The following is a 72089-nucleotide window of genomic DNA, read 5'->3' on the forward strand; positions in this document are numbered from 1 at the left end:
TTCAAAAGGATATAAATTGTCCAATCGTCCATGTATACCTTCAAAAATCGGTGAGTGTAATCTCTGAAAGCAACGATAACAATCCGGGAGAAATTAGCAGGCACATTCTTTAGGCCAAATGGCATGACGTGGTATGCATACGAGCCCCATTCTATGGTGAACGTTGTTTTCTTCTTGTCCTCCTCTGTTATTTAACCTAATGGTACCCTGAGAACCCATCTTTGAAGGAGTATGCTTCATTCCCCACAACGTTATCCAAAACCTCATCACTGAAAGGCATGGGGAATGGGTCATGTACATAGGTGTTGTTGAGGCTGCGGTAGCCTACACAGACCCTTATTTCCATGGCATCCTTTTTGTTTTGGATCACTATTGGGCTGACCCATTCTGCTTCGTCTACCAGAAAGATACCCTTATCTCCATGGCATCCTTTTTGTTCTCGATCACTATTGGGATGACCCATTTTGCTTCGTCTACCGAAAAGATGAGTCCTGCTTCCAACATCTTATCTATCTCCTTCTTGACCTTTTCTTTTACTCTTGGATTCAGCGTATATGATCTGTGCTTCACAGGCTTGGTGTCAGGCTTTAGCACAATTTTCATTTCTCCGATGTCTCCTTTGATTCCTTTTAATTCAGCGACTAAAGTTGGGAATAAGTCCTCATACTCCCGCAATAGATAAAAAAATTCCTTAGTCGTGTGCTCGTCCCAGTAGTCCCTGATTGATGCCATCTTAGGTTTGTCCTTCGTGCCAATGTTGTGCTTCCGCAATTTTACTATGAGCAAGTGAGGGGAATCTATTGCCGGTTCTTCTCAAATATCCCTTTCTCCTTCAGTCTCCTAAAATGCCAGGTGCCCAAAATCCCTATAGATCGTCCTCCTCTAGATCTGCGCTCACCTTCCCGCAAGCCATGGACTCTGGGTACCCTGACTCGTAAAAGTATTGCATGGATTTTTCGTCAATGCATCCTTCCCACAACTGTCCTGATGTGAAGATGATTCTTTTAATGGAATACAGAGCCTCGGTTAGCCGTCTGTCACTATCTTTCAAAGAGAAACTGCTACCGAATTGTTTATCCAGTGCATCCCAGTCCCATGTTTGTCCTCAAATTTCTTCCTGTATGTACCACGCCTGAAGAAATGTACCCAAGGTGTGTATGAACATGTGAACCCATAGTTCCTTCGGGATCTGTTCCCTGTTCCATCTGTCTGTGCAACTCTCCAGGTGTTGTTGGGGATCATAGTTCCCCCTGTATTATACAATCTCTCGCAGTTGGTCCCCTTCTGGCTTGAACCTTTCGCTCATGGCCCACTTGATCTTATGACAGTCACGAAGGGTTTTGTGGTGTGCTCCCCACCAGTGTGTTGGGATTGCTTGCATTGCAATGTCTAGCAATGGTACCTTGTGGCTTTCCCTTATGGTTTTATCAAACTTATTTAGAAATGCGTCTACCAAATCTATGCCATGGAAAGTGGGATAATCACTTACCTCCGTTCCAATCCAGTTGATGCGGCATATCGTAGCGTAGCGTCTCGTGTCAACTTCATATGCTCCTTGCTGCCAAGCATCCCATGCAGCCTCAAAGCCAACCTCTGAGCTTTGTATACTCTTCTAACTGACTGATCCCTCCACCGTAGGATTGATGAAATCCTCCCTCCTTCCTGTTGTTAATCGGTAGTGTTGGTCCAGCGTTCCGTGAATCTTGACCCCTGGTATGGATCCAGTGGCTATATCACCTGTATCCCCTCCACCTCAAAGATCATCAACTCCTTCTTGAGATCGATGACAACATAATTCTCATAAGCCCAGTCAATGCCTTGCAGTGTTGGGTAAGGATCTTTGTCACCCATATATCTATCACCTCAAAATCTGCGTGTCTTCACTCTCGCTACATCTACTTCCACATCTTCCAGCCTTCCGATGGGAAAAATGCAGTACTGGTTATCCATCCATAGTTAGATTGGTGGATACTTCAACTGTGGTTTCCCCAATGCCTCCCATGTTTTCCTGGACAGAATGTTAACGTCTGAACCCAGGTCTAACATTGTATCTTTGATCTGGAATCTTGCAACTTGTGTGTCAATTCTAAATTCCCTGCTTGTTCTCTTCTTATTTCTTTGAACCCTTCTCGTGTGCTTCTCCGACAGATTCGCCGAGATTCTTTCTTCCCTAGTTTCTCCTTCTAGCAGAACTACTTTCAGACTCTTGCACAACTCCCCTAACATCTGATCATTGTCGACAATATGCAAGAATAGTCTGAACCATTCCTCAATCGGGTGGGAAACAATGGGTTTTGCCAAATCTGGCAATTTGTCCTTCTAGGATTCCGCCAAGTTTTCAAACAACTTTGATGCCTCCTTATAGTATTGCTTCTGCTATCCATGGTCGTATGATCGCTTTGGGGAAGCTACCCGAACAATCAGGGGGTTGGTCTGGCGCACCCTGGTTAGCCCTCGTCTTCTTTCCTCCCCTGGTGACTATGTTTATGTTGGACAGTGGAATTATTTCAGTAGCCATCGGTTTTGCATTGATCAAGTTAATCCTCCATTGCCTGGTTTGCTCTTCCCATCTCGTAATCAACTCGGACAATCCTCTCTTGCATGTGCATTAACCCGACATTGAGAGCACCAAGGTCTTCTTGGAAGAGGACAATCCCTGGGGACGTGTCCTTCTTGATTGCAGTTGTAACATCGCACAGGTCCCCTGCCCCCTGTTCTTCCTCCTCTCATTCCTCCTCCTCCTCATTGAAATCCTCCTACCATGGATATGAAGGCCCGACCCACACACTAGAGATTCCTTCTATCACTTTCTCTCTCTTCCTAGATTTTAAATCATTATTTTAAATTTAAAATAGGCGTGTTGGAATATTGTTAAACATTAAATAATTTTCCATATCCACACCATGCGAGGAAGCAACATGTACCCTCTTTTAGATCATCATTTGCAAGCACAACAATTGGACATTCATCCTTTTTGTCTCATAATATCTAGATTCTCCTACACATTCTTCTTATAATTCCTCAAATATTCATTTGATTGTAATGTATGGCTAATGCACGTATGTGAAATACCTATGATCAATCATAATCATTAGCCACCTATTGGAAACTCGCTATTAGAAACTAAATATTCTAATATTTCATTTTATTAGAGGAAAGTTTTATTAGAAACTAAATATTTCATTTTATGAGAGGAAAGTTTTCTTAGTGTGTTTGAGTTTTAACATTGTCAAAAGGTCAGAGGGTTAGAGTGTTTAGATCTTAATTTTTCTCTAAACATTTCCAAGAATAAGGAATGAATTTCTATTTTAATTATAAATTAAGCATAAAAAATATAATACTTTTCATTCTAATTATAAACTAAGCTTGTTTATTACCATAAATATTACAAAAAATAACTATTATTAAACCAAGACTATTAATTAATGGAAGAATACAAAAACACATACCATTATTGAATACCCAAACCAAAAAAACTTAAAATAAAAAACTAAAACGGTCCTTTTGACCTAAATTAGGTTTTACTTTGTCTTATTATCTTAATAAAATTAGAAAGAAATGTAAATGTGCTTATTTATGTGTTTTTTTAAGAAAATATACATTCTTTTTTTAATAGAATCATACATATTTTTTGTAAAGCATTATTATCATTTCTATAATAAAACTTTTATATATGATTTTTATTAATATTTTTTAATTTATTTAAATACAATAAACTTATATAGCAATTTCTATAACGGAATGTGATTATAGAAAAGGTAATTCGTTACTTTTATTTCCTTACAAAAAGGCTTTTCGTCACCAAATGATAAGGAGAAAGATTTTTTATTAATTGGATGGACTTTCGTTTACTCAGAGGCAAGGAGAAATCTTTATGATTAATTTTATAGACCTTTATTTATTTATTTTAGGTTGCGTTAGATTTTTTATTAATGGGATGGACATTTTACTTTGGTTTATTGAGAGGCCAGGAGAAAGATTTATGATTAATTTTATGGACCTTTTTATTTATTTTAGGGTGTGTTAGATTTTTTTTCAATTTATTTTGTCGTACATTGAAGTAATATTTACTTTAACGTTTTAAGTATTGATTTTTATGGAGTGCGGATTTTATGGAGTGCAAATGCCGTATTCCTTACCCTGTTTTACGGTAAAAGTAAAACATCATCGTTCAATTTATTCAAACTTCAAATAGAAGAAACTTCAAATAGAAGAAATGTGATATTCTTTTCTTACTTCTGTGAAAAGGTCAAACTCCAAATTTTGGCCTTAATTTATGTAAGTGCGGTCTTCTTTTCGGAAAATTAACCGACCGGAACATCTTGAAAAGATTCTTGCCATTCTTAATTTGAGTCTCTTCACTCAATGCAGCAGCAGCTATATAGCTACTGCATTACCAAGCTCCATTTTCTCATCAGAAACCATTCTTTCTGTCACGCAAGAGATGCAGATTACCATAATGCTTCTCCTCGCCACCCTTTCTTTCATTCTCTTTCTCAATCCTCCTTTTGTCTTTTCCACACCCATCGCCCATTTCCCTCACCATCCTCCTCGTCTCACCAATGCTTCCGACCAACACGCTCTGCTTGCATTCAAGTCTGCAATCACATATGATCCCTCCCACTCCTTAGCCACGTCTTGGATGCCAAATGTCTCATTCTGCCAGTGGACGGGCATCATATGCAGCAGGCGCAGGCAGAGAGTCGTTTCCCTCAATGTTTCGCACATGGGATTAGAAGGTACAATCTCTCCCCTTCTCGCCAATCTCTCATTTCTTACAGTACTCAGCCTTCGCAATAACAGTTTCCACGGTCAAATTCCCTATCAATTGGGAACCCTCTCTCGCTTAAAGATGCTTCGCCTGTCTAAGAATCAACTCCAGGGTTCCATTCCGCCCACTCTGGGTAGCTGCCGCAGTTTACGGAACTTGACTCTCTCCTATAACAATCTGACAGGAAACATTCCCCCACAACTCTGTCTTCTCCCCAACCTAAGAACCATGTACTTGGGTGATAACAATTTGATGGGAACAATCCCGGACTGCTTGGGAAACATATCCTCTTTGCAGTACTTAGAATTGGCGGAGAACAACCTTCACGGCAGTGTTCCTTCCGAATTGGGTATGCTCATCGTTCTTGATCTCGGTGAGAACTATCTCACGGGACGCATTCCGTCTTCGTTGTCCAACTGCACCAATCTTGAAAAATTGGATATATGTTTTAACCAATTAGTTGGCCACATTCCGTCGGAGTTGTGTACCAAGAAGACCACCCAGTTAATGGAACTCATTCTGGAAGATAATCAGCTAAGTGGCAGCGTTCCTTCATCCCTCTTCAATTGTACCAAGTTACAATTGATTGCCTTAGCAGGGAACCAGCTCAGCGGAATAGTGCCTATGGAGTTGGGTAAATTGACACATCTCCGGTGGCTTTACTTGAACGACAATTACCTTATTAGCGGCAACACCACGAGATGCCCGATTCTAACAGCTCTTAGTAACTGTTCCGATCTACAAGTAGTAGACTTATCTGATAATAACTTCACTGGGCAATTGCCGTTTTCTATAGGCCACCTCTCTACAAAACTCTACTACTTAGACTTGGGTATCAACGAATTAGCTGGAGAAATACCTCCTGCAATTGGAAATTTAAGTAGCTTAACATTCCTTAGTTTAAAAGGTAATTCTTTTACAGGGTCAATCCCTTCTTCAGTTAGTATGCTTCAGAAGTTGGAGAGGTTATATATGGATTCCAATAATTTACAAGGAAACATTCCAATGGAAATTGGGCAGCTAAAGAGGTTAGGTCTCTTATATCTTTTTGGAAATAATTTGTCTGGGAAAATCCCTGATTCTATGGCCAACCTCCAACAACTAAGATATTTATATCTTAACCATAACCAGTTATCAGGAAACATACCTGCAAGTTTAGGGAAATGTGTGAACTTACTACTGCTAGATCTATCATACAACAAGCTTAGTGGTCACATACCTGAAGAGCTTGCAGGCCTTGCAAATTTAGCCTTCTATTTCAACTTGTCAAACAATCTATTAAGTGGCCATGTACCTTTAGAACTAGGAAAGTTTGATAAGCTTCAAGCCATAGATATTTCGGCAAATCAAATAACTGGCTATATTCCAAGTATTGTCGGAAGCTGCAAAGAAGTAGCATATCTGAATCTTTCTTACAATGCACTTGAAGGTCCAATTCCAGTGTCAATCAGTGAACTTCTAAGTCTTGAAGACCTAGATCTCTCCTCCAACAATTTGTCAGGTGGAATACCTATATCACTAGCAAATCTCACAATGCTCCATCACTTGAATTTTTCTTTTAACAAGTTGTCAGGGGAAGTCCCTAAAGAAGGAGTTTTCAAAAAGATTGGCACCACAACATTTATGGGAAATCTTGGTCTATGTGGACCTTGGGTAAATCTACCACCGTGCTATGCTCATAAACATAAAAGTGTTTTGAATCTCAAAAGAGTTATCATACCGGTTGTTGTTGTAGCAATTGTTGTATTGTGTTTGTTTCTTGCAATCTTGTGGAGAAAGAATTGTAGGAGAAATATTCAGAGAGACACTGGTCCATCATTAAATGTGGGGCATCAAAGAATCTCCTATGCAGAGCTCGCCATTGCAACAAATGAATTTAGTGATGCAAACTTGTTAGGAATTGGTAGTTTTGGAAAAGTGTATAAAGGCATTTTGAATGACGGCACAATGGTTGCTGTCAAGCTTCTCAATCTACAAAATGAAGGGGCTCAAAAGAGTTTTGATAGAGAATGCAAAGTTTTGGGTAGAGTTAGACACCGGAATCTGATTTGGGTCATAACTTGCTATTCAGATCTCCAAATCAAAGCTTCGATATTTCCATTTATGCCAAAAGGAAGCCTAGAAAAGTGGTTATATCCCGATGATGGAGAACAAAGTTGTTTGAATTTGATTCAAAGGTTGAATATAGCAATAGATATTGCCCAAGGCATGACATATCTCCATCATCATTGCTTTGTGCAAGTGATTCATTGTGATTTGAAACCCAACAATGTGTTGTTGGGTGAAGATATGACTGCATATTTAATAGACTTTGGCATTGCTACTATATGTTTTGCAAATAATGAAGATGGAGCTCTCACTTCCACAAATGCAATCAAAGGATCTACCGGGTACATTCCTCCAGGTATTATTTAAATTATATCCCATATGAAGCAATCTTATGATTTTCTTATGTTTACTTAACATTTTCAATTAAATTAAAAAACTTAAGATGGGGATCTATGAATGCAGAATATGGAATGGGAGGACAAGTTACAACCAAAGGCGATGTTTATAGCTATGGAATAGTGCTATTGGAAATGCTCACTAGAAAGAAGCCCACCCATGACATGTTTGTAGAAGGAATGACATTGCACAAATGGGTGGGTAGTAGTTTTCCAAACCAAGTACAAGAAGTGGTGGACATGGGTCTATTAACGAGGACTAGTAGATGCATTGAAGAAGATAAAGATCTCAATTGTCTCAATGCACTGATAAATGTGGGTTTGCTTTGCACAAATGAATCTCCTCAAGGACGACCTACAATGATGGGCATTCTAGGCACATTGCAAAACATCAAAGACACTTTTTTGAGCACTACTTCCATTCCCAAATTCCAGCCAAATCTAACACATTTGTTGGGTAGTACAAGTGCTACTATCAACAACATTTGTGAAGGTCAAAGTTCTTCTACATCTTAGTCTATTGTAACAAAGTGGTGGTTATATGCTTCTTTGTACATAAATCTTTGTTGTTGATTGCATATAAATGTTTTATAATTGATTGCATGTAAATGTGAACAATAGAGTTATATCTACACATGAGTGGTTTTTTGGAGATGCGTTTATGATTATAATTTATTATTCTATCTTTAAAAAACAATTATATTCAATATCCTTTACATCTATATGAATGTGTGACACTCTTCTGGTATTAAATACAAGAAGAATTTTGTATTTGTTATGTTTCTTAGTTTTTATATCACTCTTTATGAGTAAGGGTAAAAAAGTCTATCTTTCACTTTTAAAACTTGTCATAACCAACATAAAAAATGATACTACGATTTAATTTAAAGGAACAAGAAAAGTTAATTAACACACATCTTTGACAATTCAGACTACCTTTAACATTAAGTAATCATAGTTCACAAATTCTATCTTGCCCCATCTTGAGAACTTTATTGTCATAACAGCTACCAGGAAAACATATAGCTTTTCTCATTTCTTTGAAGAAGTTACGATTTTGTATCTAAAAGCATGGTGTAGAAGTCAGGATTCTGTAGCTAAATGTTGCGATGATGTTTACAATAACAAGAGTTTTGAGTTTTTCAGAGGAGCATCTTTGTGACTAACAGGCAGCTATATCTACAATTCTCCCAACTTTAAATGCACTGTCCGCTTCCATTGCGAGATTCTTTTAAATGCAATTTCCAACCTTCACTTGGCCTTCAAAATCTCCAAGGTGGATAGCGGCAAAGAGGTCCATTTCTCTCTGCGCATCTCTACTCACAACTTATTTTGTTTTTCTTGAAACAGATTCTAATTTTGAGTTAGTTCCTTTGGACAGTAAAGCAATTTGAGACGACTTGTTACAGAAAGCAAATTTTACATCAAATGTGATCTCAAATTCTCTGATTTTTGAAGATCTCAAATGTGATTCTCAAATTCTCTGATTTTCGAAGATCTCAGATGTGATTTTATATCAAATGTGATCTCAAAAATTCTCTGAGTTGTCAAGATTTTTGACATCGATTATCTCACTAGAACTTGCTGAAAGGATTATTTTAATTGAAGCAATAGACATAACATATTTGTGATTTCTTCATTATAAACAATCTGGATTATTTTAATTGAAGCAATAGTCTTTTGCATGTACAAATGAGGGGTATATTTAGCCAAGGGTGAACTTGACCCTTGTGACTCTTCAAATTTCCTCATGAATGTTTGACTTACATGACTCTTCAACTGACATGAATCTTCAACTTTGTATGTGGGTCTCTTGGACTTCCATGCTACATTACATTGATAACAACAATATGGCCCACAATAGTGATGTGGTTGAGACAACTCATGACATGACTCAACATGACAATACTGGTATGTTCATGTTGATGGTGGTGTCCATGTCGAGTTGCAGTGCTGTTGAATGATGAGTGTGCTCTTAGTGTATCATAGCTTCACCTCTGCATGAAAAGGTGTGTGAATCCTTCAATGGTCTTGGAGTTCGCTTGATGTTGCATGTGCATGTATCCCCTTCGCTGGTACTTGGCATGCTTCATGTGTTCATCCATTCGTGAACAAGTCTCCTAGCATGCGCTCCTTGTTCATCCCATTCATCGTCGTGCCATGTCTCATCCATGTACCTGTATCTGCAATCACTCATGACGAGATGACATCAAATCCAGAAATCCCCTAGTCTACCATGATGCATCATCTTTCGCTTTCGGGTGGAGGTGACTAGGAGAGAGGACAAGGCTTTTGAAACTGCGAAGAGCATATATCATGCCGGGATGTGAGGCTTCGGGACACTGTTGGAAAAACTGTGTAGAGGTCACTAAGAGGTTGGGTTGAGCAGTCTGGGAAAGGAGTGACACCTGCGGAATCTAGCTCAGCTGGGAGGCAAAACTGCGCAATTTTTTCGAGGAAGGCAGTGCGAGCAGCAGGAGGCACTTGCAGTCAAAACTACGCAGCTTTTTAGAGGAGGCTAGGAGCAGGATGCGGGAAGCTTGCTGGACAAAACTATGTAGATCTAGGAGGCAGTCATGCAGGACATGTCTGCATAGTTTCCGGGCTGAGCGGGGTGTCGGGAAACTAGTGGACAGTCCAAGAAAACTACACAATTTTCAGGAGGAGTGGCAGGCCGACCGACAGGGGGACTCCTGGACAAAACTGCATAATTTCCAGAGACAGTGCAGTGATAGGCAGTAGGTGCCTATCCCTCTTTTCTGTGCAATTTCTTCAGTTAGTGCAGGCGGGCAGGATGATAACTTCTGCACAATTTTTGGGAGGAGTGAAGCCCGGGGTCACTTCCAAGTCAAATTCTCTGGTTGACCAACAAGAGGCTTGATGGATAGGCTTGCAGGAAGCGCAAATTGAGATAGCTTCTTGGGCAACTTCTGCATTTTTCTGGGTGATAGTCAGCCATGTTGATTCCAGGATTGCGTAGTGCAGACTGCTTGGGAGGCAGCCTCAAGCTCTGCGCAATTCTAGGCAACAACGCTTGGTCACTGAGGGTTGAGACTACACAATGCAGCTTAGTGAAGGTCTGGCTAATGGAGGGTGGTCCGATCGATAGATCTTCGGAAGAATGGTTAAGTGTGTGAGTGATTGAACTCATGTATACATGACCTTGCGAACACACACTCAACATGACTAAAGGACAAGACACCTCAAACAAACTAGACAACATGCTCAGTGTGACTGACTAACGGGTGCGAACGATAAGTGAGACACTTGAGATAGATCGTTGAATGATCGTGATGACACTTGCATGCAATTACATACACCTTCTTGTGTGAGCGCGACAAATGCTTACATAGTGAACACAACTTGTACACACGAAGACAGACCTTGAACATAGCCAGAACAAGACTGCAAGCATGACATTGCAACCAACATGCTAAAATATGACCGGTGAACAGTCAAGAAAAGAGGGTTTAAAGACTCTACATGAGCTCATGGGATGAGACCAAGTGTTTGCAATCATCAAGGAAAAACCAAGGAAGGCTCTGAAATTGGATGTAGGCCAAAATTTTGGAGGGTGTTGCAGCCGCTACAACACTTAGCGACACACTGGTTGAATACCTTCTCTGTTTCGGTCCATTGACAACACAGAGCCTTGGTCTATCAGGGAGTATTGAATCGTTGTGTGGGTTAATTCGATTTCCCCACTTACCCCATGGACAAACATGGTTCACCTTTTTCCAACTCAGTCGAACACACAACAAGTTTAAGCCTGATCATAGTGTTTCGAGACTTCATTAGCCAAAGGTTATAACCAAGCATAGAGAAGACATACACAAGGTTGAACAAGTGCTGCAATGTCACAAGACTCTTTGGATATTAGCCACATAATCATTCAAAAGCCAGAACTCAATAGAGGTAGCACTTATTGAAAAAACAAAAAATAGCATGATATTAAGCAAACAAAACAAAGCAAAGAAAAAATAGCAACGCAAAGCGAAAAGACAACAAGCAGTAAACAGACTATGTACATGGTGCACGACGCGAACCTGACTTACTAAAAGTAGTGCTTTAAATCTTGGTCATTGACAGGAAGGTTTTCAATCCTCTCGTCAAGTGATTGCAGATGGTACGTGTGTGGGCCAATATTTTCCTAGACAATGTATGGACCAATCCATAGGGATTAGAACTTTGTATGTTTTCCTTTGTCTTCATGGGGCTTATCCCATTTCAAGGTTAAGTCACCTACATCGAAGTTAGTATTCCATGTGGACTTCTTGTCGAACCATCTCTTGATACAGTTTTGGTGGAGTGTGAATTTTTCTTTTGCTTTCACCCTTTCTTCCTGCAACTTGTGAAGTTTATCCATCCTACGCTGAACTAGCAGACAAGGCTTGCCTTGGGATTCTTGGGACAATTGGAGCACAGGCAAGTAGATGTTTGGCAAAATGATGGATTCTTTCCCATAAACCAAGAAGCATGGTGAAGTTCTCAGAGAGGGTTTAGGTGTTACACGGTCAGCCCATAAAGCATTCATCAAAGAAAAGTGCCAGTTACGCTACTCAGAGTAAATGGTCTTCTTGATAATGCAGATAAGGTTTTTATTTGTAGATTCAGCGAGACCATTTCCCTGTGTGTAGTAGTTAGCTGAGTGTTTAAGAAAGATACCATATTGCAATGAAAAATCATAAAGCTTTAAAGACAAAAGGTAAGTTTCATTTTCAAAAACAAGTGATACCTGAACGCCAAATCGTGAGATGATGTTTTGTTGGAGGAAGCTGATGACTTCCTGGTCATTCACTTTCTTAAGCAGAACTACTTATGTCCACAACGTGAAATAATATGTAGCTGTCAGGATGTAGTGGTGTTATTTCGACGAATATGGGAATATTTCCCCAATGATGTCCAGGCCCCACTGTTGAAATGGTTCAGTCAATGCAACAAGGTGCAGCGGGTCTACTGACCTTCGTGTTCTGTTGGCGCATCACTGACAGACCAGGCACTTGTAGGCATAGGCATGTGCATCCTTGAATAATGTGGTCCAGTATAAACCTGCTCGTATGACTTTGTGCGCAATGGTATTTCCCGCAAAGTGGCCCCTAACTCGTCTACCATGCAAATAATGCAAGACCTTCTCTGAATCATGTCCCTCCATCGCTGTGCTTTCTATACAACACTTCGTGCACCAACTGATAAGGTAAATCTTTGAGGCGAAATGCCCTCTTTTGTCTCATGGAGAAATGAGAGGGCATGGTGCCATGCTCAAGGTACTGGCACACATCTTCATACCAAGAGTTTCCGTATGAAGTGGGTGGTGCTTGCTCTACATCGTACATCTCGATTTCTTGCTCCCAACCAGTGAGCTCTTCCTCTTCCTACTTTGCATGGATTACTTTGGCTGCAAGTCCATGACCCTTTACAATGTCAATTGGCTTGATGTCAAGATCATACTCTTGCAATCTTGTTATCCAGTTTGCACGTCCTTCACCTAGCTCTTGATTTACAAGAAGAGATCAGACTGTTGGGTGTGGCACAAAGACTATGCAATGGTTCTTCAACAAGTAGGGTCTGAAGTGTTTCACCACCTTGTATATTGCATATTATTGTTTTTTGATAGAGGGGTAGTTGAGTTCGGGTCCCTACATGCTTGCACTCATGAAGGAGATGGGACATTTTTCATTCAGGTCATCCTTCTAAGTGAGTATTGCAACAAGTGAATTGTCGGAGGCAAAGGTGTATGTCAAGAAATCCTTATTAAAGTCTGGGTTGTAAAGTGAAGGCACATCTGCTATAACCTGCTTGATACAAGTGAATGTATTCTTTTCCTTGTTACCCCAACTGTAGATTGCATCCTTCTTGATCATGTCTTGCATAGGTTTCACTATCTGTGCATAATTTGAGATGAACATCCGGAGGAAGTTTATCTTTCCCAAGAAGGACTGCATGACTTTCTTATTAGCTGGGTGAGGAATCTGTGTGATCATCCAAACTCGATCTAGATCAACCTTGATCCCACTTCTGGCAATGATGTGCCCAAGGAGGTTCCCCTCAGACACTGCAAATACGCTTTTCTTGGGATTCAAACATATCCCGTATTTTCGGCATCGCTCGAATATCTTCTTTAGATGGTGTATGTGGTCTGACCATTTTCTGGAAAAGACAATCACGTCATCAAGGTACATCACTATGCTCTATCTGATAAGTCCACAAAAAGTGATGTCCATGGTGCGCTGAAAAGTTGCACCTGTGTTCATAAGCCCAAATGGCATTCTCCTATAGGAGAACATACAACACTTGGTATGGAAGGTATTTTTTAGTCTATCAGGTTCTACTACTAGAACCTAGTTTTATCCCGAAAAACCATCGAGCAAGGAAACCATTTCTGCTCCAGATATTGTCTGTAAAATATGTTTCATCGACGACATGGGATAGTTGTCTTTGTCCGAGGCACGATTCAAGTTTCGAAAATCAACACATAAGCGGATATCCCCTGACTTCTTATGTACAGGAACTAACTTAGAAACCCATGTAGAATGACGAACTCTGTAAATGATCCCTGCATCCAACAACTTAGTCAGTTCTTTCTGTATGAGGGGTTGAAGTGACGGATGTACTTTTCTCAGCTTTTGCTGAAATGGTTTGACCCCTTCTTTGATCAAAATCACATGTTGGATTATTCGTGTGTCATATGTTTTTAGATCATCATATGTCCACGCAAACACATATTGTTACTGTTTGAACAAGTGGACAAATGCTTGCTGCTCCTGCGGTGTGCAACACATACTGAGATTGGCAAACTTCAGATCTTGTTCCGTTCCCAAGTTGATATGTTCATGCGTCATGGTGGAACTATGGGTTTTTCTGTTCCTTGGCCCTTGAAAGTAGTTTTGCAATTAATAGAACATTTTGAGAGATACCACACCCTTGGGTATGAGGTTGCATTTCTTGTCATTAGCTATGGCTTGCAGAGACTAATTGTGCTTATCTTTGTCAATCGTTGCTTCCTTGAAGACATCAGCATTGGCCATGAAGTGTAGTATTTGTTGATCATCGTAAAATACACATAGATTAGTTATGTTATCACGGATAGAACAACAGTAAACCTATCCCTAAGCGGTGTCATCCTAGCAGTTGCGTTAGCTAAGACATCGACAATTGCATTACACATTCTTGGCACAACAATGATATTGAAAGCTTGGAAGTTAGAGATCAGTTGCCATACCTCTTGTTGATAAATTTTGAGATGAGGTGAAAAATAATGTATGCTGTTACATACCTACCGTACCATGATTTCTAAATCACCTATCACTTTGAGTGTAGCAACATTGAGGCTAATGACTTTGTGCAAGCCCAATATGAGTGCTTCATATTCAGTAGTTTTGTTCATGCACTCGAATTCCAAGTGGCTTGAGATCAAGTGTTTCCTGTGCTTTGGGTCTATCAAGACACACTCGGCTCTAGAGCCATCATGTGTCTTTGATCCATCAAAATACATGGTCCACAATTTGTCTGTACATGGACTGCTCGATGCACCAGTACTGCTACTGCTAATGCTACTAGTGTTACAATGTACTATACATGTTTCATTCCCATCAGTTGGGCAAGGAAGGAGGCCCAACTGTGTGTATAGTGGGGTTGGAGCTAGTTGTGTGAGATAACACCCCAATTGTGTTTCCAAGAGGCAGTTTCTGAACATGAGCTACGCGAAAGACAACGATTCATTCTCACCATTGATGGGAGTGACATTATGTTTCATGTATCTCTCGGATAACACCTGGATCTGATTGCTTTTTCCCTGGTACGGAAGCCATAAGTGTGAGTAGTATGTGGCAAAGTATCCATTCAACTTGCTGGACCAGTATCTGCTAAGCAATAAGCCATATATTTCTGATATGTCCACAATGACAATGTTGATGCATTGGTGAACTCGGCCATCATGAGATAATCGGATGATCACATCATGAAGTTCACCAATGGCTAGCACGCATGTTCAATCTAGTTGGATGATCTGTGCAGATGTCTTGCTCCATTGCGAATTGATTCGCTTGGAAATGGAGAGTGGCATGACATTAGCTGATGCACCAGAGTCAACCAAACAGATTCAAATGAGAGAAAGAATGGAGGGCAAACCGAGTTTTCTTATTCCATCCAGAGTGTGTTGAGCACAGTTGTGAGTGAACCAGGAGATGTGCTTTCTCCCTTGCTAGTAGAGGCTATGTTGTTTGCTGATGTTTTCCCCAATGCGTGCAGCAGAATATATCACTGATCCTTGAGCTTAGCTAACTCGAACAAAGATATTTTTGCACAAGTTTTCTCCATATCTTCCACTATATTGTAGTCAAGAGTGGGTAAACTCACCAAGGTGTCCAGGGTTAGACTTGTGTTTGTACTGTCTAGCGGAGTGTTCTGAAGTTTACTGCTCATGGATGTACTCTTGTTTGTAGCTATCTTCCCGGGCTTGCTTTTTGCTTTCTACTTTGGGATGGTTGGTGGATCAACCTTCCTCAACAGTTCAAGCTTTTCTTGCATCTGCCCAATAGTAGGGGGATCCCCTTGACTTCTGAGATTGTATCGACCATATAGTTTGGAGGTTGCTTCTCAGTGTTCGTTTTTTGTGTTGCATGCGAGCATTGATACATGTTGATCACCTGTCCAGTACTTGGTGCCTCATCATATGCAACATCTTCTTCATCATCTTCGTCTTCCAGTTGACACTACACATTGTTTACCATATTTCTCAAACTGTTGCACACCGAGTCCGCAACTCGTTTCCATTCCAGGCAAGTTCCTTCCAGGTGGCAGTCCTCATGGAATGAGAAAAACTTGGAGTTCACGCACATTTCCATCTGGAACATTGAGCTGGAGCTCTGCGCGGTTTTGGATGGGAAGCTGTTGCTGCCTGATGACATGCTTCTCTTCTGTTGTCTGGGAGGCTAGCTGCTAGAAGATGTCTCGATCGTTCGTTGCTTTAGCTCAGATACCTTTGTTGTCAAGTTCTTGACAAGACGAGTAAGGGTTTAAATGTCACTTTCTTCCTTGTCTTTCCCCTTACTCATAGCAGCTTGGGGCTTCCTTCTTGCATATTTGGAGTCTTTTGCTAGTTTGTCATCCTTGATGACTCCAATCACATGTAAGTCCTTTTCCACAACAATCACCTCTTCCCAATTTTCAAGTAACGTTGGCTTTGCAGCCCGCTTAACGAACTGCGCAATACTGGTTCGCAGCGGAGACGTGTAATAGTTGATAGTGATGGATTCATGATGTTTTTTTGTCTCAAAATGAGTAAAAACCTCTAATTGAAGTCTTTCACTTTCTCTTTTGACTCCATCTTGAGACTACTCAACTCTTTGAGCAACATGGCAGGGGTCTTGTCATCAATAAATTTTTCCAAAAACATCCTTTTGAACATACCCCAGTTTTGGATGGAGTTGACAGGAAGGTTGTGATACCAAACCGCTGCTCAGCCATCCATGGTACACAGAAATAATCTGCATGCAACGTCGTCGTACCATACCTCAAGTGTATGCAGTTGTAGGTAGAAGTTGTCTAAGTGGTCTTCTACCTTCACGGTTCTGTCAGGGTCATACTTTGTCAACATCCTCTCTGAACGATTTGGCATCCTATACAAAGCACCCGAGAGAGCCAATGGTCCCTGAGTAATCCATTCCAGGTTTTGGTTAGCCATGTCTTCTTCTTCTTCATCTTTCTCCTCTTCTTCAAAATCTGATGGTTCCACCTCTGTGTCTGTTGGTTCGTCTTTGCCTCCACTTCCTCCGCTGCCTTCCCCTTTGTCTCCTATACCTGAGCCTAAGCCCAAGATCACGAGAGTGTCCTGTTCTCCCTATCAGAAGACTGGAGGTTCCTCTACATTCTCAACCACTTATGCCATACCTTCGAGAGTGGCAAGAACTACTTCTTCCACTGATGAGACAACAAATCCTCTGGGAGTGGTATTTGGCTTCTTTGATGCATATGGAAGATCTTATAATCTTGAGATCAGTCTAACTGCTTTGGAAAACTGACGGGGGATGGGACGAATAGAGCATAGGTGCTGAAACGAAATTTTGTGTTCACGTCTAGGAGGTGAGGAGTAAAAAGCTTCAGATTTTCTCGTAGGTGAGAGGGAGTGTGAGTTAATGGGTTGACCAAATGATTGATGAGTGGGGGTGAGAGGAAATTCAGCCATAAACAACTAGCAGCCCTCCTTCTAGCACCAAATATGTTGACAGTGCTGGACCCACCAACATTCAGGGGATCCCGGTATGAAGTCTCAAATAGACCTCACACTGTTTCGTGTAGGAGTCCCATCCGGTATGATGACCCGATTTCCATTATCTTAAAGATATGCCTTAGGTCTTGCTTATCGGCACATGAGAGTGGTATACTTAGTCTTCAAACAATGAGGTTTGTGTGTTTGGTGAGTGCTTAGTGTAACTTGTGTCTAATTTCTTTCACTGCATAGGGAGAGGGTGAGAGTGAGTCTCAAGTTGAAAGGGAATAGTCCCAACTTATTTAGAGACGCACAACACATCACGACATGTGCAGCTTCCGGCAGAGTAGTCCACATGAATGCGACAGTCACAAACACAAAGTGAAGAGATAGCACGTACAACACCCAGCGGAATAGTCCACACGAGTGCGACGATCGTTATAACAAGTTTACAAGAATGAATCTGTCGAGTGTCCGATGGAGTAGTCCAATCGGGCAAGACAATGTTAACAACTAATACAACGCATTTCCAATAGAATACGCACTAAAACAACTGAAATAGTTCAACTATATTAGTACAGGTTAAAGAAACATGCATTACAAGCACCCAAATAATAGTCTTATAAACGAATACAATACATGTGTGAAAACGTGCTGGCCTGTTAACAGGCTTCTGAATTAAGCGAAAGTTCCAAGACACATCCATACACCATACATCACCAACCCCGATAGTAGGGCTTTAGAGCCACTGCTCACTCCTCAAAGAAAAGACTACAGACTCTCAAGGCTATGTGGGAGGAGCCAAGGTGAAAAAGTCTTTTGCATGTACAAATGAGGGGTATATATAGCCAAGGGTGAACTTGACCCTTGTGACTCTTTGACTTCCCTCATGACTGTTTGACTTACATGACTCTTCAACTGATGTGACTCTTCAACTTCGTATGTAGGTCTCTTGGACTTCCACGTTACATTACATTGATTACAACAGTATGTCCCATAGTAGTGATGTGGCCGAGACGACTCATGACATGAATCGACATGATAGTGCTGGTATGTTCATGTTGAGGGTGGTGTCCATGTCGAGCTGCAGTGTTGCTGAATGATGAGTGTGCTCTTGGTGTATCATAGCTTCACCTCTGCATGAAAAGGTGTGTAGAGTCTTCGATGGTCTTGGAATTCGCTTGATGTTGCATGTGCATGTATCCCCTTCGCTGGTACTTGGCATGCTTCATGTGTTGATCCGTTCGCAAACAAGTCTCCTAGCATGCGCGCCTTGTTCATCTCGTTAGTCATCGCGCCATGTCTCATCCGTGTACCTGTATCTGCAATCACTCATGATGAGATGACATCAAATCCAGAAATCCCCTAGTCTACCATGATGCATCATCTTTCACTTTCGAGTGGAGGTGACTGGGAGAGAGGACAAGTCTTCTAAAACTGCGCATAACATATTTTAGGCCAGGATGCGAGGCTCCAAGCATTATCGGGAAAAACTGTGCAGAGGTCACTGAGAGGCTAGGTTGAGAAGTCTAAGAAAGCAACGACATCTGCAGGATTTGGCTCAACTGGGAGGAAGAACTCTGCAATTTTTTCTGGGAAGGCAGTGCTGGAAGCAGGAGGCACTGGTAGTGAAAACTGCGTAGATTTTTAGAGGAGGCCAGGAGTGGGATGCGTGAGCTTGCTGGCCAAAACTACACAGATTTGGGAGGTAGTCATGCAGGACATGTCTGTGCAATTTCTAGGCTGAGCGGGGTGTCAGGAAGCTGGTGGACAGTCCAAGAAAAATATGCAATTTTCAAGAGGAGTGGCAGGGCGGCTAGCAGGGGGATTTCTTGACAAAACTGCGCCATTTCTAGAGCTAGTTCAGTGACTGGAAACAGGTGCCTGTCCCTCTTTTCTGTGCTATTTCTTCAGTCAATGCAGGTAGGTAGGTTGACAAATTTTGTGCAATTTTTGGGAGGAGTGAAGCTCAGGGTCACTGCCCAGTCAAATTCTCTGGTTGACTAGTGGGAGGCTTAATGGATAGGCTCACAGGAAGGGCATATTGAGATAGTTTCTTGGGAAAATTTTGTGTTGTTTTGGGTGACAGTAAGCCAGGTTGATTCATGATTACACAATGTAGACTGCCTGGGAGGCAACCTCAAGCTCTGTGCATTTTTGGGCAACAACGCTTAGTCACTGAGGGTTGAGACTGCGCAGCACAACTTAGTGGAGGTCCGACTGATGGAGGGTGCTCTGGTCGATAGATCTTCAGCAAAATGGTTAAGTGTGTGAGTGAGTGAACTCGTGTATACTTGACCTTGCGAACACACACTCAACATGACTCGACAATAAGACACCTCAAACCAACTAGACAACATGCTCAGTGTGACTAACTAATGGGTGTGAGTGACAAGTGTGACACTTGAGATAGATCGTTAAACGACTGTGATGACACTTGCGTGACATTTCATACAAATTCATGTGTGAGTGTGACAGATGCTTAGATAGTGAACACAACTTGTACACATGAAGACAAACCTTGAAAATAGCCAGAATAACACTGCAAGCATGACATTGCAACCAACATGCTAAAAGAAGACCAGTGAACGGTCAAGCAAAGAGGGTGTAAAGACTCGACATGAGCTCATGGGATGAGCCGGAGTGTTTGAAATAATCAAGGAAAAACGAAGGAAGGCTCCAAAATTGGATGCAGGCCAAAAGTTTGGAGGGTGTTGTAGCCACTACAACAAGTCATAATGCTATTTTTTGCAAAAACAATTAGTGTCATATAATCTGTCAATTTTCCATATATATATATATATATATATATATATATATATATATATATATATATATATATACACATTTTAGACAAGTTATGCTAAACGAACACACATACATCTTAAGATATATGTGCGTGTGTGTGTTAAAAATTACACATTTTAGACTAAGTTATGCTACACAAACATATGCACACCTTTTAAGATGTGCAAGCATGATCTATGCGGAGAGAACTAAGTTTTTCATATTAATTTTTTTCTTTTTATGAAAAATTATATTTTTTATTACTTTTCCAAGTTGGCGAAGTAATACTTTAATCACATTTTGCAAACATATGATTGCTTAAGATTTTAATCTATTGTTTAAATAAATTAAAAAACCAAGAATACCCTTTTGAAGATGATTCCTAAATGAAGGTAGTGATATTTTTTGAAAAAAAAAATTGTTGTCTATAATTTATGTTATAAATTTTTATTCATCCTTTGTTGAAACTATCCAACAAATTGTTAGAAATTGTAGCAAGAAAGGATCAACTTGACTTTAGCCTTAGTCAAATTAAGTAAATCGAATTTCCACATCAGCACGACAACTTGGAGGAATAATAATGTCTTTTGGATTAATCGCATCATGAGGATTTGGTCGACGTTTCGAACCAACTAATGTGGTTCATCCTCATGACACAGGTGAAAAAATCAGTCGATCTTAAGGAATAAATAATAAGGATGCATCCGAGTCTAGAAATAGTCTTTAAGAGTTAGTCGTTATTGAATTAGTTTTAAAATTAATAAAAAAATATTTAGTTATAAATTAGTAATTTTTTATATTATTTATTATATATAAAATAAATAATTAAAAAAAATAACCATGAGCTTTTAGAGTAATAAAACAAAAGTATGTAATAAAAATGTATGAGAAAAATAGAATTTAGAATAATATCCTGACAAATAACATCCTCCTCTCAAGGATGAATGATGCTTCCCTTTCTCACCAAGTTTTCCGTAAAAAAAATCACACGGAACAATATCTTCATGCTCATTCTCATCATTTTCCTGCACAAAAAATTGGAGTTCTTAGCACTCTTGCAACCCAGGCTTTGAGAATTTCGGATGAGAACCACTTGGAGCAAGAGAAGTCTCATCTTCTTGAGGTATTTGAGAATAATGGGTATAGCAGAACTCAAGGCCTTAAGGCCTTTCAAAGAGCCCACAAAGAGTCTAGAGTTAAGACTGCCTTGATGGATCCCACCTCTAGTGTTCATCTTCCATTTATCCAAGGGACCACAGACAGGATTGCCCATATCCTTAAAAAGAATAAAGTTTCAACTTCATTCAAACCTCTCAATACCATTGGAAATTGTCTGATATTTGTTAAGGACCTTGTAGACCCCAGAGACATGAAAGGGGTTTACTTGATCCCTTGTTCATGTGGGGTTTCCTACATTGGGGAAACTGGTTGCTCCATTAACTAGAGAATCCGAGAGCATGCGTCATGCATTAGGCACAAACATTCCCACTCATCAGCTCTAGCTGAACATGCGGAGAAATATAAGCACCATATCCGATTCGAAGATTCCAAAGTCATTGCTAGGACTTCCACCATAGGAAGCTTAGAGATGCAATTGAGATTCAGAAGCATGCAATCAATCTCAACGGGGATGATGGTTGGAAATTAAGTAAGAGCTGGATTCCAGCCCTATCTTCTTAATTCCAACCCCCTGTTTCTTCCATTTTTTTCATTAATTAATTAATTTAGTAAGTTATTCACCAATGGCTTTTTTCCGAATTAATATAAATATAGGACCTCTAATTTTAAATTATTTGAATTCCTTACATCTGATTTATATCCATCCTTATTTAAGTTTATAATTTTCTAATATATTTTAATTAATTTTATTTGTCAGCATATTATTCTAAATTCTATTTTTCTCATACATTTTTATTACATACTTTTGTTTTATTACTTTAAAAACTCAAGATTATTTATTTTAATTATTTATTTTATATATACTAAATAATATAAAAAAATTACTAATTTATAACTAAATATTTTTTAAATATTTTTATAACTAATTTTATAACGACTATTTCCCGACCCTAATGCATCCTTGCTATTTATTCCTTAAGATCGACTGGTTTTTTTCACCTGTGTCCTGAGGATGAACCACATTAGTTGGTTCAAAACGTCGGCCAAATCCTAATGATGTGATTAATCCAAAAGACATTATTATTCAAACATATGGATCACAAAAGTATAAGATCTAACTCGGAGGAAGTTAACTAGTGTGACATGGATCTTGTCACTCAGTTAGCTCAGTAAATTTGAGTTAGAGGGCTTCGAGTTCAATTATGCATGTGTGATTGCAAAATTTTAGTAATCCATTTCAGTTATTGCCAGTTGTATATAGTTAACTAACCTATAGCTATTGATAGAGTTAGTTGAAGGTCAGTTGTGCAGTGAGACAACAGTCTAACTCAGAGATCTATCAGTTAACTGATCAATCAACCCAAAATATCTCATTCATGCATGGGATTCAAATTCCTCAATTGGAGTGGAGGAATTAAGGCTAATGTAAAATTATTTGTATACTAGTGGAGTGTACAAAATTTTGCAGGCAAGCAGTTGATCAATATTTTGGAATTGCGCAAGGAAATAGGGATTTCCCTATTGTTGAGGAGCTAAATTTTCCTTAGGATTTGCACAAGGAAATAGGAGGCTTGGTGGGAAAGTAATTGGCTAAGTGTTGGCCAGAGTTTTTCATTGAGCATAGAGAACAATTATTCTTTTGTACATTGAACTTAGAGCTGGAGCTAGCAGTTGTAATAGTTTCTCTATTCAATTGATTAATGCAAAAAGGCTTGAGGGGTTTCTTCTAGTTGGGTTCCCCTACAAATCACTGTGTATTTATGATTTTTCTTATTACATGTCTATGCATGTTGTTCTAAATTGTGATTGTCATTCTGCAGATCAGTAGAGTAGAATTGTGTCTCTTTTTTTTTTCAGTGTGAAATCTTGAGAAGTTGCAATTTCTATCAAATTTCTACAAAAATTTCAAGCATTATGTTTAAAAAAAATTACATGAAAAATACCATATGAATTTGAAAGTGTCAAACTCATATGCTATTGGATAGAGGATTATTTCACGAATCAAACATGATCAACTCTGCCACTTAAGGAAAAATTCTGCCCTAAGTCTGCTAGGCTACAAAATGTTGTTGCAAAGAGATCTATAGAAGTGGAGCTAAAATTCTATTTTTTTAGGCTCTTAGAAGCTTGATCGAGTGTTTAAAATTTTCGATCAAGTGTTTAAGGTAAAAGATCAAATAGCTCGATCGGGGGTTTAAGAAACCCTCGATCAAGCCCTTAACGTGGCTAAGAAATGGTTTTATTGAGCTTTAAAGCTGGATCAATCCCATAGCTCGATCGTGTTTTAAGGCTCGATTGAGCCACCCTTTTTACTTTCATTCCCAAGATGTATTTGCAAGGAATTGCAAAAAAATGGCTCCATTGAGCCCCTATCCTTGGGTTACATAGGATCTTGATCGAGAATTTGTTTTAATGCTCGATTGAGAAATCTTTAAGCCCTCAAATAGCTCGTTCAAGAGCTTAGATATTATTCGACCGAGCACTTAAAAAGGCTTGATCGAGTTGTTTTTTTTACCCATAAGGTGCACTCGCTTGCAGCAAAAGTGTAGCCCAAATCCATGCATATACCCTTAAATTAATTAATAACTTGAAAATCCACATGAAAGTGATCGAGAGCATCATCGAAATGATAAGGCAAGATTGCATATAGGTCAAAAAAGAGAAGACACGTGTTTGAAGAGAATAATTTTGTGTGAAGGCTTACATTACCCTGCATCTCTGCACAAACCAATGTGTGGAGGTTTCGACCGAGCGCTTAAAAAGGTTTGATCGAGTTGTTTTTTTTACCCACAAGGCGCACTCGCTTGCAGCAAAAGTGTAGCCCAAATCCATGCATATACCCTTAAATTAATTAATAACTTGAAAATCCACATGAAAGTGATCGAGAGCATCATCAAAATGATAAGGCAAGATTGCATATAGGTCAACAAAGCGAAGACACGTGTTTGAAGAGAATAATTTTGTGTGAAGGCTTACATTACCCTACATCTCTGCACAAACCAATGTGTGGAGGTTTCCGTTTTGTGGAGGTGCATGAAACTTCAATTAACATACAAATAAAACATTAAACCACAATTTATTTATTTAATAATGGTTTGAAGAAAAAGTGGAAAAAGTGTTGTTATCGGCCATTAGGGGAATTTTGAGGTCTAAAATGAGCCTCCTAAGAAAAATGTACAATCAAAATAAACTTTATAAGAACCAATAGGATTAAAGATGATGATGTCAACCATGGGGGATGATTCACCATTTTTTGAGCAAAAAAGTAAAAAGATTAAAAATAATAAAATAATAAAACTACTTTTTCAACTCGTATTTTAAACTTATCTCCCTAAGGTTTTACTCAAATTTTGAGCAGGAGTACTCATTGGATTTAAAATTTAATTCCTCATCCAAGTAGTACCCATGTTGGATACTTTCGATGGACCCTTCTACATGAAAAATGAGAAATACATGAAAAAACGTGATTGCAATCACGTTTTTCATGTATTTCTCATTTTTCATGTAGCAGGTCCATCGAAAGTATGCAGCATGGGTACTCCTTGGATGAGGAATCAAATTCTTCATCCAACGAGTGTTTCCTCTCGAAATTTGAGTAAACCCATAGGGAGATAAGTTGAAAAAATAGTTTTTCATTTTTTCTCTCTAAAATTTGATGATGTAATCTAATCTTATTTTATTATTTCCACTAATATTTTATAATTTACGTAGGAGGCCCATTTTAGACCTCCAAAATCCCCTAATGACTAATGCCAAAAGCAGAAGCAATATTCTTCATTCATTACAAAAATAACCTCTTAAATATGAATACACCCATTCTACATGCTTGTGCAGAAAGCTCCGCACATCCGTGGTTGCCAGTTTGATATCCAGTTACAAGCTTTGCACAGGTGTAATAAAATAGTTGTACATAAGTCCCCTTCTTTCCTTTCTTTCCCCCTGCCTTTCACCAAACACAATGATTGGAATTTGTTACTATTTCTATTTGATTACCATTTGTCTATAGTGGGATATATTTTTCTAAGTCTGAGCTTTGAGATACATGAGATGTTTTTATGCCTCCTGAATCTTTTTCCATTGGTAAATTCCACTTTCTATTTTTATGGTAATATGATATATGTTGATTCAGTAGCATTCTGGGTAACATCCACTGATCTAGACCTATCACCTTCACCACCATTTAACTAACTTCCATGTTGAGACTATGCTTCAAAATTTGGATGAGTTTCCTTGAGGTCTTCTTTTTCATCTTCTAAATTGTTAGGGAATTTCCATCCCCTTTGCTTAAGAGATTACCTCTTTTTATTTTTTGGTGCATTTATTTCTTGTGTAAAAGAATTATGCAAATGTCCTATCTAGAAACATGTTTGGCATATGAAAGTTGTGTTCTCATAGCCTAACACCCATGTCCACTGAAAGTTTTCATGTTTTATAAGAAGATGACGAGGAATACCTTTGCTAAGGTCGATCTCTACACATATCCTAGAATACATTTTCTAAGGTGTTGGTCATAGAGCTCAGACCTTGCATTACACACCTAGTTCCCTAAGGTGATGGTTAGAAAGTAAGCCTAATGGTACCTAGAGAGGCTGAAAGCTTTAGTCCATCGTAGTCCCACCTAGATATATTTCTCTAGTCAGGAATCTAGTTTGTGGTACCGTAAGTGCCTAAACTATTGATGGTTCATGCGTTTTGAGATATTCCATGTACTTGTATATGTATGTATAAATAGCTCCCTATTTAAGAGGGAGTGTTGAAGAATGTAACTAGGTTCATTCTTCATAAATTGTATTTGAGCCATAATGAAATATATTTATAAAAAAAAATAAAAATAATTTATTATTATTATGATTTCTTAAAGCAAGGGTTTCATGCTTGGGTCATCTTGTTTTAAGTCAAAGTCCCCATTGAGGACTTATAGGATTTATACTAAGTCATTAGAGTCACTGTCCATTTAAAGAGACCCTTCTTGGGATTTTGAATCATGTAAAAATATTTATTGTGTCAAATAAGGTATTTGTCACCTCCACACCAAGTCAGCCTCAAGGAGATCAAGTCGGCCTCAAACAGGATAATTCGACCTCACCGGAAGCATATGTATTGGAGCAGTTCAATTTGTTCGGAGGACACTCACACTCATAAGTTCGATATCTAAAAGGAAGAGCAGAAAAAGTGTGAAGTTGCAGAAGGAGGAAAGTCGTTGGAAGAAGGAAGATCAAAGTTTCAAGGTTTGTCTCTCTCTCACTCATGTGGATTTATTGGGTTATTTGCTGGAAGGAAAAAGTTTCTGCTGGGTCAAAGTTTTTGCTGGGCTAGCTGTTGGGTCAAATATTTTGTTGGGCTAATCGTTGGGTTGAAGATTTTGTTGGGCTACTACTGGGTCGAAGTTCTGCTAGATCAAAGTTTGGTTGTTGCTGCAAGTTGTTTCTACTAGGTTGAAGTTTGTGTCTAGGTCAAGAGTCTTCGATTATCGTGTGAAACTATTAAATAAGAGTTGTTGAATGGGTTTTCCCCTAGAAAGTGTTTTTCCCTAGTTGTCGCCCTACATGTAGTGTCTTTGATCTCTATTCTATTGTTTTCATAATTTCTTGATGAACTAAGATAAAAGAAGAACACAAGAAAGTTGATAAGAACATAAGAATATCACACGTAATTATCAACATAAAGAAAATATTTCTAATTTTTTTATTTTCTAATGCCATTAACGGCTAGATCATTACATCATTACATCATGACATGCTCTTCATCACAATAAAGAACATTAATCGCTATTGGATCATGTTACATAATAAAATTTAGAGAGAGAGATCATAAAGAGCAAGGAAGTCTTCAAGAAACAAAACATTTCGTCATAGACTCCCAATATTCTTCTTTTTTCTGCCATCTCCCCTTCGGGTTTTATAGCTTTTCTTCTTGTGATCTCGCTCGCTTATTTGTTCCTGATCACCTTTGATTCCCTCAAACTCTAGTGTGTCCATCCTTCTTTGGCAGCCTCTAAAAATCCGATCATAGTTTCCTTTTCATTTCTCTTGTGATCTTATCCTTCTTTGGAGGCCTCTTCATATTTCATCGTAAATACCTTTTCATTTATCTTGTGTGCCTCTTTCCCATGATTCTCGGCATTTGGTTGTTTCAACCATTCATTTTCCTTTTTCCAGTGATCTCTTGCACAACCATTTTCCGATCAAAACCTACTCAAAGTTTTCCAAAATTGGAGCACCCAATAAGATCACTATAAGGTATAAATAAGGACAATTTTTATCAAGAAGAGAATAATTTCAATCAACTAATGTAGCTAAATGATCATGATAATGATGAAGGTTAATTTAAGGTACTACTTAGGAAGTATAGTGACATTAGTTTAAGTAGTGATACACCTATGAGTTCCTTTATACTAGGAATGAAGAAGATAAAACATAAATTTGAGATATTTCTCAAAGAGAAATGTCTATTAAAGATATAGACTAGTGATTGGTGAATGTCATAGTATTTTAAAATGACAAGATAGGGGGTTATGAAAAATTGTAATTGGTTAGGGATGACAAGTGATAAAATGGGAAAATGTTCGAAGAAGATAAAACATAAATTTGAGATATTTCTCAAAGAGAAATGTCTATTAAAGATATAGACTAGTGATTGGTGAATGTCATAGTATTTTAAAATGACAAGATAGGGGGTTATGAAAACTTGTAATTGGTTAGGGATGACAAGTGATAAAATGGGAAAATGTTCAAAGGTTTAAATGGTTAAAGATAACAATTGAAGCATAAGAATGAATGTTGAAAGAAATTTTATAACAAGGAAAATTTTAAGGAAATTTTTCGTAATGTTTAGAAACCTTGGCGAATCTTACTAGTCCCTAACATGCAAAGTTTCTAATGATTTCGTATCATTCTCTATAAAAATTTAGTGACTTTTAAGGTAAAATAATTGTATATTATAAAATGGGGGCAAATAAATTTTAGAGAAAATGGAAATTTGACGAATCATTTTTTTTGAAAAATCATGGAAAATTAGCCCACCTATGAATATTAGCCCTTAAAATTTTCCATGTTTTATAAGGAGACCTTGAGAAGGATCATGAATTTTTAATTTTGATATTGATTATTTAAGGAATGATTGTAATACCAATAACATCTTAATGATGAATTCACTAAATTTCCTTGGGGAGGGAAGAAAACATGACTAGATATTCAGGTTGAAGATGATGAGACTCACTTGAAATTTAACGATGTACTTAAATGACTTGACCTATTGTTAAATTGTCAACTTTCTACTTGAAGGAACAAGAAAAGACTATTGAAAAATACATTATAAGCTTGATGAAAACATGAAACTAATAGTATTAATAGATAACCTAGATCCTAGAGGGATGTTGAATAAGTGTATTTCATCATTAGTATTCATTTTTTATATAAGAAAATGAGATTGATTTTCCTGATGAATCATGATAAGAATGCTATAGCATATCATTGATCTCTATTTGATAAGTATGATTCTCATAATTATGATGATATGATATGAGGATATATTGACATGTGCTTCCAGTTATTATGATGGTATTTCAAGATGTGAAGTGTGTGGTTAAAGAATTCATATATTATGACATGCATGAGCATGAAGTTTTTACTATTCAGAATGTTTTGATAACAATGATTTTATATTTTTGTCATGGCATACAAGAGTTGGCATGTGAATTATTTTATTATGATGTTATAATGAATGCATTGGCTACATGTTGAGATGTGGTGATTCACACGAATTCCACAAACGAACCGAGAGGGAAGATTTATTTGATGATCTTGTGGGAGCCCATACCTATGAATGTGAATTATGATGTTATAATGAATGCATTGGCTACATGTTGAGATGTGGTGATTCACACGAATTCCACAAACGAACCGAGAGGGAAGATTTATTTGATGATCTTGTGGGAGCCCATACCTATGAGGGAGAATGTGTAAACCATATGGGTTGGGGAAAAACTAAATCAACACAACATATGCCAATTTGTTTTCTTGTATAACTCTTGATGTATAGCTCTTGAGGAGCTATGGGACCATCTTGAGGAGGCCGAGTGCCCAAAATTGGATTGGGATGCCAAAGTACATAAGTGGTGTAAGGACTTCGATTCTTGAGGCTATGTACCTTAGTTGGTTCTGGAGGGAGTTGGGCCAACGTTGTGATATGTCGAGCATCATTCAGTACTAGACCGAATGCCTGCCTTGGGGCAAATGAGGTCTAAGCCCCTATGTGAGTCTTGGTGCCATGATATAAACTAAAGAGGTTGTATTCCTAATTCCGAAAGTTGGGAAAGAGACTTTAGATTCCTCTGGTTTTCCCCATGTTGTAATGTAACTTTCGATTCTTGTTGGTATACTAGTTCATCAGAGGGTGTTAGGCAAACATGGGGTAATAAATAAATCAAATAATAAATGAATATATTAACTTTGGGATGAATTTTCTTAAAGAGGGGTAGTATGTAATGCCCTGTATTAATAATATCCATAATAATAATAATAATAATAATAATAATAATAATAATAATAATAAATGAAATACAAATAATACATAAATAAATAAAATAACAAATAACTAAGAAAAGATAATAATAGACTAAGATTTTGAATATATATAAAGAAATAAAAGTCGCCATGATGACACATCTATATTGTGCACATTCGGATATTTTTTCAATCCCCTTACCATATTGAGGAGGACTATTAGATGCATTGAAGAAGATAAGGATCTCAATTGTCTCAGTTCACTGATAAATGTGGGCTTGCTTTGCACAAATGAATCTCCTGAAGGACGACCTACTATGCTGGGCATTCTAAGCACATTGCAAAACATTAGAGACACTTTATTGGGCTTTACTTCCATCCCCAAATTCCAATCAAATCTAACACATTTGTTGGGTAGTACAAGTACTACTATCAACAACATTTGTGAAGGCCAAAGTTCTTCCACATCTTAGTCCATTCTAGCAAAGTGGTAGTTATGTAACTAAACTATGAAGTAACTTGAGTCTTATTTCCATAAATATTTGTTATTAATTCTATGCAAATGTGAACAATAGAATTAGGTTCACTATGAATGGTGTTTTAAAAATGTCTTTATGATTATAAAATTTCTTATCCTATCTTTAAAAAAAAATTATATTCAATATCTTTTACATCTATACTCTTCTGGTATTAAATACATAAGGAATTTTGTGTTTCTTTCAAATGATTAAAATATAGAAATATATTTTAGTTCTAGAAATTATTGAAGAAAATATCACAATGAATATAATTCTAATAGATGAATATAACTACTGTTTTTATGATTTATGATTTGGGTATGAAACTAGAATTGTTATGATTTATGATTATCATAGAGACATCCATACCCTATTGAAGAGGTTGTGTATCTTGCAGCATACACTAGTAATAGAGTAAAAGGTTGGGTGTTATTATCCTACTATGAAACATGTGATAAGCCCATGTGATAAGCCCTTTCCCCGAAAGGTGTGGAGTTATGCAGCAACAAACAAGCCTTTACATATTAAACATTCCTCCTTTTTCCAACAATCTATTTTGATCCCAGAGATACCCTAATTCAGGACCACGTTAGTTTTGTTAGTCCTAAATTATCAAAGCCATGATCGATTCTTGAAAATTATCATTGATAATGGATGTTATGGATGTTAGAGTAGTGGTAGTTCTATTTTTATAAAGTTTTGTAGATTCATGTTGCGTGGGTTTTCTTCAAAGAAAGCAATGTTTTGTAGATCTTATGTGAATTTCATGTTGCGTGGGTTTTCTTCAAAGAAACCAAGCACTCCCTAGTATGGTGGCAGCTATTCCATTTGGACATTTGGACATTTTGCATAAAGAACGTTTCAGTGAAGCAAAGGTTGTGGAGGATCATAAAGGGCAAGGAGGTGTGGTCCTACTAACATTGCTTTTGGTATCTTTGAAGAATGTGATGGCGATGCACACTATAACTTCAACTCTACTCTACTGTAAATCATCATATTATTCCTATATGAATCATAATATAGTATCCATTTAAGACCTCAAATAAATCGAGTGTCCTATAGGCAAATTGTGTTAAGAGATGTTTTCGCATTCCCACTATATTTAAGTTAAGTTATTTTTTTTAATCTCGTTGACCAACATTGTGGTCCATTATTGGACTTTGACCAACATTGTGGTCCTTTATTGGACTTTTGCACGTTAACAAAATTATCTTATTTTATCTACTTCTGCAAACAATTGTAGGCTTTGATTATTTGATCTACTTCTGCAAACAATTGTAGGCTTTGATTATTTTATCTACTTCTGCAAACAATTGTAAACAATTGTAGGCTTTGAAACATATTGATAATGAGACTTGTTGATTATATAACCCACATGGAAGACTTTGCAACCAACTTCTTGTTGTTGATACTGTCGAACTGAAGGAATTGGGCGCTCTGACAGCAGACTTGATAAAGTGATTGGTTGATTGAGGTGTTTGAACCATCAAAGAAGACTTGCACGGTTTCTTCAATTGATAATGAGACTTGTTGATTATATAACCCACATGGAAGACTTTGCAACGAACTTCTTGTTGTTGATACTGTCGAACTGAAGGAATTGGGCGCTCTGACAGCAGACTTGATAAAGTGATTGGTTGATTGAGGTGTTTGAACCATCAAAGAAGACTTGCACGGTTTCACTTGAAGATCTTGGTGCTATGCTCCTTCAAAAAGAGCAACGCATTTATAAATTCAAAAAAAACAAGAAGGAAATTTGAACAATGTAATTTAAAAGGAGGAAATTCATAGTCGAGAGAATCTTGAAGGAAGAAAGTCTTTTGTTGCTACTATAACAAGGAGGGACATTTTGTTTGAACACAAGTGCAAACAAAATAGGACTAGCATTCGCACCAGATGTTGCAAAGGAAACGCCGTAAGGCATAAATTGAAGAACGCAAATACAACAAAAAAAATACTTTCATAAAGAATAAAAATACTTATAATGAATTTATTATTAGATATTCCTATATATTGCACTATATATTAGCCCCACTAATTGTTTCCCTTTCTTAATGTAACCTTTCACCACTATGGTCACTATAATATCAAATACAATATGTGTCTTAACCAAAAACCATTATGAAAGTCAAAATACTTATATGTCCCATATCCCATATAAACCATAATATACTTTGATCACTCTTGGAGAATTGCAAACCCTTCCAAAATGCAACTTCTAACCACTATTACCATTAAGAAAAAATGGCATTTATTACCTTATAATCCTTAAGGGAATAACTCTATTATTAAGTAAACCATAGTGCAATATGATTTTTAACACAATGAATTCTAAAAATTATGACCCCTAGTACACTCTCATCATAAACACATTGTAACTCCTAAAATGTTACAAGACATAAACTTTAATACCTAACACGTTAACTATAACATTAAAACTATAACCTCTATGTACTTAAATTGTCTTAACATAGTGAAGGTAAAGAAGAATCAAGTGTGGCTCTTCAAATTCAATCCCACGAGAAGCAGATATAAAAAATGTTGACTATTATGTAGATGATATTTTCACTATTGACATTGACCCCAAAACCATTTTATGGGAGAAACCTATGGTAATGATGTTGATGGGTACTCATTATTCTCCCATTAAATGGTATAATGGTGGCCTACATTTTGTAAATAATTTAAGGTCTTAATGTTTGTAAACTAATTCTAAACTAATTCTCTTTAATGATAACAACCTCCATAATGTAATTAAGGTAAAATAATCAATTATTTACCAGAGCATTACATGTAAATCTTACTGCATTCATCATTTAAACATATTTAACCCAAAAACTTGATTAAATAAAATATTTTTTGAAAAAGAACGTGTCAACATATCACAAAAATGTACTCAGGTACCCCATCTGCAAAAAGCCATTCACTCTTTCATGAAAGTTTAAAATGTAAAATGTTTAATAGTCGCACCATATTGAGCTAAATTTCGCAATCATATAAAAACTATAAAAACGATGTAGCGTAAAAATAATCAGAAAGAAATCATTTTTTCTCAATAGGTGATTTTCCAAAGATGGGTGTCAGATAAAAAGCAGCAGCTGCTCCTAAAAACCCTAAGCTGTTCTTTACCAAAGGCTCCCAATCCGAAGTTCTCCGCACAATTGGAAGTATCCCAAACAAAGGAAATAACAATAGCCACAGAGGAGAAAGAAGAAGAATCCACTGCCATGAACCCTCCACTCTGCCCTGAGGGCTAAGCCGAGCAGCAAACCCAAACACACAACCCCTAGCAATGGATGTCGCAAGAGTTAAAAAGTACAGGACATTTGTCAAACTATGCACGTTATTGCATCCCTCTTCCCTAACAATGCATTGCTTGATGGCATCAATTGTATTCAAAAGGGCTGCCTGATAGCCCTCTTCCGATACAAAAAACTGATTCCCATACTTGGCCTGCAGCTCACCGAAGGATTGACGAGGAAGCCTGGAATCCACTGTTAATCCTGTGCCAAAATTCAAGATGTTTGGGAAGAGATGTCCTCTACTATAATCACAGTCTTGTCATCAGGGTGCCATAGGTCCCTGAAGGATTTATCTGAAGGAGATGGGGATGGCCCAGACCTTGTAAGGATTCTTGTTTTCCACTCTGACTCGTCTTCCAAAGCTTGCAACTCTTGTGAAATCTTCACTGCTTGGGCTGGAGATAAGACCCTGGCTATGTCAATAACATTGGTGAAGTTGTTGGGTAGCTGAAGGTCTGGGACTTTTATTGCTTCTGGCTCTTTTGAGGCCATGTTGGATTGAAATTCTGAGTTCAGGATTTGGGTAATTGCTAAAGATGGTGTCAACTGCACTTGCTGAATCAGAAAGGTGAACAAGGGCATGGATGCCATTGACAAAGTTTGCTTACCCACATCCTTGAAAATGTTGTTTTTGTGCTGTGCATATATCAACTGAGAAATACCCAGGTTTTTGAAGGTGATCTGAAAGGGGTTGAAGTTGTGGGTTATTGAATCGGGTGTACATTGACTGACAGAGTATGAATGTTTTATGCGATTGAAGGTGGGCTTGTAATTGAAAATGGAGAGGAAAGAGAATGACTTAAAAGAGATAACGTAGCAGGAACTGAGTGGCATTTTAACTGGGGGTGGAGAAAGACTCGGAATGCTCTTGATGGTTGCTTGTTGAGGCTTGAGCTTGAGTTTCCATGAGATACTAGAGATGGGTCTAATCTGAGCCACCTGATTCCACCTGTAAGGCCAGGCACACACCAGAATGAACCAATAGAGTTTTGTAAGATTACTCAAAGATGGACGAATACTTCCTGATAAATCATTTGAATTCATGTCCATACCAAAATTAACAAGGATTCAAAGTGTTATGTTCATTGAAAATAATCTATGACATCCAACTGAATATTTGATAAACAGGAATATTTTTGTTGGAATTTTACAGAGTGCGATGGTGTTTGAATTTTAATAGAAAAGAGAATTTTTATACACGTTGTTACCCAGGATCAAAACAATTGACATTCTGAAGGGAAAACTATTTTCTTAATGTGATTAGGCTGATAATCAAAATTAAATTCTTCATCTTTTGTTGGGAGAGACACTTTGTAAATAATGTACCAATTCTCTTTAATGTTAACCACCTCCATAGTGTGATTAAGGTAAAATAATCAATTATTTACGAGAGTATTAAATTTCTAAACTAATTCTCTTTAATGATAACCACCTCCATAATGTAATTAAGGTAAAAATAACTTATCAACATAATTATTTTAAGAGAAAAATCAACCTAACACATACAAGTCATCATATAAATTCAGAGGGAGGATTCTAAATACATTACTTACCAAATGTATAAAACTAATCAATTTGTGTCAGCTTAAAGTCATTTTTTTGTAGTCCCCACTCAGCTCCTATGTTGCTATGTACCACAAGAACTCTAAACAATCGATATAGACACAAATTCTAGGCTAGTTTCTTTACCACCAATGAAGCAATCCTTTTTCCAGTGTTCAATATTTCGTTCATGCACCTTTTTAAAAGCAAGATCGTATTCAATTGACAATAATAGAGCACAATATTCAACACACACAGAAAACAAACAATACACAAATTCATTCATTCATTTATTAAAGACAAAACGCCAGAAAAAATGATGGAATGCTACAAAAGTAACACAAAGATAATTCATTCAACTGAAAACTAAGACTTGGTACAAAGGTCAAACTGTTTTACAACAGTTCTTTAATTTTCTACAATACTGGTTTCAATTGAAAACCGAGACTTGGAACAAAGATTCAAACTGTTATTCAACAGTTCTTTATTTTTTTACAGGACTAGTTTCAATTGAAAACTAAGACTTGGAACAAAGAATCAAACTGTTTTACAATAGTTCTTTATTTTTCTACAGAACTGGCTTCAATGTATGGAGCAAAGTAAAAAAGGAAGAAAATGAAGTAACAGTTTTCGAAAGAGGAAAAATTAGAATGTGACAGGATGTTGAAATCCAAATGTAAAATAACAAGCGTCTTATTTGATATCTATAAGCTTATTCATCCCAGGGGAAGCTCTCAGAGATGGATTTTGACCTCATGAACTTCTTGGTCCATATGAAATTCACATGGCAAGTAAAACCACATGAGCTATCCTAAAAATTTCAAACCGTTTATATATAACGCATAGGAAATATAATTCATGTCTAGCAGGACTCTTTTACAATGCTCAGCCCTGTGTCAGAAACTTAAATTTAATCAGACTATCATCCATTCTCACTATTGCATGTCACTTGTATCTGAAAGGCTATCTGTTGTTTTAAATGTGGTACAAATTATATTACAGTTCACAAGCTGCCTGCCACATGGTCCTGGCCCTATATATATATATATATATATAGATATAACAGTTCACAAGCTACCTGCCACATGGTCCTGGCCTCATATATCTATATATATATATATATATATATATATATATATATATATATTTTTTTTTTTTTTTTTTTTTTTTTTTCCCCTGGGAAAAAGTCGTAATTTCTATTAAAAGTAAGAAATTACATTTTGCATATGCCGAAGCATTCAAGTAGAGGCAGCTGTGCCTATCGAGTTCAGTCTATAGACTGTGTAAGCAAAAAATTAAACATCAGTCTCCACGCAGGGAGCTGTCAAAAGTTGTTACTATAAGTATAACAAAAATATGTATCAGTTGCTCTTTGCAAGAGCCATATAGTGTCTATAAATATTTACAGCAAATGAAAACAAAATATATAACTGTAATGGGCCTTAACGCCCATTATCCATCTGGTCGTCAAAGGGTCTATGGTAATACTGATAGAATGACCCTTCGTTCTCCTCCTGTATCAGCCAATTTTCTCCTTGCCTGTGCGCAGCCGCTTTGGAGAGTTGATCAGCATCAGTGTTTTGTTCCCTGTAGATATGATGACAAGCAAATGAGTCAAAAGAAGTTATCAGCCTCTTTGCCTCATCAAGTATGTGCCTTAAAGTAAATGCATGACAATGTGATGCACCCGACAGCCAATTGCATACAATTTTGGAATCACCAAATAATTGAAGGTGTCTACAGCTTTTAAGTATGGCAAAATGTATGAGGTGCTTGGCAGTGCAAAGTTCAGCAAAGTTATTAGTTCCTCTACCAAGGTTGATTTGTAATTTGAATCTGTGTGAGTCATTGAGGTGAAGTGTAGCTCCTCCCCCACACCCCACCTCCTGAGCTGAACCATCAAAGAACCCCCAAGGTTTAGTTTTGTCAATGTCCAGCTGTCTAATGATGCGGGTTGGACCAGGGTGTTCTTCGTCCGGAATCAAGTTGTAATCTGCAATAGTGTGAAGTAGGATAGACGGCCAGTGGGGGTCCTTTAGATTGAATATGGCCTGGTTGCGAGCAATCCAAATTGCCCAGCAAGCAAGAGGTGGTATGTTAAGAGCTTTCCCCGAATGTTCTGTATTCCAGTTCTCCCATGCTTCCAATATACTATGTCCATGCCAATGTTTTAGTTGAGGGAAATGAGAAGTGAGGCCATTCCAGAATTGAGTAGTGACACTGCAGGTCAGAAATAAATGTAATGTGCTTTCTTCGTCCTGATGACAGAGATGGCATCGGAAAGGCCCATGGAAGGAGCGCTTCATTAGATTAGTGCCTGTAGGTACTTTGTCGAAAATGATGTTCCACATTAGCAGTCTAGTACGTGGGGCAGACTTGAGTTTCCATAGAGTCCTCCATGTGGGTTGGATGACGGGTGGCTTGTGGGTCTCCATGAGCTTTAAGTAGCCAAGCTTCGGGGTGTAATTCCCATGTTTTGAAGAAGCCCATATGATTTCATCAGGACCATCAGTAAGTCTGATATGTGCTTGGGAGAGTGCTTCCGTATATTCAGCCCATTCATCATGCCATTGGTCCGGAATATCTAGTGCTTGTGCATTGGTCCAAGCTTGATGAAGAAATGTTGAGTTGGCCTGATCCCCAATGTGCATAATGTGAGTGATACCCCTGTCTTTAAGGTGTTGGATGATACCTTCTGAGAGTCTGTGAGTGTTGCCGCATCCAACCCAAGGATCCAGGCCTATACGGACAGCATTGCCAGCCTTGATGCGCCAAGTAAGGCTTTCTCGGAGTAATGGAAGGGTGCCCATGACCGCTCTCCAGATGGAGGATATGTTGTGATTAGCTCTCTGTTCTCTGCATAACCAGTCCATTACATTCATAGGCCAGATGTATTTTGCGCATGCTACCTTGGTCCAGAGACTTTCTGTGGTGAGTAATTGCCAACCAAGTTTGGCAGCCAAGGCTCTAGAGAAGAGGTCGAGTCTCTTGATACCCCATCCCCCCCAGCGTTTGGGTTTCGCAATAGTATCCCATTTCACCCAAGCGAAGATTCTGCCTGGTTGGTGACCCTTCCAAAGAAACCTGCTACAAATATGCTGTATTCTGTTGAGAATGCCCTTAGGTATCCAGGTGAGAGCCATCCAGTAAACTGGAGTGGCCTCGATCACTGCCTTAATGAGTATAAGTCTGCCTGCTCGGGTAAGGTAACGGTGATACCAAACTTGTAATCTCTTCTCCATCTTTGCAATCAGCCACAGCCAATCAGCGATCCTGTATCCAATAGGCTTCAATCGGAAACCAAGATATTTAATACCATCAGCCAGAGTCAGATTGCTGTAAGGAAAACGCTGATTAGCATATGCAATTTCATTGACAGAGCATCCAAATGTGGTAATGGTGGATTTCTGTACATTGATCATCATTCCAGTAGCATGCTGAAAGAGATGAAATGAATTATGGAGGATGGTGGAGTCTCTGACACTGCCATTAAGAAAGATGAGGATGTCGTCAACAAATAGAAGGTGAGTGAGGATAAGATGATCAGTGATCTTGATACCAGATAGCTGGTGTCTATTACATATATATATATATATATATATATATATATATATATATATATATATATATATATATATATATATATATATATATATATATATTATATATATATATATATATATATATATATATATTAATGCTAATGGTGGCTATTTGGTCAACTCATCCCAACTTCCTTTATCTTAAAACATAAGGTGTACTGTAACAGAGCTTCCAGGAGATTAGGAACGGGCCTAAACGGTGATTGAAGTGCAAAAGCACCCTATTTTAACTTCAGAGTCCATCTGCTCCTGCCTAGTCAAATTCCTGCGAAAGCACCTTATTTTAACTTCAGAGTCCATCTGCTCCTGCCCACGCAAATTCCTGCAACTGGCTCTTAGGATTACCAAAGCACCGTTCCTCCTCTCTTCCAAGGTCACAATTTTCCACTCTGACTTGTCTTCCAAAGCCTGCAACTCTTGTGAAATCTTCACTGCTTGGGCTAGAGATAAGACCCTGGCTATGTCAATAACATTGGTGAAGTTGTTGGGTAGCTGAAGGTCTGGGACTTTTATTGCTTTTGGCTCTTTTGAGGCCATGTTGGATTGAAAGTCTGAATTCAGGATTTGGGTAATTGCTAAAGATGGTGTCAATTGCACTTGCTGAATCAGAAAGGTGAACAAGAGCATGGATGCCATTGACAGAGTTTGCTTACCCACATCCTTGAGAATGTTGTTTTTGTGCTGTGCATATATCAACTGAGAAATACCCAGGTTTTTGAAGGTGATCTGAAAGGGGTTGAAGTTGTGGATTATTGAATCGGGTGTACATTGACTAACATAATATGAGTGTTTTATGCGATTGAATGTGGGCTTGTAATTGAAAATGGAGAGGAAAGAGAATGACTTAAAAGAGATAACACAGTAGGAATCAAGTGGCATTTCAATTTGGGGTGGAGAAAGATTCAGAATGCTCTTGATAGTTGCTTGCTGAGGCTTGAGCTTGAGTTGCCATGAGATACTAGAGATGGGTCTAATCACGAAAGACCGAATGCACCAAAAATCTGAGCCACCTGATTCCACCTGTAAGGCCAGGCACACACCAGAATGAGGACACGTAGACTAAGAAACTATGACACTCGGTCGTAGCAGGCACCAAGATATGCATAACATTGCTAATTAAATGTACGAGGGAAAGCATTAGCGTTGTAGCAACCATCAATGGTGCCTTGAAATACCCACTGATAAACCAAGTGAACTGGTTGAGGTCATAGAGCCACAACCAGTCGAGGCTTACACCATGGCTACAGGTAGCATAAATGAAAAAAAGTAAATAGGGGAGTTATTTTTCTGAGACAAGGGTTAATAATCCATACCTATAGATACATAGCACACTTGAAGAGAAGTTGCTCTTGGTTCTGTTGGTATAGTTTGGTGAATTCCATTCCACTGTGGATACCCTAAACAGCCAGAGAAAAATAGTTTGCATGAGAACCAAACGCGTTCCTTTGAGGAACACAAAACGACAATAACAAGGAATTGAGGGAAAAACGATAAATGCAGACCTGAGAGTTTTCACCATGATGGTAATGGAATCCATTGTTCTCTTGTCCCACAAATACTTGAACCAACTCGACGATACCAGCACACATCCTCTGGCACATCCAAACCCATGAAAATTAGACGAGACGGTAATGCCCACACCATGGGAATGTAAAATGAAGTAGTAAACACAAGAATGACATACCTATAAGCTATAGGGGAAGGCCTCATTGCCATACATTCAGAAAATTCATGAGTCTGGAGTAACCACATCCTGAAATAAAAAACAATATAATGCCTGCAATAAAAGGTTTATTTTACACAAATCAAAACGAAATTTATTCTCTGATGAATGTAACTAAAAGCAGAATAACAAAATAACAGGGCTGCTGAGCACAAAGAATGTCAGACTTGGGAACTTTACAACTAATTACAATCACTACAGAGCATGGTGGATATGTGAAGGAGACCCATTAATTGATGTAGTCCTGCATGATCACTCTCAGTGTTATATCTCCATTTCCTTTGATGCAAACCGTGGATTAATAGTCCCATATAAGAGAGATAGGTTTAGATATGCCACAGGGAGATATGCCAAAGGGACAACCCTTAACATAAGGCTATACTGAAAAAAATTATAAGAAACCATTGTAACCCTCCTAATGATACTAATAAACATGAGTTGCATTTGAGCCCTAAACTTCTGCAAAATAAAAAATTCCCAGACTTTTATATTAGAGTTAAATCATTTTTTCTCAATAGGTGATTTTCCAAAGATGGGTGTCAGATAAAAAGAAGCAGCTGCTCCTAAAAACCCTAAGTTGTTCTTTACCAAAGGCTCCCAATCAGAAGTTCTCTGCACAATTAGAAGTATCCCAAACGAAGGAAATAACAATAGCCACAGGGGAGAAAGAAGAAAAACCCACTACCATGAACCCTCCACTCTGCCCTGAGGGCTAAGCTGGGCAGCAAACCCAAACACACAACCCCTAGCAATGGATGTCGCAAGAGTTAAAAAGTACAGGACATCTGTCAAACCAGGCACGTTATTGCATCCCTCTTCCCTAACAATGCACTGCTTGATGGCATCAATTGTATTCAAAAGGGCTGCCTGATAGCCCTCTTCCGATACAAAAAACTGATTCCCATACCTGGCCTGCAGCTCACCAAAGGATTGACGAGGAAGCCTGGAACCCACTGTTAATCCTGTGCCGAAATTCAAGATGTTTGGGGAAGAGATGTCCTCTACTATAATCACAGTCCTGTCATCAGGGTGCCATAGGTCCCTGAAGGATTTATCTGAAGGAGATGGGGATGGCCTAGACCTTGTAAGGATTCTCGTTTTCCACTCTGACTCGTCTTCCAAAGCCTGCAACTCTTGTGAAATCTTCACTGCTTGGGCTGGAGATAAGACCCTGGCTATGTCAATAACATTGGTGAAGTTGTTGGGTAGCTGAAGGTCTGGGATTTTTATTGCTTCTGGCTCTTTTGAGGCCATGTTGGATTGAAAGTCTGAGTTTAGGATTTGGGTAATTGCTAAAGATGGTGTCAACTGCACTTGCTGAATAAGAAAGGTGAACAAGAGCATGGATGCCATTGACAGAGTTTGCTTACCCACATCCTTGAGAAAGTTGTTTTTGTGTTGTGCATATATCAACTGAGAAATACCCAGGTTTTTGAAGGTGATCTGAAAGGGGTTGAAGTTGTGGGTTATTGAATCGGGTGTACATTGACTGATAGAGTATGAGTGTTTTATGCGATTGAAGGTGGGCCTGTAATTGAAAATGGAGAGGAAAGAGAATGACTTAAAGGAGATAACGCAACAGGAACTAAGTGGCATTTTAACTGGGGGTGGAGAAAGACTCGGAATGCTCTTGATGGTTGCTTGCTGAGGCTTGAGCTTGAGTTGCCATGAGATACTGGAGATGGGTCTGATCACAAAAGACCGAATGCACCAAAAATCTGAGCCACCTGATTCCACCTGTAAGGCCAGGCACACAGTAGAATGAACTAGTAGAGTTTTGTAAGATTACTCAAAGATGGACAAATACTTCCTCATAAATCATTTGAATTCATGTCCATACCAAAATCAACAAGGATTCAAAGTTTTATGTTCATTGAAAATAATCTATGACATCCAACTGAATATTTGATAAACAGGAATATTTTTGGTGGAATTTTACAGAGTGCGATGGTGTTTGAATTTTAATAGAAAAGAGAATTTTTATACACGCTATTACCCAGGATCAAAACAATTGACATTCTGAAGGGAAAACTATTTTCTTAATGTGATTAGGCTGATAATCAAAATTAAATTCTTCATCTTTTGTTGGGAGAGACACTTTGTAAATAATGTACCAATTCTCTTTAATGTTAACCACCTCCATAGTGTGATTAAGGTAAAATAATCAATTATTTACCAAAGTATTAAATTTCTAAACTAATTCTCTTTAATGATAACCACCTCCATAATGTAATTAAGGTAAAAATAACTTATCAACATAATTATTTTAAGATAAAAATCAACCTAACACATACAAGTCATCATATAAATTCAGAGGGAGGATTCTGAATACATTACTTACCAAACATATAAAACTAATCAATTTGTGTCAGCTTAAAGTCATTTTTCTGTAAAGTCATTTTTCTGTAAAGTCATTTTTCTTGGTCCATATGAAATTCACATGGCTATCCTAAAAATTTCAAACCGTTTATATATAACGCATAGGAAATATAATTCATGTCTAGCAGGACTCTTTTGCAATGCTCAGCCCTGTGTCAGAAACTTAAATTTAATCAGACTATCATCCATTCTCACTATTGCATGTCACTTGTATCTGAAAGGCTATCTGTTGTATTAAAAGTGGTACAAATTATATTACAGTTCACAAGCTGCCTGCCACATGGTCCTGGCCCTATATATATATATATATAACAGTTCACAAGCTACCTGCCACATGGTCCTGGCCCCATATATATATATATATATATCTATATATATATATATATATATATATATATATATATATATTATATATATATATATATATATATATATATATATAGATATATAGATATATAGATATATATATATATATATATTAATGCTGATGGTGGGTATTTGGTCAACTCATCCCAACTTCCCTTATCTTAAAACATAAGGTGTACTGTAACAGAGCTTCCAGGTGATTAGGAACAGGCCTAAACGGTGATTGAAGTGCAAAAGCACCCTATTTTAACTTCAGAGTCCATCTGCTCCTGCCCACGCAAATTCCTGCAACTGGCTCTTAGGATTACCAAAGCACCGTTCCTCCTCTCTTCCAAGGTCACAATTTTCCACTCTGACTTGTCTTCCAAAGCCTGCAACTCTTGTGAAATCTTCACTGCTTGGGCTAGAGATAAGACCCTGGCTATGTCAATAACATTGGTGAAGTTGTTGGGTAGCTGAAGGTCTGGGACTTTTATTGCTTTTGGCTCTTTTGAGGCCATGTTGGATTGAAAGTCTGAATTCAGGATTTGGGTAATTGCTAAAGATGGTGTCAACTGCACTTGCTGAATCAGAAAGGTGAACAAGAGCATGGATGCCATTGACAGAGTTTGCTTACCCACATCCTTGAGAATGTTGTTTTTGTGCTGTGCATATATCAACTGAGAAATACCCAGGTTTTTGAAGGTGATCTGAAAGGGGTTGAAGTTGTGGATTATTGAATCAGGTGTACATTGACTAACATAATATGAGTGTTTTATGCGATTGAAGGTGGGCTTGTAATTGAAAATGGAGAGGAAAGAGAATGACCTAAAAGAGATAACACGGTAGGAATCGAGTGGCATTTCAATTTGGGGTGGAGAAAGACTCAGAATGCTCTTGATGGTTGCTTGTTGAGGCTTGAGCTTGAGTTTCCATGAGATACTGGAGATGGGTCTAATCACGAAAGACCGAATGCACCAAAAATCTGAGCCACCTGATTCCACCTGTAAGGCCAGGCACACACCAGAATGAGGACACGTAGACTAAGAAACTATGACACTCGGTTGTAGCAGGCACCAAGATATGCATAACATTGCTAATTAAATGTACGAGGGAAAGCATTAGCGTTGTAGCAACCATCAATGGTGCCCTGTAATACCCACTGATAAACCAAGAGAATTGGTTGAGGTCATAGAGCCACAACCAGTCGAGGCTTACACCATGGCTACAGGTAGCATAAATGAAAAAAAGTAAATAGGGGAGTTATTTTTCTGAGACAAGGGTTAATAATCCATACCTATAGATACATAGCACACCTGAAGAGAAGTTGCTCTTGGTTCTGTTGGTATAGTTTGGTGAATTCCATTCCACTGTGGATACCCTAAACAGCCAGAGAAAAATAGTTTGCATGAGAACCAAACGCGTTCCTTTGAGGAACACAAAAGGACAATAACAAGGAATTGAGGGAAAAACGATAAATACAGACCTGAGAGTTTTCACCACGATGGTAATGGAATCCATTGTTCTCTTGTCCCACGAATACTTGAACCAGCTCGACGATACCAGCACACATCCTCTGGCACATCCAAACCCTTGAAAATTAGACGAGACGGTAATGCCCACACCATGGGAATGTAAAATGAAGTAGTAAACACAAGAATGACATACCTATAAGCTATAGGGGAAGGCCTCATTGCCATACATTCAGAAAATTCATGAGTCTGGAGTAACCACATCCTGAAATAAAAAACAATATAATGCCTGCAATAAAAGGTTTATTTTACACAAATCAAAACGAAATTTATTCTCTGATGAATGTAACTAAAAGCAGAATAACAAAATAACAGGGCTGCTGAGCACAAAGAATGTCAGACTTGGGAACTTTACAGCTAATTACAATCACTACAGAGCATGGTGGATATGTGAAGGAGGCTGCTGAGCACAAAGAATGTCAGACTTGGGAACTTTACAGCTAATTACAATCACTACAGAGCATGGTGGATATGTGAAGGAGACCCATTAATTGATGTAGTCCTGCATGATCACTCTCAGTGTTATATCTCCATTTCCTTCGATGCAAACCGTGGATTAATAGTCCCATATAAGAGAGATAGGTTTAGATATGCCACAGGGAGATATGCCAAAGGGACAACCCTTAACATAAGGCTATACTGAAAAAAATTATAAGCAACCATTGTAACCCTCCTAATGATACTAATAAACATGAGTTGCATTTGAGCCCTAAACTTCTGCAAAATAAAAAATTCCCAGACTTTTATATTAGAGTTAAATCATTTTTTCTCAATAGGTGATTTTCCAAAGATGGGTGTCAGATAAAAAGAAGCAGCTGCTCCTAAAAACCCTAAGTTGTTCTTTACCAAAGGCTCCCAATCCGAAGTTCTCTGCACAATTGGAAGTATCCCAAACGAAGGAAATAACAATAGCCACAGGGGAGAAAGAAGAAAAACCCACTGCCATGAACCCTCCACTCTGCCCTGAGGGCTAAGCTGGGCAGCAAACCCAAACACACAACCCCTAGCAATGGATGTCGCAAGAGTTAAAAAGTACAGGACATCTGTCAAACCAGGCACGTTATTGCATCCCTCTTCCCTAACAATGCACTGCTTGATGGCATCAATTGTATTCAAAAGGGCTGCCTGATAGCCCTCTTCCGATACAAAAAACTGATTCCCATACCTGGCCTGCAGCTCACCGAAGGATTGACGAGGAAGCCTGGAACCCACTGTTAATCCTGTGCCGAAATTCAATATGTTTGGGGAAGAGATGTCCTCTACTATAATCACAGTCCTGTCATCAGGGTGCCATAGGTCCCTGAAGGATTTATCTGAAGGAGATGGGGATGGCCTAGACCTTGTAAGGATTCTCGTTTTCCACTCTGACTCGTCTTCCAAAGCCTGCAACTCTTGTGAAATCTTCAAGGGCTGGAGATAAGACCCTGGCTATGTCAAGACCCTGGCTATGTCAATAACATTGGTGAAGTTGTTGGGTAGCTGAAGGTCTGGGATTTTTATTGCTTATGGCTCTTTTGAGGCCATGTTGGATTGAAAGTCTGAGTTTAGGATTTGGGTAATTGCTAAAGATGGTGTCAACTGCACTTGCTGAATAAGAAAGGTGAACAAGAGCATGGATTCCATTGATAGAGTTTGCTTACCCACATCCTTGAGAAAGTTGTTTTTGTGCTGTGCATATATCAACTGAGAAATACCCAGGTTTTTGAAGGTGATCTGAAAGGGGTTGAAGTTGTGGGTTATTGAATCGGGTGTACATTGACTGATAGAGTATGAGTGTTTTATGCGATTGAAGGTGGGCCTGTAATTGAAAATGGAGAGGAAAGAGAATGACTTAAAAGAGATAACGCAACAGGAACTAAGTGGCATTTTAACTGGGGGTGGAGAAAGACTCGGAATGCTCTTGATGGTTGCTTGCTGAGGCTTGAGCTTGAGTTGCCATGAGATACTGGAGATGGGTCTGATCGCAAAAGACCGAATACACCAAAAATCTGAGCCACCTGATTCCACCTGTAAGGCCAGGCACACAGTAGAATGAACTAGTAGAGTTTTGTAAGATTACTCAAAGATGGACAAATACTTCCTCATAAATCATTTGAATTCATGTCCATACCAAAATCAACAAGGATTCAAAGTTTTATGTTCATTGAAAATAATCTATGACATCCAACTGAATATTTGATAAAAGGAATATTTTTGGTGGAATTTTAGAGAGTGCGATGGTGTTTGAATTTTAATAGAAAAGAGAATTTTTATACACGCTATTACCCAGGATCAAAACAATTGACATTCTAAGGAAAACTATTTTCTTAATGTGATTAGGCTGATAATCAAAATTAAATTCTTCATCTTTTGTTGGGAGAGACACTTTGTAAATAATGTACCAATTCTCTTTAATGTTAACCACCTCCATAGTGTGATTAAGGTAAAATAATCAATTATTTACCAAAGTATTAAATTTCTAAACTAATTCTCTTTAATGATAACCACCTCCATAATGTAATTAAGGTAAAAATAACTTATCAACATAATTATTTTAAGATAAAAATCAACCTAACACATACAAGTCATCATATAAATTCAGAGGGAGGATTCTGAATACATTACTTACCAAACGTATAAAACTAATCAATTTGTGTCAGCTTAAAGTCATTTTTCTGTAGCCTCCGCTCATCTCCTATGCTGCTATGTACCACAAGAACTCTAAACAATCGATATAGACACAAATTCCAGGCCAGTTTCTTTATCATCAATGAAGCAATCCTTTTTCCAATGTTCAATATTTCGTTCATGCGCCTTTTTAAAAGCAAGATCATATTCAATTAACAAATAACAGAGCACAATACTCAACACACACAGAAAACAAACAATACACAAATTCATTCATTCATTTATTAAAGACAAAACGCCAGAAAAAGTAACGCAAAGACAATTCATTTAACTGAAAACTAAGACTTGGTACAAAGGTCAAACTGTTTTACAACAGTTCTTTAATTTTCAAAAAGAGCAGCGCATTTATAAATTCAAAAAAAACAAGAACAATGTAATTTAAAAGGAGGAAATTCATAGTCGAGAGAATCTTGAAGGAAGAAAGTCTTTTGTTGCTACTATAACAAAGAGGGACATTTTGTTTGACCTGTCGCAAGGAGTGTCTTAACAGCACACCCATTCACCGTCAATCCAAAACCCCGTGGGCGTCAATATTGTATTTTTGACTTAAAAGGATATAACCATTATATCTTATTAGATATTCTCCACTTAAAATATACGAATTGATGCAGGAGCATCCAGCTAGGGCACCATGACCGGGTGTTGGTCTCCTCCAAGGTGGAAGGTTTTAACAATGATTGGTTTCTTTATGTTTAAAAAGTCAAAGTAGAAGGTAGGAATTTGTTTTTTTTTTAATTTCAGTTTCAATTAGGGTCACTGTCTTGTCTGTCTTTAATAAACAATAGTTATATAACTGTTTCTTTCATTTAGGGAAAATGACAAACATGTCAAGTATGAAATCTTGTAATACAAGTAGAACCGAATGCATAAGCAGTTGCATAACTAATAGATTAGAAACTGAAAGTAACTACACACAGTTTAGGCAACTGTGAACAAAAAGTATAAAGGTAAGATTGTAAATCATTTAAAAGGTTCAACATACAAGCATTAGTAATAAAAAGAGAGCAGACAATTTTTATTCATTCGAATCCATCTGTAGCATCCATCTTAATATTTATTTATTGTTTCCTAATCATTGAACAACCAGAATAGCCATATGGTGCATGCAAACTTTCTCTTTTATTTTCTTTTCTAAAGGAACAAAACTCAAACAACAAGGACTGTAAGCGAATTTCCAGAATGAGGGTTGGTAACCCATTAAGAGAGACCACGACTGAAACAGACAAGAACAATTGCAAGCAGTTCGAGCGAAATGAGCATATGCACACAGTCATAAAAGACAGAGAATACTTTTTCATTTTCAAATCCATCCATCTGAACAAACACTGGTATGTCTATCTATGTTTTCTAGTCGTTGAAGTAACTACGAGTAACAACCATAGTGTAGGCATAGTTCTATCGTTTTCCTCTTTAAAATAATTAAAAGTAGTCAAGGAAACTGCACAAGAACTCCCGGCACAAAAGCTGGTCATTAATGGACAAAAACCATAATCAAGATAACCAGGCACAGTTCGAGGGAGTACAAACCAGAACGAGAGAAATAACAGTCGAGCAACCACATTTAGAACAGAGGTAACTCAAAGAAAATGAATTCTCTGTAATTTCTTTCCATTATAAAATGAAATGCCTGTATATACATAACAGTGTCCTAATATAACCCTATAAGTAGTCACAAAGCCTAACGACCAACAAACCCTAGACAAGGGTTTTGGGATGGCTTCCATTGTATATAAATTTACAGATACCAAGTACCGAAACACAAGAGAGACTACATCGAATCGACCCAGGACACTTGATTACAATAGAGGGACATCAACGAACAAGTATTGAGGAAACCGGACCATCAGAACCTACATGCCCTAATTTTAAAAATGAAATTGATGAGGGAGACAGAGCCTACCAAGTAAAAGCCAAGGTGACTATGCTAGGCACGCCCATTAGCAAACCCACAACCTGCAAGAGAACCAGGACAAGATTGTGAGCATAGTTGTCGACCATGAAAGGAGAAAGTAGCGAATAAGTGCAGATGCAGAGAGAGATTCTTTCCTTTACCTGGAGGGTTCGCAGTGTAGACAGAGTGTAGGCCATTAAGCCACAAAACTCGGATACTGACTGAGACAAAGGAGCGAGTTTAGTTAGAGATAGAACAATAAAGGGAACATAGTAAATCATGGATGGATGAAGTTACCTGAAGTGAAGTCGAAAACGGAAGAGTGCCACCGCTTGCAACTTGAATGCATGCACAATACCACTGAGTTTAACCAAGAAAAACGACCTCTGGACAAACCATAACCGTGGAGTAAAGATAAGTCAAGCAGCTACACGAGAAATATAAACATATAGTCATACAGACAAACAGAATTACCGTCCTGTGCACAAGGAGCCGAGACCACAAGTCAACCAGGTAAATGTAGGTGCCTTACTCTCAGGCAGAGTAGCCCCTGACCGACACGCACATAATTGCAACATAGCATCATACAAAGGCAGCATAATAATTACTAGAGCAAACCCTTGGCACTAAGGAAACGAAGAGCAGAAATGACCGAGCAATAGTAGGGGGAAGGGTTTTGGCAAGGATCGAGGAGCGGGAAACGCAAACCAAGGCACCAGTACAGAAATAATAAATACAGTCATAATTGCCACCTTACCAAAGTCCAGAAACATCCGAAGTTAAACCACAAACCATAGCTGCTTAACCCACAAATTAATCATTGTTTAATCATTTAATCAGTGATTAACATAATACTGTGTTAATTAAAATCTTTGTTGTGCGGAACCGTGCGGAGTTTTGGGCTGTTCCCATCATAGTGGTATCAGAGTAGGATTTGGAATTGGCTGGAGAAATGGAGGTAGGAAGGCGAGGTCGTGGAAGAGGTGTTCAAAGGATAGTAGAGGAAGGACTGAGAGAGGAGATCAGGATTCTTACTGCCCGTTTGGTGGCAGTTGAAGTAGGGAGAAGAAGGGATCCAGAGGTAGGTGATGATAGCGAAGAAGAAGCTGTAGCGACAACAGATGGATCGGATGAAGAAGGACTAGAAATGAGGCTGTTGAGGTCAGTCTTATTAGCAAGCAGCAAACCCAAACCATAACTCCCAAATTATGATGGCAGCTTGTCCACAGAGGTTCTGTTGGACTGGATCAGTGAGCTGGATAAGTATTTCGAGTGTGAAGAGGTCAGTGAAGACTGTAGAGTCAAGTTCGCTGTGACAAAGTTGAAGGGACACGTAGCCCTGTGGTGGGATAGTGTCCAAACAGAGAGAAGGAGGTTGAAAAAGTTTCCGATCAAGAAATGGTCCAGGATGGTGGCCAAGTTGAAAGGTAGATTTCTGCCTAAGGATTACTAGATTGCACTACACAGGCAAGTGCAGAATTTGAAACAGAAAGGGATGACAGTAAGGGAGTACATTGAAGAGTTTTATTGGGTGAACTTAAGGGCTGGTTATACAGAGGACACCCCGGAGAAAACAACCAGGTATGTAAATGGTTTAAGGTTAGAAATCTTAGATGAAAGTAGTATTCTTTCTCCGAAAAACATTGAAGAAGCATATCAGAGTGCTATGAAAGCAGAAGAGAAAATTGCCAGAAAACAAAATGCCAGGAGAGGACGGGGAACCGGCAGAGGAAGAGGACAGTCTTATCGCAAAGGGCGAACTACTAGCAGTAATGAAGAAGGCAGCAGTTCTAAAGCTTCCAGAACAGCAAAAAAAGGTGACAGCACAAGAGGTGGTAGGCCATATCAGCGAGGCAGGGAAATGGCCGAGGTAGAGGAGCTGGTTATCAATGTTACAGGTGTCACAAGTGGGGACACAGATCGTTTGAATGCCCTGAGGCAGAACAAGCTGGACAGAGGGGTGTGTATGTCGCACAACCAGAAGAAGCAGAGGCACCTCCCCAAGAAGCAGAAAATGCGCCAGAAATAGGGGAAGCCCTAGTTTTGAACAAGGTGTTGCTGAAACCAGCCAAAGAAACAGCTGAAAAAACTCAGCGGAAAGCTTTTTTTGGGACGATTTGTAAGTCACACGGTAAGTGATGTAAGTTGATTATCGACAGTGGAATTACAGATAATTTGGTGGCCACAGAGATGGTGGAAAAGTTGGGGTTGAAGCGGTTGAAACACCCCACTCCTTACAAAGTTTCATGGTTGCAAAAAGGCCATCAGTTGCTGGTAGATGAGCAATGCGAAGTGGAGTTTCATATCGGCAGATATAAGGATAAGGTCATTTGTGACATAATGCCGATGGATGTATGTCACATACTGCTAGGCAGGCCATGGCAGTATGACAGGAAGGTGGTACATGACGGGAAGACAAACTATTATAAGTTTGTCAAAGATGGGATCAAGCATATGCTTGTGCCCATCAAAGATGAAGAGACAGTGGGGACAAGTGAGACAAGAGCATTGGTAATGAGTGGAAAATAGTTTGTGAAACAAGTTGAGGACAACGAGGTGAGCTATGCTGTTGTAAGAAGAGCAAAGACAGTACTGCTACACACAGAGGTGTCAGATTTTCCCACAGAAATTCAACAGATGTTGCAGGAGTTTACCGATATAGTGGTGGATGACTTGTCAGATACATTGCCCCCCAAAAGAAGCATAAGTCATCATATTGACTTCATACCCAGAGCAAGTTTGCCAAATAAGGCAGCATATCAGATGAGCCCCAAAGACAATGAGGAGATTAGAAAGCAGGTGCAGGAACTGCTAGACAAAGGGTTGATAAGGGAGAGTTTGAGCCCTTGTGTAGTTCCAACGGTTCTCGCTCCCAAGAAAGGAGGAGAATGGTAGATGTGCACAGACTCGAGGGCCATCAACAAGATCACCATCCGGTATAGATTTCCACTGCCACGGATGGACGACATGATGGATTGCCTAAGTGGGGCAGTATATTTTTCTAAGATTGATTTAAAAAGTGGGTATCATCATATTTGAATTCGAGAGGGGGATGAGTGGAAGACGTCCTTCAAGACTAACGAGGGACTGTATAAGTGGCTGGTCATGCCATTCGGACTGAGCAATGCACCTAGTACCTTTATGTGGTTAATGAATGAAATGTTGAAAGAATACATCGGGAAGTTTGTGATAGTGTACATGGACGACATATTAATTTTCAGCAAGATAAGGGAGGAACACTTTTGACATGTTCGAAAAGTGCTAGAAAAATTGCAGCAGAATAAGCTGCTGATAAATTTGAAAGTGTACTTTTTTGCAAAAAGAGTTGATTTATTTGGGCTTCGTAATAGTAGAAAACGAGCTAAAGATGGATCCGGAGAAGATTGCAGCGATAGTCAATTGGCCATCCCCAAAAAGCTTATTTGAGGTACGTAGTTTTCATGGGCTGGCGAGTTTTTACCGGAAATTTATAAGAAACTTTAGTGAAATCTGCGCACCTATGTTGGACACTATCAAAAAGGCTAGTCAACCTTTTTGATGGACTGATGCAGCAGAAAGGAGTTTTTAGCTACTAAAGAAGAAGATCATAGAGAGACTGATCCTGAGATTGCCAGATTTTAAAAAGATTTTTCAGGTTCGCTGTGATGCAAGCGGTACGGCTATTGGAGCTGTACTTAGCCAGGAGGATAAACCTGTTGCATTTTCCAGCGAGAAGTTGAATGAAAGCAGGCAGAAATATTCATCCTACGATAAGGAATTCTATGCTGTCGTCCAAGCACTGAAGCATTGGAGACACTATTTGCTGGGGAATGAATTTGTTTTGTTCTCGGATAATTCTGCACTGTAGTATGTGATGCAACAGCACAAGCTGAATCACAAACATGCCAAGTGAGTGGAATATTTGCAGAGTTTCACCTTTGTGTTGAAACACATCAGCGGTCAGGCCAAGAAAGGTGGCAGATGCATTGAGTAGGAGGGCCTTACTCTTGCAGGAGAGTACTGTACAAGTGTTGGGTTTTGAGCACTTGAAAGATTTATATCAGGCTGACACAGATTTTAAGGAGGCTTACGAAGCGTGCTAGAATCCTTTGGTGAGAGACAATAGTCCATGGTTGGACTATAACTTGCAGGAGAAACTGCTATTTAGAGGAGGACAACTACGCATTCCTGACTGCTCGATGAGAGAGAATATTATTCGGGAGAAGCACAGTGGAGGTCTAGCCGGACATTTCGGCATAGACAAGACACTAGAGTAGCTCAGCCATTTTTACTTTTGGCCAAAAATGCGAAAGGATGTACAACGATTTGTGACTAGATGTAAAGTGTGCCAGTTAGCAAAAGGTCACAGTCAAAACACAGGACTTTATACACCATTGCCTATTCCAAGTAGACCGTGGGACTTAGTCAGCTTGGACTTCGTCTTGGGTCTACCAAGGACACAATGGGGTTATGACTCGGTGATGGTAGTAGTGGACTGGTTTTCGAAGATGGCACATTTCATCCCTTGCAGAAAAACCAGCGATGCCACTCACACGGCCCACTTGTTCTTTACAGAGATTGTTAGGCTACATGGTTTGCCTAAATCTATTCTTTCTGACAGGGATGTGAAGTTCACAGGTCACTTTTGGCGCACCCTGTGGAAGAAGATGGACATGCAGTTGAGTTACAGTTATGCTTATTACCCGCAGACCAACGGACAAATAGAGGTGGTAAACAGAAGTCTGGGGAACCTGCTACGAAGCTTGATTGGTGAGAATTCGCGAATGTGGGATCAAGTACTTGCCCAGGCAGAGTTCGCTTATAATGACTTTCCCAATCACAGCACAGGTTGCAGTCCTTTTCAGATCTTGTATGGCATGCATCCTCATGGAGTGCATGAGTTTTGAGATCTAGGACAACAAGAAAGGCGAAATGCAGATGGGGAAGATTTTGCTAACGCAATGAAAGATTTGCATGAGAAGGTGAAAATTAAATTGCAGGACAGCAGCCAAAAATATAAACAACAAGCAGATTTGAAACGAAGGGAAGTGCAGTTTAATGTGGGAGATGAAGTCCTCGTGCATTTGCACAAGGAATGCTTCCCTAGAGGTGTGTACAACAAGCTGAAGTACAAGAAGATAGGTCCCTACAAAGTTCTCCAGAAATTTTCAGTGAATGCCTATGAGATACAACTGCCACCAGGGATAGGCATTTCGCCCATCTTCAATGTAGCAAACCTGTTTCCCTACACTGCTGACCCAGAAGAAGAAGACAGAACCACATGGCCTACATGGGACACCCAAGATGGAAGTGAAACTTGGATGAGACAAATGCCTTACATTCAACCTCCCGAGATCGAGAGAATCCTCAACACTCAGGTGGCCAAACGAACTCGGCCGAAGGAGTATCTATAATATTTGGTCAAGTGGAAGAACCATCCTATTGAGGACAATTCATGGCTTGATGCCAGGCAAATAGAGCAGGCAGGTTCTTCAGTCGAGAAGCTCATGGACCGGAGTCATGATTTCTTTTTACCCCGGGAGCCTGATGCAGGAGCATCCAGCTAGGGCACCATGACCGGGTGTTGGTCTCCGCCAAGGTGGAAGGTTTTAACAATGATTGGTTTCTTTATGTTTAAAAAGTCAAAGTAGAAGGTAGGAATTTGTTTTTTAAATTTCAGTTTCAGTTAGGGTCACTGTCTTGTCTGTCTTTAATAAACAATAGTTATATAACTGTTTCTTTCATTTAGGGAAAACGAAAAACATATCAAGTATGAAATCTTGTAATACAAGTAGAACCAAGTGCATAAGCAGTTTCATAACTAATAGAATAGAAACTGAAAGTAACTACACATAGTTTAGGCAACTGTGAACAAAAAGTATAAAGGTAAGATTGTAAATCATTCAAAAGGTTCAGCATACAAGCATCAATAATAAAAAGAGAGCAGACAATTTTTATTCATTCGAATCCATCTGTAGCAGCCATCTTAATATTTCTTTATTGTTTCCTAATCATTGAACAACCAGAATAGCCATATGGTGCATGCAAACTTTCTCTTTTATTTTCTTTTCTAAAGGAACAGAACTCAAACAACAAGGACTGTATGCGAATTTCCAGAACGAGGGTTGGTAACCCATTAAGAGAGACCACGACCAAAACAGACAAGAACAATTGCAAGCAGTTCGAACGAAATGAGCATATGCACATAGTCATAAAAGACAGAGAATACTTTTTTATTTTCGAATCCGTCCATCTCAACAAACACTGGTATGTCTATCTATGCTTTCTAGTCGTTGAAGTAACTACGAGTAATAACCACAGTGCAGGCATAGTTCTATCGTTTTCCTCTTTAAAATAATTAAAAGCAGTCAAGGAAACGCACAAGAACTCCCGGCACAAAAGCCGGTCATTAACGGACAAAAACCATAATCAAGATAACCAGGCACAGTTCGAGGGATTACAAACTAGAACGAGAGAAATAACAGTCGAGCAACCACATTTAGAACAAAGGTAACTCAAAGCAAACGAATTTTCTGTAATTTCTTTCCATTATAAAATGAAATGCTTGTATATACATAATAGTGTCCGAATATAACCCTACAAGAAGTCACAAAGCCTAACGACCAACAAACCCTAGACGAGGGTTTTGGGATGGCTTCCATTGTATACAAATTTACAGATACCAAGTAGTGAAAGACAAGAGAGACTACATCGAATCGACCCAGGACATTTGACTACAGCAGAGGGACATCAAGGAACAAGTATTGAGGAAACCGGACCATCAGAACCTACAGGCCCTAATTTTAAAAACGAAATTGATGACAGTGACAGAGCCTACAAAGTAAAAGCCGAGGTGACTACACCAGGCATGCCCATTAGCAAACCCCCAACCTGCAAGAGAACCAGGACAAGATTGTGAGCATAGTTGTCGACCATGAAAGGAGAAAGTAGCGAATAAGTGCAGATGCAGAGAGAGATTCTTTCCTTTACCTGGAGGGTTTGCAGTGCAGACAGACCGTAGGCCATTAAGCCACAAAACTCAGATACCGACTGAGACAAAGGAGTGAGTTTAGTTAGAGACAGAACAATAAAAGGAACTGAGTAAATCATGGACGGATGAAGTTACCTGAAGTGAAGTCGAAAACAGAAGAGTGCCACCGCTTGCAACCTGAATGCATGCACAATACCACTGAGTTTAACCAAGCAAAACGACCTCTGGACAAACCATAACCGTGGAGTAAAGATAAGTCAAGCAGCTGCACGAGAAATATAAACATATACTCATACAGACGAACATAATTACCATCCTGTGCACAAGGAGCCGAGACCACAAGTCACCCAGGTAAATGCAGGTGCCTTACTCTCAGGCAGAGTAGCCCCTGACTGGCGTGCACATAATTGTAGCATAGCATCATACAAAGGCAACATAAGAATTACCAGAGCAAACCCTCGGCACTGAGGAAACGAAGAGCAGAAATGACCGAGCAACAGTAGGGGGAAGGGTTTTGGCAAGGACCGAGGAGTGGGAAACGCAAACCAAGGCGCCAGTACATAAATAATAAATACAGTCATAATTTCCACCTTACCAAAGTCCAGAAACATTCGAAGTTAAGTCACAAACTACAGCTGCTTAACCCACAAATTAATCATTGTTTAATCATTTAATCAGTGATTAACATAATATTGTGTTAATTAAAATCTTTGCTGTGCAGAACCGTGCGGAGTTTTCGGTTGGTCCCATCATGAATCTTTTTCCTATAGATAATAAAATAAATAATAATACAATGAAAAGATAGAAATTGAGTGGCCTTACCTTTGATGGCCTTTACTCTTTGTTCCAACTACTTTTTTTGGACAAGATGTTTGAATTGAATTATTTTTAGGATGTTCAAATGAATATTGGGAGATATTCTTTGGAAAATGTTATAGTGGTTAAATAAATATTTTTGTTAGAGTCCCAATTCCTTTTAATTAATGAAATTAAATGTTTTATTTGTGATAACGCATGATTGATAACACACATTGAAATGTAAATCAATAAGCATATCCTACCTATATTTCTCTTAAACTCTTTGAATTCATTATATTTATTAATTAAATCTAATTACTTATGCATATCCGTGATAAAGCACATGCAAAATATGGCTATGAATCACAACCCAATAGATTATGTCTGTGTAAGTGATGAATCACCACCCAACCTAACTCTTAGGTGACTGACATGTTTGCAATTAAAATTTTAGTTGTTAATTAGTCTACTTGTTGACAACATTATGGAGTTTGGTTTTGCAATAACACAACAATTTGGTCTATGTCATTCCTGCCATTTTTTTTTTACATTTTCACTGTAAAGGAAAATATTTATTTATCAGAATTAAAGTTACATAAGAGGAGGTTTGATATGGCCTTAAATCCGATGCTTAAAAGTCAATAGTGAGTTTACAAAATATTACACACAAGGTAACCTCTGTGCATAACCTTTGTAAAAAACTGAAAAGCAGTAAAGAAAGAACAATCAGCCTAAATAAGCAATTCCTTTGCTAATTTTCAATCAGTAATATTTTCGCTATGAAATGATGTGGATGTGCTTTTGTTTTTCGTCCCAGGAGGTGAAGAGTTTGACTCTTGCATTACCTTCTTCTGACGGAGCACCTCTCTTGGCTTATCAATATTTTAAAAATGTAGGAACTTCCTTGTTGCAGTTCAAGAGCTGAACCTCCCAACCTTCGAAGCGTCTGATTTGGAAAAGGTAAGAGTTGCTACAAGTGAATAAACATGCCTACTTTCTACACACCATAATGTTAAGGGGGAAATTTGATCAAATCAGTCACCTCACACACTTTTACTATGGTTTTACCTTAAACGGTTCGCTGGAAGAAGGCCTAAATCTTGCAAGCAATGAACCGATTGCCTCGGTTTATCCTTTGTACGCATATCTTACTTGAGCTTTCTTTCAGGGAGGATCGTCGGCGAAAGTTATGAACTACATTTTTTCTTTGAAATCATACAGTGATTGGAAGCAAACTGGTGGAAATGGTTTTCGGAAGTATGAAGGTAACTTGAAGTCACTTAGTGTGGAAAAACCTCCCATTAAACAGTTGGGGAGAAACTCTGATCCATTCATCCAGTCTATATTAAAGAATTAATAGCCACCTGCAGATTCAAGCACTCTACTAATAATCTTGGTTTGAAATTGTATGGTAATTGTAAAATAATGCTTGAGTTGAGCTAGAGAAATGTATCCTTGTTTCCATCTTCTGTGAGGGAACTGTTAAAAGTCACATTGCACACAATTTGCATTTATTAATTGCTTCGTATTCAGAATGATATGCTTTTACAATCACCCATATCCATGCCAAAATGTTTCTCCTTGTTGAAAGTCTAAGACAGGAAAGTCTAAGACAAATCATGACTCTTGTGCAACTATATTGTGAGTGACAAGTCTAGTTGTTGAAGATTGTTACATTGTTTATAGCTTCATTTAGAACTGATAGGAGCATATCTTCTTTCTCTATCTGCTCAAAACTACCCAGTCTAGCATGACATAGATGCATTTCAAATTCCATCACGACAAAGATGCGATTTTTTGCTGCTCTCGCAGTCATTCACACTCCATCAGTACACCTTCCACTTGCCACATCCAAAAGAGACCCTGAGAAGTGATTTAACAAATAATATTTTCTACTATTTTGTTTTCCCATGGATGATATCACCATAATTTTTACCTCCTAGTTTTTAAGAACTATGTCATAAATTCAAAAAGTAATTAAATTTTCCAGAGATAAATTTTCATAACTCAGTTTTGTTGGTATCTGAAGCCCATCCTTGAGAGCAAGAATTTTTCTACTTGGGCTCTTTGGATAGGAACAATGCAAGCAAAGAAGGGTGTGAATCCATGTTCCCATAGCCTTAGTTGTCAATCTCGTAGGATCAATCGAGCCCCCAATAAGCTCAGAAATCTTCCATGCATTGCAAGTCTTCTCCAGTCTTTTGATGGAAACCTTCATATTTAGTTGCTTATACATGCAAGGAATCCCAATACAATGCAAGTAAGAAAACTGTGAACTCTGGACTTCATAATCTTCCATGAACTTGCATACTGGTTTTGCCTGTCGGGAACCTAGAATTCATAATCCTCCATGAACCTGCATATTGGTTTTCCAGTCGGGAAAATACTGTAAATAATAATTAAAACTATGACATAATTACTTCTGTGAATATTTTAGAGTATTGGCGCAACTTTCAAGGAACAATCATCACATAAACCAATGACCCAGTAATTGTTTCTTTGAATAGTCAAGAGTAGTGGTCTAACTTTCAAGCCACATCAGCGCATAAACCAATGGTGCAGGATAATTAAATCACGTAACATATGTCAAATTAAGGCAAAAGGTAGAAGAAAGGGTAAGAGAACTGATTCAAAAGAAATGCCTATCAGCCTAAATATTACATTCCTTTGTATGACAAGGTAGTGTTAATATATCAACAATGAAGAATATTGCATCCATTTTTATGACATGGTAGCATAAATAAATATGATGACACTCAACCACATATCAAGGATGACTAATCACAATTGTAATTAGTCAATGCATATGTGTGAAAAGGAGGAGGGAAACATGGTTGCTAGAAAAATAAAAATTAACTAATGAAAACATTGAAATGAATAAAATTCAAGTCTAGGCTAATCTTTGCTTCTCTCATAATGATGGTGTGTGATTATATAAAAACAACTTTGTATAATTGAAAATATATTTCCACTTGAGTACCTAGCAATATTTATTATAAAAAATACCATGAGAACATGAGTAGACATGTGATGGGAGGATGTAATGCCAAAGGTTTTGAAATACATGTTCATCACTAAATCAACATCAATTTGTGTTTATAATATCCCAAGGATTATTGTAATATAAGGAAATGAAGGGTTGTTGTTATGACTCAAGACATTGTTGTTGCAATTCAATTGGAGGATGAGAACTATTGGTTCATATGAGATCCTAGTTTAAAGTGCAAAAGAGAATCACTAACTCAACAATTTTTAGTCATATATGAGATATTACTCCCAAGTTGATAAAATATTATATGGGTGATAGACAATGTGGGAATTTTTTTTGATATAGAGTGAGATGTCGAATGGTTGGAAGATTATAGTTGATGCTGACATACACAAACTTGATATAGCCATTGTGGAAATAACATAATAAGTTTTTGGGAATCATCCAAGTGGTTCAAAGTAACCGAGGAACAATTTTTAATATCTAAAATCACTACACCCATTTCAATCTCTTTTCAAAGCTAGATCATAAATATTAAATTTTATTGATACATGTTGTACTTTTTTTTAACAATTTCAAAAATGGTTTTCTATATACTATAATAAAAATATTAAGAATATTTAGCTTATAATGAGGGAGTGACATTCTAGTTTTTTTTTTTTTTTTTTTGGAAGAACAAAAAAAAAATCATTTACAAGAAAATTTCACCTACATTCATCATTGTGTCGTTAAATATCAAACAATGAAGTAATATCAAAAGTTCAGTTTAGCTTGAAATTAATTTTAAAAAATTACCTCACACTTGTCAAGTTTCAAGAAACATTTAAGCTAAGCTTACCTTTTGTTTTTCTTTATTGACCTGAAAATATAAAACCCAGACATATCAAATTGAAAGAGAAAATATAAGTATAAAATGCCCAAGCCCACATTGGAGGTAAAATGGTGTTCACCTATCAATGAGGTTCAACAACAAACCATTGATAAATTTTAGAGAAGGTACTATTTTTAATTTTTTTAAAGTGCACAAGAGGGCCATCACCTCAAAAATTTGTAGTCATATATGAGATGTTGCTCCAAAGTTGATAAAATGTCATATGGGTGAGAAACAAAATGGAATTTTTTTTTTTATATAGAGTGAGATGTGGAATGGTTGGAAAATTACAATTGATGTTGACATACACAAATTGATGTACCCAATTTAAGCTGAATTCTTCATGCAATTTTATGGAAATTAGAGAGGGAGGAGGCCACTTAACCTTTCCAAGATGTAGTATACCTAGGGGGGATAATATGGGGTACAAAGGGAAGTACCCAAGGGAATAATGTAATAATGGGATGGGCCATAGTAATAAATAAGGTGGTTAACCTGTATCATGTAAGGGACCACAAGTAGTTAGCAATAACGTAATAAGCCCATGATATTAGATAGATGGTATTGAGGGAACCATGGTAATGACCCATGGTATTGTATGTATGAGGCCTATATAGAGGCTAGAGACTCCCCATTGAGAGATGTAAAGAAATATTGTATGAACAGGCATATGGCTTGTGGAGTGTTCTCCTTCCTTAAGGAGTGAATGTATGGTGTTGCCCTACCTTAAGGGTTTGATTAATAAAGTGAAGCATTTCTATATTCAGATCTTGTTATTCTTGGGTTTATTTCTATTATCTTATATTTTTAGATGAGATGTATAACAAGTGGTATCAGAGATATAACAAGTGGTATCAGAGATATAACAAGTGATATCAGAGCACTTTCTTGGGCAAAAGTGGAGTTTTTTTTTAATTTTTTGTAGGAACTTTATGGGACGGCGAGTTTGAAAGTCAGCCCTGTACATTTTGGGGAAAAATATGCAAAATCTAATTGCAGATCTGGATTCTTTGTGAAAAAATACCCAAGTTCAAAAAAAAAAATCAGCCAAATCGGAGTCCGGATGAAGGAGATATCACTGATCTAAAGATTAGTGGTGTTGCAGACATATTTCGGGGCGATGAATTTGCAGATCATATCTGTATGTTTTGGGGAAAATTCTACAAAATCTAATTGTAGATCTGGGTTTTTGACGAAAAATACCCCAGTTAAAAAAAAAAATCGGCCGAATCGGAGTTCGGATGAAGGATATCTCATTGATTTAAAAATCAGTGTTGTTCCAGACGTTTCTTGTATGACGAGTTTGAGGATCAGATATGTACGTTTCGGTGAAAAATCTGAAAAATATAATTGCAGATCTAGATTTCTTGTGAAAAAATACCCAAATTCAAAAAAAATCAGTGGAATCGGAGTCCGTATGAGGGAGATATTGCTGATTTAAAATCATCTCTTTTTTCAGAATTTTTGGTGACAGCGGGAGAGTTGCAGCACATATCTGAAATTCTAGTGCCTAGATCGGGATTTGTACCACATGAGAAGATGCATAATGGTTGTTCCATTTCCGAAAACAGGTCATAATAGGGATTCTGAGCAATATTGACAGAATTGTGGCCATTTCAAATTTTCGCCAAGTAAGTGAATTTTTTTCAAAACACTCTTCATGGTGGATCTTAATTTTATAGGGAAAGATGATAGCCCTACTATTGAAGAATTCATACAGAGACAAAAGTTCACATATGGGACACTTTGGAAGAGTTCAGTGTCACTTAGTTTCAAAGTTGAGGCTGCCAAATGGTGGTTCTCACTTGACAACAAGCAGTTGACCAAACTTTCAGATGCAGAATTTGAAAGAGTCCTTTTAGACAAATGGTCTCATGCTAGAAAAAAGGAGAATGAGACACGTAAGGGGTTATTTTCTACAGGTGTCTCCTTATTTCACGTTCATGGATTGATTCAGAAGGAGAAGATGATTGTGTCTATAAATCCTAGCTGCAAGCATAATTTTATCAATGTTAATTTGGCAAAAAAATTGCAAGTTCTAGCCAAAATCATTGAAAACACACAGGTTGATAATGGGGATGTTCAAGTTTATAAATATTTGAAGCTTTCTATGGATAAGTATGTGTTGCATTGTGACTTTTATACTTTAGATATGGATAACATGGATGTTGTTTTGGGATATCCTTGGATGGAATCTATGGGTACTGTCAATATTAATGTGCAGAAGAAATTCCTGAAGCTCTGGTATAAAAAGAAGAAAATTACATTGCAGGATATTTCCATTAAGACCCAAGTAGAAGATGTTCCAGGGACTGACACATCAGATGATGAGCCCTTGATGGTCGAAAACCAAACACAAACATCAAACCAGGTATAGGTAGAGTCCAAGGAGGTTGAAGCAGAAAATGTTACAGGTACAGATACATTAGTTGACGAATCAGTGGTTGAAGTAATATTACCGTGGATTAAAACTTCAACATATCACCACCCACATCACCCCGCAAGAAAACAACCAACGAGATGGCAACAAATTAGCCACAAGGACAACAACCTTGGCATGACAGATAGAGAAGAGCGACGATCCACACAGAAGAGCTGCAATGGTCAGCTTCCATCTCAAGCAAGTGAGGCACCAGCTAGATCAATGGTTCACCTTTCTCTGGGATGGCTAGATGCACATGCATGGTACCAGTGGACTACTCTTTTGAGTAGATCTTATTATTTGCGTTCTTCCCATGTTTCGGGGACGAAACATGTTAAGGGGGGTGGAATGTAGTATACCTAGGGGGGATAATATGGGGTACAAAGGGAGGTACCCAAGGGAGTAATGTAATAATGGGATGGGCCATAGTAATAAATAAGGTGGTTAACCTGTATCATGTAAGAGACCACAAGTAGTTAGCAATAACGTAATAAGCCCATGGTATTAGATAGATGGTATTGAGGGAACCATGGTAATGACCCATGTTATTGTATGTATGAGGCCTATATAGAGGCTAGAGACTCCCCATTGAGAGATGTGAAGGAATATTGTATGAACAGGCATATGGCTTGTAGAGTATTCTCCTTCCTTAAGGAGTGAATGTATGGTGTTTCCCTACCTTAAGAGTTTGATTAATAAAGTGAAGCATTTCTATATTCAGATCTTATTATTCTTGGGTTTATTTCTATTATCTTATATTTTTAGATCAGATCTATAACAAGTGGTATCAGAGCTACAACACAAGATGACTCTTTCATGTGCATGAGGGTTTGAGGAAAACTTCTGGTTTTTTTGGATCCCCTTCTCCCCTTAGTCTATCCCTATAGCTTATTTTATGTGCTCCTGTAGCAAATTAGATCCTCCTATAGCACCTCCTGTATCACCTACAATGTGACCTACAGTAGCTCGATGGCACCATAGGAAAAATTAGGTAGCATCTAGCTCGTCCTTCAATACCTTGGTGGCTCTCTCCAACTTTTTTCTAGAAATGAGCAATTGTGCAATTGGAATCAAGCCTCGTACTTTTATTCCCTTTTTTGGTAATGGCTTAGAGCGCTTTGGTGACTTGGATCTTGCACAAATTTCCCTTTTTTAACTATTGTCCCCACTCCTCATAATCATCAACCCACTTAATTTTACTTTTCCACGTGCATGGGTGGCCGAGTGAACTCTAGTTTACTAATCAAAGGTGGCCAAGTTTACTGGCCACCTCTAGCCCATAAAAAATCCATTCTCGGTCATTAAACACATTTTTTTACCATTATGTGCATAGGGAAGAGGTGAGGTTTGTCATACCTGAGCCTACCTGTGATGTCGAAGTGTTGGAGATGCATGCAGTTTGCTGCTACTGATGATCAATCAATCAGACCCTGGAGTTGCTGAATTTCTTTGTTTGTTTATGCACAGGTCTTCACAACATACTGATGTAGTCGACTGATGAAATTTGTCTTCCATGCAAGCCTCCTTCTAGTGTTTGATTTGTTGTTGTTGGAGTGGATAGATGACCTTATATATTCTCTTTAGGGATGATGTGACCTTTTAAGCTTTAGGGATGGCCTCATGATGCCTCAGGGTGGCTTGATCTTCAACTCTGGAGTTGTAAATAAATAAATAAAAAATATCGTTCAAGGTCTTGTTGGAAATGGGCACTTTGTTATATGACTGATATCTTTCCTATAGTAGTGACTCAGTTCCCCCTCAAGACCCCATATTTCATTCAGGGAATAGGAAAAATTATAGTCAGTCTAGGGACAAGATTATAATCATCAGAGAGTGGTGAAGGTGGTGAAAAAGGTGAAGGCAGAGTCCTTTTTCTATGTTTTTTTATGTATGGCAGAAGTGGACTCCAAAGGCATTGGGATGGATGAAAAATAATATAATCCAATCCAAATCACATCTCCCTGTTTTGGGAGGCTTTTAGTCTCCAAGAACTTTTACTAAATCAGGTGAGGAAATTTTTCCTCCACCTTCTCTCTGGTGTACCATTTAGCTTTGCCTGGAAGTTGTCCCTTTCACCAAATCTACCAAAGGTCTTGCTACCCTTGCCTTGTAGTTCTGGACCTCTTCTGCAAAATTGTATCTTCTGTCAAGTCTTCCTGAGCATTTGGTGTCAAATCCTCCACAGAAGGTAGGACTTGTTCTTGTTCCTGATATAGCATGCAAGGCTCATAGAGTTTCAAATTCTCTACATTCACAACTGAGTAAATGCACATATATGGTGGTAAACTGGTTCGATAGGCATTATCACCCACCTTTTCCAGTATCTCAAAGGGACCCTCGATTTTCTTACCATGCCCCAACAAGCTCTCCTTGTTCAACTGTAGCCATACGTTGTCTCCCACCTTGAATGCTTTCTCTGTTATGTGTTGATCATGCCTGGCCTTATACTTCTCCTGTGACTTTTGTAGTGTTTCTTGTACCTGTAGATGGATTTGCCTAATATTCTCTATAAATTTTTCAGCCCTCAAAGCATCTCCTGTAAGATCTTCCTTCACTCCTCCTTTCTTCCCATATGAAATATCCAAAGGTGAAGGTGGAAAATATCCAAAACAAGTCTCAAATGGGGAATTCGTTGTAGAAGTGTGGACTGCTATGTTATAAGAATGTTGTATGTATACCAGATTTTCATCCCAGGTCTTCAGATGCTTCTGGTTGTAACCCCTTAGAAGTTGCACAAAAGTCATGTTGACTACTTTTGTCAGCCCATCTGTCTGTGGATGGAATGTTGTAGATCTCTTCAACTTCATGTCCATCTTCTCCCACAATGTAGTCTAGAATGCACTAAGAAATATTGTATCCCTTTCTGAAATGATGCTCCTTGGAATCCCAAAGTGCACCCATACCTATCCAAAGAACAAGTTTGTTTCTTCTTGTTTGTTGATGGTCTTTTTATAGGGCATTAGAACACACATCTTGTTGAACCTATCAACTACCAAGAATAGGTAGTCATGTCCCTTCTTGGTTTTCAGTAACTGTCCCACAAATTCCATGGAAATGATTTCCCAAGGAGGATTTGGTACATATAAGGGATGATATAGACCCTATTTCTTATTTCTAGGCTTGCTGGTACAACAAAGCATACATCCTCTTATGAACCTAACTACCTGCTCTTGCATCTTGGGCCAATACACATACCTCCACAAGTTAGCTACGATCTTCCCTACCCCAAAGTTCCCTACGACCTTGGAGGTGTGAGCCTCTCTAATCAATTGCAATCACTCACCTTTAGGAACAAAAACCTTATTTAGCCTATAGTGTAGCCCATCCTAGAGATAGTAGTTAACGATGTTATCACCATTGTGCACATGACTCTGACTCTGCAACTGCTAATACACCTCCTTGAAGTACTCATCCTTTTAATATTCCTCTCTGTGTGCATCATGGGGAATGGCTCCATGTGCACAAGAGTCCCCACAGCTGTAATATTTGATGTCGGTGGCCTTGAAAACATGTCAGACAACTTGTTTGTGCTTCCCTTATTATACTTGATCACCAAATGAAACTATTGTAAAAACCCCATACACTTGTAGTTCTTGGTCTGTTGTATCTTATTTGGGCCTGCAAGTATTGTACCAGCTGGTGATATGTGTGGATTATTATCACATTTCCCATCAGATAGTGCTTCCACTTCTTCACAACTTGCACCATGGCATAAAGATCCTTATCGTAGGTATGGTAGTTAAGAACTTCCCCATTAAATACTTCAAAATGGTAGCAAATGGGCCTTCATCCTTGCATCAAGACAACTCCCATCGCATACCCACTCACATCTGTCTCCACTTCAAAGGGTCGCTTCAAGTTTGGTAATGCCAAAACTGGTGCTTCATTGATCTTCTTCTTTAACTCATCGAAAGCCTTTTGTTGACCTTTTCCCCACTAGAAACTCTTCCCACTTTCTGTTATGGCATGGAGCAGTGCTGCCACCGCTGAAAATGAAGATATGAATTTCCTCAGGTACTGTGATCCCCCAATGAAACTCCTAACCTCAGTAAAATTAGTAGGCACCGACCATTTCTTGATGGCCTCCGTATTGGCAGGATCTATCTTCAATTCTCCTCCACCAATCACATATCCCAAATACACCAAGGAATGTTGCGCAGACTCACACTTCTTGATATTTGCTAGCAGCTGGTGCTTCTTCAATGTTTCGATCACCTACGTCAAATGTGAAATATGCTCCAGCCAGGTAGCACTATATACCAGCATATCATCCAAATAGACAATAACAAATGAATCTATAAAAGGGCATAGTACATCATTCATTAATCTCATAAATGTAGTTGGCGCATTACATAGACCAAATGGAAGAACTAACCACTCATACAAACCTTGCCTGATTTTGAGGGCGATCTTCCATGTATATTTTTCTTTTACTCGAACCTAGTGATATCCAGACTTCAAGTCCAACTTGGTGAAATACTCTGCTTGTTGCAACTGATCTAGCAGATTGTCTATCCTAGGCAGGGGGTATCTTTTCTTCAGCGTGATTTTATTCAACACCCTGTAATCTATACACATCTTCCAAGTCCCATCCTTCTTGGGAACAATGATGATGGGTGACCACATGGTGATGTACTCAGTCAAATAACACCCTGTTCCAGCAGCTATTGAAATTGTTTCTTCACCTCACTTGCTTCTATAACAAACTACCCGTACAACCCAATATTTGGCAATAAAGAGTCTCGCAATAGCTGGATCTCATGCTCCACTTCTCTCTTAGGGGGTAACCCTTTAGGATCTCAGAACATGTCCTTGTATGCCTGTAAAAACACCTCCAATTTTTGTTTTTGTTTCTTATTACACCCTCTAGGGATGCCTTACCTCTTATTGACTCCTCTATAGACTGACTTTCTCTTAAAAATGATAAAACATACTTCTTCCTAGAACTAATCAATTTCTTGGCTTGGTTGGCACTTACCAGTGAAATTTTCGACTTGCCTTTGTGCACGTTGATGATGAATGTTTTTCCATCTTGATGAGCCGGTACTGGTTAGCTCTCCTCATGAATATTTCATCATGCATGTACATGTATGGACTCTCAAACACGACTCCACATACATGAAGGGGAACCACATCCAGATCTACTTCATCAATAAATCAACACTGATAGCAAATCTAATTTTGCAATGTTTTGTTACCTTCATCTTTGCAACCTTATGTACCTATCCCAGTGGATATGGGTATGGATGATCACGAACTTCCAACCCCAACTTCTTGACGAGATTTGTTGCAATGAGATTCACCTACGATCCTGATTCAAACAAAGCATCAATATTTATCTTCTTGACCTATATTGTTACATGGAAGAGTTTGGTAATTTATTTCTCTTCCTGTTGTTGAAGGCTACTCAGATTCACCTCCTTTTTCACTGATGTACAAATGATATTTTCATCCATGTCTGACTTTATTTCAACTTGGTTGCTCGAATAAATGGACATGAGATTCTTATTCTTATTATCTTTCTTCTTATTCTTCGGGTTTAGCTCTGGATGCAACTTCCAACACTTCTCCTCTGTATGGCCATCAATGTTGTAGTGGTTGCTAGGCTTTTTGAACTGGTGTGTTGATGTTGTTGTCTTCTTATTTTTCCCCCTTTTCGCTTCTTCTTCCACTCCTTAGAATCGTATTCTTGCTCCTTTTGCTTCGATCCACTTGATTGCGCTCTTTTTAGGCCTATGTTCTCTAGGTAATGTGCCTATACACAAGATTCGTCCACTATTTTGGGCTTGAACAACATTACTTGCTCACGCAGATGGTGGTGTAGACCCACCAAATACTTGAGGAGTACATCTGGGTTCTTTGGAGATATACCCATCATTATAGCCATCTTCCTGAATCTTGTGGTGTACTCCTACATGCTTTGTCCCAACCTTTTCCTGAAGTAATGCCAACAAATCCACTGGTCTTCCACGTACCCAATGAGATAAAATTGTGACTTAATGAGGGTTTTGAGATCCTCCCACTTAGTTACTGGAGGTTCTCCATCCAACCTCAGGGTTTCCGTGTGCCTCTCCCTCCAAGTTAGTGCATGGCCCTCCATTTTAGCCAGGCAAATGAGATATTTTTCCCTTCCTCAATCTGATGGACATTGAAATAAACTTCTAGTTGCTAAAACTAGTGGTTCAACTTCAAAGTGTCGATCTCACCATTGTATGGCTTGATATCAATTTTTTCTTCCACTTTAAATACAGACTACGATTGATTCATGACACTCGAACTGGTTTGATTTTTTTTGAGCTCTTTCTTGGACTGGTTCTCTATTTCTCCCCGAAACTCTATTCCCAGTTCAGATTTTTCCTATGCATTCAAACCCCCATATTCTTCAAATATCCGCAACTTGTTGCTTAGGGCCGCCATGAGGAGGTTTACATTGCGGTTTATATCTGCGACTTGTTTTTTGAGCCACGAAAACCTCACCTCTGTAGGATCACGAGGTTCATTTACAGATTCGTCACCCATGATTAGGGTTTTACGATTTTTGACCCCGCCGACCTAGATCCTTGAGATCTCCAAAAAATACCCAAAGAAACCTGCTCTAATACCAAATTATCCGTAAAATTATGTGGATATTCTGTTGGACAGTTTGTCACAACAAATATGATAATAGTATATTAAAAATATGAGATTCTACACTATTACAGTTTTATTAATCTTTAAGATCTATATATTTAACTGTAATTAGTGAATGCATGTGAATATAAATTATACAGAAAATTAGAGAACGAAAAAACAAGCTCACACACACATAAGATACAAGATATGCTCTTTGGGAAACCCTTTTGGGAGAAAACCCAACTGGAAGGTGAGGTTGCTTCGCTCTCTTTATATGTCTGGAAATATGGCTGTAGGTACAAAGAAGTAATGCCTGTGGCTTGTGGGCTGCTAGAGTGCATATATCCTCTCTATGTGCTCTACCTCCTACCTCTCCTCGCTATCTTTACTGAGCTATGGAACAAAATTCTCTCAAAAGAATGGAATGCCTCTTCCTCCTAGTGGCCCGGTTAACTACATCAACTATTAACTAGAGTTATAACATAGACTCTTCTAAAGTATTTTACGTCAAAAACACGTGGCTATCCCATTTTCTATGAATAATGTAGGTGGACACGACATCCTTCTAAACTATAGGTGTGAAAAAAGGAAGGTGAACTTCTGAGTGGCATAACTTTTGCATACATACTCTGATTGACGCGATTCTTGCATTGTTGGAAATCGCTTTGTGCGTAGAGTAGCATGAAAAGCTGAACCATTCGAGGGAAACTATTTACTTCCAAAAAACATCATTTGAAGCCTCAAAATGCTCCTGGAAGGTTTTAGACCCCATTTTTCCAAACTGTTTCCCGCTAGTAAAAACGGTCCCATGAGCTGATCCCTCCACTTTTTCCACTCCAAATGCATCGAGATGGATGAAAAATAATATAATGATCCAATATAGATCATTTATACATGGAATTAGAGCTATATTTGTAGAAGTTTTCTACATGGTATCAGAGCTGAAATCACTATAGAAGAGGAGAAGACGAGTTTGTCTTTTACAAGAGAAATAAAATTTGCAGTATCATACTTCAGACACAACAGGATGTCATTCTATGGATTGAGACTTGAATATTCCCTTGAGGGTAATTCTAACTATATTTCTTGAAAAGATCAAGATGGAGAAGGGTGACACAATATCGAAGTACTTGACCAAGTTCACCCAATTTCGGAATGAGCTTGGAAGTGTTAATGTTATAGTTGTTGAAGATGATCTAGTGACACTAGCACTTCTAGGATTTCCCAAGAGCTGGCATAGCTACCGGGACTTAGTTAATGGAAGGGAGAAGCTACCAGAGTGGGAGAAATTATGGTCTGACTTGGTACAAGAAGAGATCTAACGGAACACGAGAGATGGATCCTATCCAAGCATGACAATAAGGAGGATTGTGCCTTAGTGGGAAAGGTGAAGAAAGGGAAGGGGAAGTCATCCCCTTCCAAATTAGATTCTAGTCAGGGCAGTAAGAAGAAGGACATGTCAAATATTAAATGTTTTCATTATCATGAGCTGGGACACTATGCAACAAAGTGTCCACACAAGAAGGTCAGTAAGAATCCCTCAGTTGGATCAGAAGGTGAAGCTCTTGCTTCACAATTAGAACTGGATTTCACCTTCATCGCTTGTATGGTGACATCGATGATGGGTAGTGTGTGGTACCTGGATAGAAGAGCCTTATTACATATGACCAAAAATAAAGATTTCTTTAGTGACTTGTAGGAGAAGGATCTCTAGATGCACATCGAGATGGGAGATGAAGGGAGGTATAACATGACCGAAATCATTATTTTTTCCTTTCAAAGGGGTTTTGGTTCTCCTCTCACATTTAAAGATGTCATGTATGTTTAGTTTTGAAGAAGAATTTGGTTCAGTTGCTATGTTGGTGGAACATGGCTACGATGTGATATTTATAAAGGGAAGGGATTTCCTTCATCACATACCCTCAAGATAGGTGAAGTGGATTGTTGTTCGGGTGAAGAACCTCTACAAATTATATGTAGAAGATTTCACTACTTTGAGCACTAAAGCAGAGAAGGTACATAGTTGAGACATCGGTGAGTTGTGGCATAGAATATTGGGTCACTTGTACCACGGAGCTTTGAAGATCATGTAGA

General features: G+C 38.4%; 2 protein-coding genes across 2 annotated transcripts; one reads left to right on the forward strand and one right to left on the reverse strand.

Moving 5' to 3' along the window:
* Positions 1-4353: 4353 nt before the first annotated feature.
* LOC149185328 (uncharacterized) lies at positions 4354-7883 on the forward strand. The gene is made up of 2 exons (XM_089419081.1): positions 4354-7175; positions 7283-7883. Exons 1-2 carry the CDS (start codon positions 4445-4447, stop codon positions 7729-7731), a joined length of 3180 nt encoding a protein of 1059 aa, XP_089275207.1. The 5' UTR covers positions 4354-4444; the 3' UTR covers positions 7732-7883.
* A 33317-nt stretch (positions 7884-41200) lies between these two features.
* Positions 41201-41773, reverse strand: LOC149185329 (thylakoid lumenal 15.0 kDa protein 2, chloroplastic-like). Its single transcript, XM_089415625.1, has one exon. It carries the CDS (start codon positions 41771-41773, stop codon positions 41201-41203), a length of 573 nt encoding a protein of 190 aa, XP_089271751.1.
* Positions 41774-72089: the final 30316 nt, after the last annotated feature.

The sequence above is a fragment of the Pinus tabuliformis genome, chromosome 3_2, assembly GCF_031772625.1.
Source record: "Pinus tabuliformis cultivar Carrire ecotype Pingquan chromosome 3_2, CPIR1, whole genome shotgun sequence".
Classification (NCBI taxonomy): Eukaryota; Viridiplantae; Streptophyta; class Pinopsida; order Pinales; family Pinaceae; genus Pinus; species Pinus tabuliformis.

Coding starts and splice junctions, on each gene's coding strand:
- LOC149185328 (XM_089419081.1), top strand. CDS start 4,445: ATGCAGATTACCATAATGCTTCTCCTCGCCACCCTTTCTTTCATTCTC. Junction 7,176..7,282: donor TACCGGGTACATTCCTCCAG/GTATTATTTAAA, acceptor CTATGAATGCAG/AATATGGAATGGGAGGACAA.
- LOC149185329 (XM_089415625.1), bottom strand. CDS start 41,773: ATGGCCTCAAAAGAGCCAGAAGCAATAAAAATCCCAGACCTTCAGCTA.